The 58,931-nt window shown below is 42.7% G+C and overlaps 1 protein-coding gene across 2 annotated transcripts; it reads right to left on the reverse strand.

Annotated features, from left to right (window-relative positions):
* Positions 1 to 711: 711 nt before the first annotated feature.
* LOC115165867 (anoctamin-7-like) lies at positions 712 to 37,695 on the reverse strand. 2 transcript variants are annotated; one of them, XM_029719311.1, is made up of 24 exons: positions 37,633 to 37,695; positions 37,263 to 37,477; positions 36,635 to 36,764; positions 36,138 to 36,337; positions 35,814 to 35,921; positions 35,564 to 35,700; positions 35,362 to 35,419; positions 35,083 to 35,193; positions 32,522 to 32,687; positions 32,131 to 32,221; positions 25,239 to 25,335; positions 24,910 to 25,053; positions 22,681 to 22,818; positions 22,252 to 22,350; positions 21,946 to 22,048; positions 21,485 to 21,596; positions 21,351 to 21,405; positions 21,110 to 21,207; positions 12,573 to 12,709; positions 12,001 to 12,206; positions 11,647 to 11,783; positions 5,388 to 5,478; positions 4,831 to 4,962; positions 712 to 1,541 (listed from the first exon to the last, which is right to left on the reverse strand). In XM_029719311.1, the coding sequence occupies exons 2-24, from the start codon at positions 37,413 to 37,415 to the stop codon at positions 1,515 to 1,517; spliced, it is 2,730 nt and encodes a 909-aa protein (XP_029575171.1). In that variant the 5' UTR covers positions 37,416 to 37,477; positions 37,633 to 37,695; the 3' UTR covers positions 712 to 1,514. The 2 variants fall into 2 exon arrangements, with proteins under 2 accessions (XP_029575171.1, XP_029575170.1); XM_029719310.1 differs by having other exon boundaries at positions 4,800 to 4,962.
* Between the last annotated feature and the right edge of the window lie 21,236 nt (positions 37,696 to 58,931).

A 58,931-nucleotide genomic window follows, 5' to 3' on the forward strand; every position in this document is an offset into this window, starting at 1 on the left:
TTCGAAATTTGAGAACATATTTGAGATTTTATTTGACAACGGCAGAATCTAGCACTTTGAAAATGTATTTGGAGGATCAAAAATGTCAAATTCATCCAACCAAATCAAAGTTTATTGGTCGAAAACAAAGTATAGCAGATGTTGTAGCGGGTGCAGTGAAATGCTTATGTTAGGTGCTACTAACAATGCAGTGAAATATCAAACAGGTACACAAATAATTAATTTCAGAAACCAAAAAAAATGGAAAGAGCAAGAAGAAATCAAGAAATGTCGGAACGAATCCAATTAACAACGAAAATAGCACTGTAACAGTAATCCAAATGCAATCTATACGTACAGTATATACATTGGATGAATTTACACAAGATATACTAGAAATTATATATACAGCAGTAGAAATATTAGAGTGACCTATGTCAAGAATCCAACATATAAATAAATATGCGGTGTGTATAAACAGAGTAACTAAAATTTAATGTACAATAGTATAAATACTACAGTGAGCTATGTCAAGAATACAGTACACAGTACAAAACCACATAAGAAAATGGATAGAATTGCAGGAAATTCGCTTCCAGAAATGAGTCCGGAATATAAATAATACTGTATGTGTGTCTGTGAATGATGTGTATAGACAGTATGGACAGTATGTGAATATAAATGTGTGTACAGCAGTAGTTATATAGGATGAGCCATTACTAAAATACAGTGTATATATATATATGTATAAAGTAGTTAAAACAGTATGTAAACATTATTAAATTTGAAATGCAAAACAGCTCGCACAAAACGGGTAACACATGCAGAAGGACTTCAATCCTATGGTAGTACAGCAGTAACTCTTATACCAACAAGATAAACAACAAGATATGTTTCGGGTTTTATCGCCATACAAATATAGTGTAGTGATAGTGTAGAAAGGCAGGACCAGTTTCACATATATAAATATTTATGTATACCTACACACAACAGAGCAGGCTGTCTGAAGAAAAGTGTAGACAACATTACTGTTTGAGTAAATCAAGCTTGTCCATTTAACACAGTGAGAACATTACAAATCATCAGAGTTGAAGGATGTCAAGTCATCTGCTAATAGTCAAGCAAAATAATTTGAACAATACAAACCCACTCTCACATACTGAAAACCAGGTGGTGGCCATTCTGGCCAATATTACCAGCAATAAGCCAGTGTAGGTGCCAGTTTTTGTCCCAGCCCAGCAGTAACAAATGTTATTCAACTAATCAAAGTTTTAATGAAAGACTATAAGTTGGTCATTGAATCAGATGTGTTACAGCTTGGCTGGAACAAATACCTGCAACCACACCGGCCCTTTGCGGATAAGTCATCCCTTCCGTAAACAAACCTAGAGACTGACCATAGAGAACAGACGGAGAGCAACAGGGAAACAAATCCATTAATGGGACCCGAAATGCAAATGAATGTCTTTTATCTCCCCCTCCTCTCCATCTGTTCTGCTTTTCTTGGTGCAGAAGTTCCGCACTACCGTTCTAACTCATGTTGCCAAAGGACGCGTTGCTTGCTTCGAGGCATACAGTACAGTTGAGTTTGTTCAGGGAGAAAATGAGGAAGGAGAGACAACATGAGTACAGCTTTGGTTAGAACAATCATAGAGAACACTGAAGCACACAAGAGCAAACATACAGACAGTAGACACAAAAGGTGCTACACCATGTTATGTTACTGAGTTATAGCATAAAACTCATTTTACAAGACATCATCTTTTATGGATTGATAAGAATGGCCTTTCTTGTTGTCCCCCTTAAACTTCATATCAGAATATTACATACACTGAGTGTACAAAACATTAAGAACACCTTCCTAATATTGAGTTGCACAGCCCCTTTTTGCCCTCAGAACAGCCTCAATTCGTCAGGGCCTGGACTCTACAAGGTGATGAAAGCTTTCCACAGGGATGCTGGTCCATGTTGACTCCAATGCTTCCCACAATTGTGTCAGGTTTACTGGATGTCCTTTGGGTGGTGGAACATTTTTGACAAGCATGGCAAACTGTTGAGCGTGAAAAACCCAGCAGCGTTGCAGTTCTTGACACAAACCAGTGCGCCTGGCACCTACTACCATACCCCGTTCAAAGGCACTTAAATATTTTTGTCTTGCCCATTCACCCTCTGGATGGCACACATACACTATCCATGTCTCAATTTTCTCAAGGTTTAAAAATCCTCCTTTAACCTCTTCTCCCATTAATCTACACTGATTGAAGTGGATTTAACATGTGGATCATAGCTTTCACCTGTATTCACCTGGTCAGTCTATGTCATGGAAAAAGCAGGTGTTCATAATGTTTCGTACACTCAGTGTATATACTTAATAGAAACACAACAGACTGCAGGAGTGAGATTGTCTACTCACCCCGTCCAAGACCTTCACGACAAGAAACACAACGACCAAAACGGCATGGTCAGAACACAGGGAAGCACACACACCACCACACAACCACAAAGAGAAACAATGGGTGAGAAAGCACCAGTCTCGTGCTGATGGGATGCGGCGAGAGAGAGCGAGACTACACATTCCAGGGGAAGAGCGTTATGGATGCATTAACTTAGGTTAATGTTTTATGGGTTAGGCTTTGAGCACTTGAGCATTTCTGGGGCCATATTATGGCCATTGTAGTCCAGTCTTTAAATATTGTGTGTGGTTAGCTATTGCTTATGTGTGCGTATGTGTGTGTGTGTGTGTGTGTGTGTGTGTGTGTGTGTGTGTGTGTGTGTGTGTGTGTGTGTGTGTGTACGCACGTGTTCGTGCACAACTAGGTTGTCAACTTGGCAGACAACAGAATCAGATTTTTTTTTTTATTGAGTATGAATGACAGAGCAACCAGGATAGCTGCTAACTTGAGCAGTGTAATGTTATTGAGTCAAGCCTTTGGTGGGGGGGGGGCATTTAAAAGGCTATAAAGTCTGCAATTCATTTATTAAGACCAAATTGGTTTCAGTGATAGTGTAATATGTAACTTATTAACAATGCAGCTTGCTCTACTTATACAGCAGCTTTAGATCATTTCAGTCAAGCAGTTACTTCAACATGTCTCCTGTTTTACCACCCATAATACCCAAGGAAATGTACAGTGGATTCAATGAGCGTGTCTAAGTCCCAAATGGCACCCTATTCCCAATATAGTGCACTACTTTTGACCAGAGCCCTATGGATGCCCTGGTCAAAAGTAGTGCACTATGTAGGAAATAGGGAGCCATTTGGGACTCGCTTCGAGTCATCAATTCATCAATTCATATCCTTAATGACTTACTGTACGTATGTATAATTTCATATGAACAGGAGCCCTAGCTAATGAGTAGCCACCGGTATAATATTTAACATGGATAACACACTCCCTAATGAGGTAATGGGTGTTTTACTATTGGCACTGTATCAAACAATGGAGTGAGGTGAGTGAACACATAAGAGCCTGTGTCCCCCAATAGTTTTAATATGCTTTCTCTCCTTGTCTCCTTCCCTTCAAGAGGCTTTCTCTCAAATCAAACTTTATTTGTCACATGCCCCGAATACAACATGTGTAGACCTTACCGTGAAATTCTTACTTACAAGCCCTTAACCAACAGTGCAGTTCAAGAAAGAGCTAAGAAAATATTTACAAAATAAACTGAAGTAAACAATAATAAAAAGCAACACCATTTTTAAAAAACAATAACGAGGTTATATACAGGGGGTACCGGTACCGAGTCAATGTGAGGGGGTACAGGTTAGTCGAGGTAATTTGTACATGTAGGTAGGGGTGAAGTGGCTCTGCATAGATTGTAAACAGTGTGTGGGGGGTGTCCGGTGACCATTTGATTAATTGTTCAGCAGTCTTATGGCTTGGGGGCAGAAGCGTTTAAGGAGCCTTTTGGTCCTAGACTTGGCGCTCCGGTACTGCTTGACTTGGGTGACTGGGGTCTTTTACATTTTTGGGGGCCTTTCCTCTGACAGTATATTCGGTCCTGGATGGCAGGAAGCTTGGCCCCAGTGAAGTACTGGGCCATACGCACTACCCTCTGTAGCGCCTTACGGTCAGATGCCGAGCAGTTGCCATACCAGGCGGTGATGCAACCGGTCAGGATGCTCTCGATGGTGCAGCTGTAGAGCTTTTGAGGATCTTGGGACCCATGCCAAATCTCTTCAACTCTCCTGAGGGGGAAAAGGTGTTGTCATGCCCTCTTCACGACTGACCTGGTGTGTTTGGACCATGATAGCTCGTTGGTGATGTGGACACGAAGGAACTTGAAACTCTCGACCCGCTCCACTACAACCCCGTCGATGTTAATGGGGGCCTGTTCGGCCCGCCTTTTCCTGTAGTCCACGATCAGCTCTCCTGATGACCATTGATTTGAAAGGCCTTGGACAGGTTAAAATGGCAAGGTGGTGGAAACCCATTAAGTGTACGTTTATCACCAGTCATGATGGAAAGGAGACAAGCCAAGGAAGCCTTTTAAGAGATCCAGGACATATCAAAGAGTCATCACAAGCAGATGACTTTGCATTGCTTCTTTGGTAGGTCGATGATACAGCATGAAAGTGGAGGAGGTGGGGCCGATGGTAGCTTGCAGTGGGTGTGTGTGAGTGTGCCTGTCTGTGTCTGCCTGTGTGAGTGTGCCTGTCTGTGTCTGTCTGTGTTTTGTGCATTTATTTACCCAGGTAAGTAATGACAAAATACAACACATTCTCTTTTGCAATAACAACCTGACCAGCACAATGATTCCGTGCAGCAAAGCAGTGTGTGTGTGGTGAGGGCGTGTGAGCATCGCTGTGTTCCACTAACCTTGGCTGGAGGCCGAACCTCGATGACTCACCAACAGGGCCTCCTGGTTGTCTGCCAGGGCCTGCTTGGCCAGGTAGCGCTCCCTCTTCACCTTCAGCCCCAGAGACTCAGGGACGTCCGGCACCATCCAGTCTATCGCTCGCAGGACAAAGAACACCACATGCTGAAGAGAGGGCGGTGAGGGATGGAGGGAAGGAAAAATAGCACACATTAGGGGTGACAGGAAGGTAGAGAATAGAGAGAGAGACAGAGAGAGACAGATGGAAAAGAGGACCGAGGGTGAAATTACAGAGAAACCTCAGTGGAAGTAGAGGGATTCTGAGAAGAGCAGTATCAACAGAGTTAAGGTGATAAAATATTAAAGAGTAAAATACCATGTGAGGATTGAGAGGCAAAGATTAGTAGGGCGCAAGCAAGCTTCAAATTATCAAAGGTACACAATAACATACACAGGTAAGAAGGGGGTAAGAACAGGACAAGACAAGTAATGAATAGAAAGGTGGACATGGCACAGTATAAGAGAAAGAATACAAAAGGCACAGAGAGAGAGAGAGAGAGAGACAGACAGACAGACAGATCCTTGCTTACCTCAAAAGCGATGATGAAGCCTAACCTCACAGCCAGGAGTTCCCAGTAAATCAGAGTGTAATTTCCATTGTTGTCCCTAAAGGCTTTATATCTACAGACAACAGAGCACACAGTCAGGGTAAGAACAACAGATCAGGGTTGTCAACATGTACATAGCCCATCTATAATTTAGCCCAAACAACTACCCCTTACCCTACTGTATTTATTTATTTATTTTGCTCCTTTGCACCCCACTATTTATATTTCTACTTTGCACTTTCTTCCACTACAAATCTACCATTCCAGTGTTTTACTTGCTATATTGTATTTACTTTGCCACCATGGCCTTTTTTGCCCTTACCTCCCTTATCTCACCTCATTTGCTCACATATATAGACTTATCTTTGTACTGTATTATTGACTGTATGTTTGTTTTACTCCATGTGTAACTCTGTGTTGTTGTATGTGTCGAACTGCTTTGCTTTATCTTGGCCAGGTCGCAATTGTAAATGAGAACTTGTTCTCAACTTGCCTACCTGGTTAAATAAAGGTGAAATAAATAAATAAATAAATAAAACATCAATTGTGCCCTCTACTGGACAGACTTGGGCATGACATTTAAAACATGCTAAAACAGGAGAGTTTGACTTTCATGGAGTTTTGGTATAAAAATGCTAATAGCATTTGTTGGCAGTTGGCTAGTTTAAAGGTGTCATGACATTGCCCTGTTGGGGGAGGTTAGCGACCCCCATAAATACCTTTCCCCTTTTGTCTCTCTCTACTTTATAGAGTTGACTCTTGGAAAGCCTTTGTTAACATACAGTCTGGTAACATCAAAAGGTGGGAAACGGAACCATATTTCGGTAATCCAACCAGTTGAAAATTACCGTTGGTACTTAATGAATATGATGTCAGATCAGTTGTTGTCTGAGACATTACTACTAATGATAGTATGACAAACTGTATCTTGGAAAGTCTACACATTCTAGTTATCAGATTCACATGGAATTGTTGTGCAATTTAAAGGTTTAAATATGAAACTATTTGTGAAAAGATTAAATGTAATTTTAGCTTCTTAATGAGAGAACGGTTTGTCATAGAGTAAACTCTGCTCACGCAGAGGCCCCACCCAAGTGAACAGACATTGGTTGTAAACTATGAAACACACCCTTCTCTTCACCACGATATAAGCCCGTTGACGAAAATCCAACTTTCTGTTCCAAGGACGTGAGGACTTGCGGTCCCTGCGTTAAAAGAACGAGATCACCTACAGAACTAAGCCAACCTCAGCGTGAGCTCTGGTTGAACGACAAGAACCTAACGAAATTAGCATCGAATCTCAACGTGAAGGTGACGATCTACACGCCGGAAGGATGAATTTCGACTATACCAGCCAGAATATAGCATGGCAACTTGGTATGAACTTTGAACTCTTATTCACTAAAGAAGTGATACCTCCTAGCCGTTGCATTAGCAACAGCAGCTGTAAACATGGGCTAGGAAAGGACGGACAAAGTAGCCGTTCTACCACACGACGACGTTACTATCAAGTGTCCATTCTACCACCAGACATTCTTCAAAGGACAACCCGGCCGTCCATCTATGATCAACTGATCGAAGCGCAGCTCAGAGTAAATATTTATTGCATTTTCCTTTTCCAAATGGGCGGTTATTTAGAATGCAAAAGATTCTGTATTTACGATAGCATAGCTTCCTAAGGTCCGATAGAGACACAGAACCTTTTGTTCCTCAGTCTCCCCGCGCTTTCATTTAAACCCAACCCCCTTTACTTTGTGTAACCAGCCGTGATGTTGGCTCCGTCCACCAGGGACATTTTTCATGTATGATATAATTAGTAATCAATGTATGATCCATCCTGTGTTTATGTAATTCTGTGTGACTTTTTAGGTATTTAGTAAATAAATAATTAAAACAAATTTTGTATTGCTGATTCAACTTGTTAGCCAGGGTTCGTGAAGATAACCAAGAATTCTACGAAGTTCAGATGAGACTGAATAAGGTGACGATTAATAATTGACTGCTACTGATGTAAAAGATTACTAGGTCTTTAAGAGTTTATTCGGAAGATAACATCTCTATAAACATTATTTCGTGGTGCCCCGACTTTCTAGTTAATTACATGATTAGTTCAATCAGGTAATATTAATTACAGATAAATGATTTTATAGAGTAGCATGTCATATCACTTAATCCGGCATAGCAAAGACACGGCAAAGGGATACAGCAAGATTTTGGCAATTAAGACAAAGATCAGGGATGGGCAACTGGAGGCCCCGAGGGACACCATTGTTGTAGGCCTGCAGATCAATTTTACAAATAAAGTAATATATTTTATATACAATGAGTATACAAAACACGAAGAACACCTGACACAGACTGACCAGGTGAATCCAGGTGAAAGCTTTTGATGTCACTTGTTAAATACACTTCAATCAGTGTAGATGAAGAGGAGAAGACAGGTTAAAGAAGGATTTTTAAGCCTTGAGACAATTGAGATATGGATTGTGTATGTCTGCCATTCAGAGGCTGAATGGGCAAGACAAAATATTTAAGTGCCTTTGAATGGGGTATGGTAGTAGGTGCCAGGTGCACCAGTTTGTGTCAAGAACTGCAACGCTGGTGGAGTTTTTACGTTCAAAGGTTTCCCGCGTGTGTCAAGAATGGTCCACCACCCAATAGACATCCAGCTAACTTGACACAACTGTGGGAAGCATTGGAGTCAACATAGGCCAGAATCCCTGTGGAACGCTTTCGACACCTTGTAGAGTCCATGTCCCGGCAAAATGTGGCTGTTCTGAGGGCAAAATGGGGGGTGCAACTCAAAATTAGGAAGGTGTTCCTAATTCTTGGTATACTCACTGAACAAAAATATAAACGCATCACGCAACAATTTCAAACATTTTACTGAGTTACAGCTCATATAGGGAAATCAGTCAATTGAAATAAATTCATTAGGCCCTAATCTATGGACTTCACATGACTGGGATAACAGATATGCATCTGTTGATTACAGATACCTTTAAAAAAAAGGTAGGAGCGTGGATCAGAAAACCAGTCAATATCTGGAGTGTCCACCATTTGCCTCATGTAGTGCAACACATCTCCTCCGTATAGAGTTGATCAGGCTGTTGATTGTGGCCTGTGGAATGTTGTCCCACTCCTCTTCAATGGCTGTTGTACACATTGATCCAGAGCATCCCAAACATGCTCAATGGGTGACATGTCTGGTGAGTATGCAGGCCATGGAAGAAGTGGGACATTATCAGCTTCCAGGAATTGTGTACAGATCCTCGCGATATGGGGCCGTGCATTATCATGCTGAAACATGAAGTGATAACAGTGGATGAATGGCACGGCAATGGGCCTTAGGATCTCGTCACGGTATCTCCGTGCATTCCAATTGCCATTGATAAAATGCAATTGTGTTTGTTGTCCATAGCTTATGCCTGCCGAAACTATAACCGCACTCTGTTCACAACGTCGACATCAGCAAACTGCTCGCCCACACGACGCCATACACGCTGTCTGCCATCTAACCGGTATAGTTGAAAACGGGATTCATTTGTGAAGAGCACACTTCTCCAGCGTGTCAGTGGCAGTCAAATGTGAGCATTTGCCCACAGAAGTCGGTTACGACGCCAAATAGCAGTCAGGTGAAGTGGTGGTGAGGACAACGAGCATGCAGATGAACTTCCCTGAAACGGTTTTTGACAGTTTGTGCAGAAATTCTTCAGTTGTGCAAACCCAAAGTTTTATCAGCTGTCTGTGTGGCTGGTCTCAGACGATCCCACAGATGAAAAAACGGGATGTGGAGGTTCTGGACTGGCATGGTTATATGTGGTCTGCGGTTGAGAGGCTGGTGGGTGCACCTGTGTTGAATCAACATCTTGATCAGGCCACACCTGTCAGGTGGATGGATTATATATATGTGTGTGTTAGCTAATCGAAGCGTATAATGTTAAAAGACTAATTGATCATTAGAAACCCCTTTTGCAATTATGTTAGCACAGCTGAAAACTGTGGTTCTGATTAAAGAAGCAATAATACTGGCCTTCTTTAGACTAGTTGAGTATCTGGAGCATCAGCATTTGTGGGTTCGATTACAGGCTTAAAATGGCCAGAAACAAATGCCTTTCTTCTGAAACTTGTCAGTCTATTCTTGTTCTGAGAAATGAAGGCTATTCCATGCAAGAAATTGCCAAGAACCTGAAGACCTTGTACAACGCTGTGTACTACTCCCTTCACAGAACAGCGCAAACTGGCTCTAACCAGAATAGAAAGAGGAGTGAGAGGTCCCGGTGCACAACTGAGCAAGAGGACAAGTACATTAGAGTGTCTAGTTTGAGAAGCAGACGCCTCACAAGTCCTCAACTGGCAGCTTCATTAAATGGTACCCGCAAAACACCAGTCTCAACGTCAATAGTGAAGAGGCAACTCTGGGATGCTGGCCTTCTAGGTAGTCACCTGGAATGCATTTAAATTAACAGGTGTGCCTTGTTAAAAGTTCATTTGTGGAATTTCTTTCCTTCTTAATGCGTTTGAGCCAATCAGTTGTGTTGTGACAAGGTAGGGTTGGTCAATATTATGGCAAGAACAGCTCAAATAAGCAATGCGAAATGACAGTCCATCATTACTTTAAGACATGAAGGTCAGTCATTTCAGAACATTTCAAGAACTTTGAAAGTTTCTTCAAGTGCAGTCGCAAAAACATGTGCTATGATGAAACAAGCTCTCATGAGGCCCGCCACAGGATAGAAAGACCCAGAGTCACCTCTGCTGCAGAGGATAAGTTTATTAGATTTACCAGCCTCAGAAATCGGCAATTAACTGCACCTCAGATTGCAGCCCAAATAAATGCTTCAGCCAGTTCAAGTAACAGACATATCTCAACATCAACTGTTCAGAGGAGACTGCATGAATCAGGACTTCATGGTCAAATTGCTGCAAAGAAACCACTACTAAAGGACACCAATAATAAGAAGAGACTTGCTTGGGCCAAGAAACATGAGCAATGTAATTTAGACCGGTGGAAATCTGTCCTTTGGTCTGATTAGTCAAAACGGGAGATTTTTGGTTCCATCTGCCGTGTCTTTGTGAGACGCAGAGTAGGTGAACGGATGATCTCCGCATGTGTGGTTCTCATCGTGAAGCATGGAGGAGGAGGTGTGATGGTGTAGAGGTGCTTTGCCGTTGACACTCTCTTGTGATTTATTTAGATATTGTGGCAAAGAAGGGGGTCGAGTGATAAATGGCAGATATGTGAGGGCAGAACTAATAAACGGGCTCTGCCCGATCACTAAAATGGCCACCCCGATCAGAACTACAGATCACAAAATGGCCGACTGCCAAAACTACAATTCCCAGAAGCAAGGGGAACCCTCAGAAGGTGGAGCCGACCCACAGATAAAAGGTCAAGAAAAACCAGGAAGAGAGAGAGAGGGCGGGAAGGATCTATGAACCATAGAGAGAGAGAGAGACATTCTACATTGGCTGGATTTACCGTGTACGAGCTGGACTGTTTTGGACTTACCTGTTGGCGTTTAGACCTGGACCTACCGAGAACCAGATTTGTGTACCGAACCCTGCTATCCTTGACCTTACCTGTGGCCTGGGTGGACCAGGACAGAGAAACAAACATACAGGTACTGTCATGTTCGAAAGAACTTTAATTCTGGGCTGACTTTGGTGACAGTTTCTCACTTAATTTGTGACAAACGCTCCTAGCTTTGAAGAGGTTTGCCACAATATCAAGGCACACTTAACCAGAATGGCAACCACAGCATTCTGCAGCGATACGCCATCCCATCTGGTTTGCACTTAGTGGGACTATAATTTGTTTTTCAATAGGACAATGACCCAAAACACACCTCCAGGCTGGGATATTTGACCAAGAAGGAGCGTGCTGCAACAGATGACCTGGCCTCCACAATCACACTCGCAAGGTGGGGATGTATTTGGGTACGCAGACCCGCGAGCCACTGTGGCCCCTCATGATGAGTTCAGATTTTTTGTGGCCCCCACCCCATCAAAGTTGCCCATCCCTGATGTAGATAAAGGGCTTAATTGCAAAAATCTCGCACTATCCTTTTAACACCACCAAAATGTGGATTGCAGTCATTCTTTTTCCATAGACTGCTGCCAAGCTATGGAATCACATATCTAAACATGTCATCTCACTGAACTATGCCTTTAAGTGTGTACAACAGCTATACTAAATCTACTATATTATGTTCCAGTGTGTATTTAGGATCACAATTACCTGCACATGGGATGGCTGGTGTAGCTGGGAGGAGCATAGGCCAGAGTGAAATTAACATATCCGTTCAGATCGTTGTCAAACTTGTACTGGTAGAGCAGTCGTGGTAAGAAATCCGACGTGAAGGCGATCAAGAAAGCCTGAAAGGGGTAGATTGACATACAAAATTATTTTATGGTACAGTAAATTAAAATGAACACAAATGATAAAAACTCGACATAATAATATTAGAATCCTTTTAATATACTGCTTAAAGTGAAATTACAAAATCAACGTTTATCAGATGTTTTCAGACCAGGTGGGTTTAGAAAAAATACAGCACATGGGTAATGATGAGGGCATCACTGTGCGACTCACGTTGACAATGACGGACAGGTGTGACAGGGCCTCCAGGATGTTAAACCACACGCCGATGTTCTGTGCGCGCTCGGCCACAGGCCGCCGGTACTCACACACAAACTTGTGGGCGTCCAGGCGCACCTCGGCCCAGTTGTTGAGCAGGGCGAAGAGCGGTGCCAGGGGGAACGCAGCCACAAATATTGTGATGAAGCCAAACTGGAGCACTGTGGATGGATGGAGAAGGTCACAAGTTAGAAACTCGAGGGATACGGGTGGGGGGAGTTGACGGGAGGGATTTTTCTTTATTCTTATGATAATATAAGAAAGTAATGCATTGACAATACACCAACAATATCCACTTGAAAGAACAAAAAAGTAATGCACTATTGATACAGCAAGATTCACAATGTTTATGAAATCCCTGAGTTTTGAGTTCTACTAACTTGATGGATTTACACTTTGTGATTCTTTTCACTTTTAGCCTTCAAATATTGTATTTGCTTGTATGCAATAAAAATCCACTGAATTCATAAGGAATATATTCTGGTCAGGAAATGACTCCCACTGCTAGAGTGTGGTTGTTGTCTTACCGATCTCGAGGTACTCCTCAAACAGGCCCTCGCACTCCACCAGCTGATAGTCCTCCTCCCACCGCCGAGGCTCCTGGGATTTCTGCGTTCCCCGCACCTTATTCAGCGCCCTCTTCTGTTGCCATGCCTTCACCTTACTAAGGAGAGGAGGAAAGGAGGAGAGGGAGGAGAAGAGAGGAGAGAATGAGCAAGGTGTAAAAACAATTCAAATAGAGAGAGCATTTCTCAGCACCACCACCATGGCTCCTTTGCTGGCTGTGCCAATACTGCAGTACAGTATACTAAAGCCACACTGTACCACCCACACAGAGTTCATATCATTATACAGAAACCATGCAAATCAAATAAAAAAAATCTAATCAAATTTTATTTGTCACATGCTCCGATTACAACATGTGGCGAATATAACATTTCACCGTACAGTGAAATGCTTACCTACAAGCCCTTAACCAACAATGCCATTTTAAGAAAAATACATAAAAAAAGAAAGAAATAAAAGTAACAAATAATTAAAGAGCAGCAGTAAAATAACAATAGCGAGGCTAAATACAGGGGGTACCGGTACAGAGTCAAGGCACCGGTTAGTCGAGGTAATTGAGTTAATATGTACATGTAGGTAGAGTTATTAAAGTGTAGATAGTAGATAATAACAGAGAGTAGCAGCAGCGTAAAGGGGGGGGGGCAATGCAAATAGTCTGGGTAGCCATTTGATTAGATGTTCAAGAGTCTTATGGCTTGAGTCTTATGGCTGTAGAAGCTGTTTAGAAGCCTAGACTTGGTGCTCCGGTACCGCTTGCCGTGCGGTAGCAGAGAGAACAGTCTATGACTACGGTGGCTGGAGTCTTTGACAATTTTTAGGACCTTCCTCTGACACCGCCTGGTATAGAGGTCCTGGATGGCAGGAAGCTTGGCCGCAGTGATATACTGGGCTGTACGCACTACCCTCTGCCTTGCGGTCGGAGACCGAGCAGTTGCCATACCAGGCAGTGATGCAGCCCGTCAGGATGCTATCGATGGTACAGCTGTAGAACCTTTTGAGGATCTGAGGACCCATGCCAAATCTTTTCAGTCTCTTGAGGGGGAATAGGTTTTATCGTGCCCTCTTCATGACTGTCTTGGTGTGCTTGGACCATGTTAGATTGTTGTGATGTGGACGCCAAGGAACTTGAAGCTCTCAGCCTGCTCCACTACAGCCCCGTTGATGAGAAAGAGGGCATGCTCGGTCCTCCTTTTCCTGTAGTCCACAATCATCTCCTTTGTCTTGATCATGTTGAGGGAGAGGTTGTTGTCCTTTCACCCCACAGTCCGGTCTCTGACCTCCTCCCTATAGGCTGTCTCGTTGTTGTCGGTGATCAAACAGATCACTGTTGTCATCGGCAAACTTAATGATGGTGTTGGAGTCGTGCCTGGCCATGCAGTCATGAGTGAACAGGGATTACAGGAGTGGACTGAGCACGCACCCCTGAGGGGCCCCCGTGTTGAGGATCAGCATGGCGGATGTGTTGTTGCCTACTCTTACCACCTGGGGGCGGCCCGTCAGGAATTCCAGGATCCAGTTGCAGAGGGAGGTGTTTAGTCCCAGGGTCCTTAGCACAGTGATGAGCTTTGAGGGCACTATGGTGTTGAACGCTGAGCTGTAGTCAATGAATAGCATTCTCACATAAGTGTTCCTTTTGTCCAGGTGTGAAAGGGCAGTGTGGAGTGCAATAGAGATTGCATCATCTGTGGTTCTGTTGGGGCGGTATGCAGATTGGAGTGGGTCTAGGGTTTCTGGGATAATGGTGTTGATGTGAGCCATGACCAGCCTTTCAAAGCACTTCATGGCTACAGACGTGAGTGCTACAGGTCAGGAGTCATTTAGGCAGGTTACCTTAGTGTTTTTGGGCACAGGGACTATGGTGGTCTGCTTGAAACATGTTGCTATTACATGCTCAGACAGGGAGAGGTTGAAAATGTCAGTGAAGACGCTTGCCAGTTGGTCAGCGCATGCCCGGAGTACACGTCCTGGTAATCCATCTGGCCCTGCGGCCTTGTGAATGTTGACCCGTTTAAAGGTCTTACTCACATCGGCTGTGGAGAGCGTGATCACACAGTCGTCCAGAAAAATTTGAGGCAAACACTACTAGACAAATCTCTTTGTGCTCAAGCCAACTCTTCATTGTCATGCTACAGTGCCTTCAGAAAGTATTCACACCCCTTGAGATTTTCCACATTTTGTTATGTTACAAAGTGGGATTCAAATGTATTTAATTGTCATTTATTTGTCAAAGATCTACACAAAATACTCTTATGTCAAAGTGGAAGATTTTTTGTACCACATTTGTATAAAAAAGATATACAAAAATACACTAATACACTGTATCTTGATTAGATACAATAAGTTTTCAACCCCCTGAGTCAATAAATGTTAGAATCCCCTTTGGCAGCGATTACAGCTGAGTCTTTCTGGGTAAGTCTCTAAGAGCTTTCCACACCTGGATTGTGAAACATTTGCCCATTTTTCTTTAAAGAAATTCTTCAAGCTCTGTCAAAGTTGACCATTGCTAGGGCCTTCCGAGTGGCCCAGTCCTTAATGATTACAAGCATACCTATAGACATAATGCAGCCAACATTATGCTTAAAAATACCAGGTTAGGGTTAGGGCATCGCAGTGCTAGAGGTGTCACTACAGATCCGGGTTTGAACCCGGGCTGTATCACAACCGGCCGTGATCGCACAATTGGCCCAGCGTCATCCGGGTTAGGGGAGGGTTTGGCCGGGGCGGCTTTACTTGGCTCATCACGCTCCTTGTGGTGTGCCGGGTGCCTACAGGCTGACCTCAGTCATCAGGTGAACTGTGTTTCCTCCGACACATTGGTGCGGCTGGCTTCCGGGTTAAGAAGGCGGGTGTTAAGAAGCGCGGTTTGCCGTGTCATGTTTTGAAGGACGCATGACTCGACCTTCGCCTCCCGAGCCCGTTGGGGAACTGTAGCGATGAGAGAAGATTGAAATTGGAGAGAAAAAGGGGTTCAAATAAATTATATATATACTGCTCAAAAAAATAAAGGGAACACTTAAACAACACATCCTAGATCTGAATTAAAGAAATAATCTTATTAAATACTTTTTTCTTTACATAGTTGAATGTGCTGACAACAAAATCAGACAAAAATAATCAATGGAAATCCAATTTATCAACCCATGGAGGTCTGGATTTGGAGTCACACTCAAAAGTAAAGTGGAAAACCACACTACAGGCTGATCCAACTTTGATGTAATGTCCTTAAAACAAGTCAAAATGAGGCTCAGTAGTGTGTGTGGCCTCCACGTGCCTGTATGACCTCCCTACAACGCCTGGGCATGCTCCTGATGAGGTGGCGGATGGTCTCCTGAGGGCTCTCCTCCCAGACCTGGACTAAAGCATCCGCCAACTCCTGGACAGTCTGTGGTGCAACGTGGCGTTGGTGGATGGAGCGAGACATGATGTCCCAGATGTGCTCAATTGGATTCAGGTCTGGGGAACGGGCCGGCCAGTCCATAGCATCAATGCCTTCCTCTTGCAGGAACTGCTGACACACTCCAGCCACATGAGGTCTAGCATTGTCTTGCATTAGGAGGAACCCAGGGCCAACCGCACCAGCATATGGTCTCACAAGGGGTCTGAGGATCTCATCTTGGTACCTAATGGCAGTCAGGCTACCTCTGGCGAGCACATGGAGGGCTGTGCGGCATCCCCAAAGAAGTGCCACCCCGACACCATGACTGACCCACCGCCAAACCGGTCATGCTGGAGGATGTTGCAGGCAGCAGAACGTTCTCCACGGCGTCTCCAGACTCTGTCACGTCTGTCACGTGCTCAGTGTGAACCTGCTTTCATCTGTGAAGAGCGCAGGGCGCCAGTGGCGAATTTGCCAATCTTGGTGTTCTCTGGCAAATGCCAAACGTCCTGCACGGTGTTGGGCTGTAAGCACAACCTCCACCTGTGGACGTCGGGCCCTCATACCACCCTCATGGAGTCTGTTTCTGACCGTTTGAGCAGACACATGCACATTTGTGGCCTGCTGGAGGTCATTTTGCAGGGCTCTGGCAGTGCTTCTCCTGCCCCTCCTTGCACAAAGGCGGAGGTAGCGGTCCTGCTGCTGGGTTGTTGCCCTCCTACGGCCTCCTCCACGTCTCCTGATGTACTGGCCTGTCTCCTGGTAGCGCCTCCATGCTCTGGACACTACGCTGACAGACACAGCAAACCTTCTTGCCACAGCTCGCATTAATGTGCCATCCTGGATGAGCTGCACTACCTGAGCCACTTGTGTGGGTTGTAGACTCCGTCTCATGCTATCACTAGAGTGAAAGCACCGCCAGCATTCAAAAGTGACCAAAACATCAGCCAGGAAGCATAGGAACTGAGAAGTGGTCTGTGGTCCCCACCTGCAGAACCACTCCTTTATTAGGGGTGTCTTGCTAATTGCCTATAATTTCCACCTGTTGTCTATTCCATTTGCACAACAGCATGTGAAATGTATTGTCAATCATTGTTGCTTCCTAAGTGGACAGTTTGATTTCACAGAAGTGTGATTGACTTTGAGTTACATTGTGATGTTTAAGTGTTCCCTTTATTTTTTTGAGCAGTGTATATATATTCATCATTGCCACAAGACCATTTGCAGGTCTTGCTAGAGATTTTCAAGCTGTAACTCGGCCACTCAGGAACATTTACTGTCTTCTTGGTAAGCAACACCAGCGTAGATTTGGCCTTGTGTTTTAGGTTACTGTCTTGCTAAATGGTGAATTCATCTCCCAGTGTCTGGTGGAAAGCAAACTGAACCAGGTTTTCCTCTAGGATTTTGCCTGTGCTTAGCTCCATTCCGTTTCTTTTTCATCCTGAAAAACTCCCCAGTCCTTAATGATTACAAGCATACCTATAACATGATGCAGCCAACATTATGCTTAAAAATATGGAGAGTGGTACTCAGTAATGTCTTGTATTGGGTTTGCCCCAAATATAACACTTTGTATGTAGGACAAAAAGTTAAATATCTTTGCCACATTTTTTGCAGAACTTACTTTAGTGCCTTGTTGCAAACAGGATGCATGTTTTGGAATATTTTTTAATCTGTACAGGCTTCCTTCTTTTCACTCTGTCAATTAGGTTATTGTGGAGTAACTGCAATGTTGTTGATCCATTCTCAGTTTTATCCTATCACAGCCATTAAACTCTGTAATTGTTTTAAAGTCAACATTGGCCTCATGGTGAAATCCCTGAGTAGTTTGCTTCCTCTCCGGCAACTGAGTTAGGAAGGACGCCTGCATATTTGTAGTGACTGGGTGTATTGATACACCATCCAAAGGGAAATGAATAACTTCACCATGCTCAAAGGGATATAAAAAAAAAATACCTATCTGCCAATAGGTGCCCTTCTTTGCGAGGCATTGGAAAATCTCCCTGGTCTTTGTGGCTGAATCTGTGCTTGAAAATCACTGCTTAACTGATGGACCTTACAGATAATTGTATGTCTGGGGTACAGAGATTATGTAGTGTTGGATTCTAACTTGAAATATACTTATTCCTGTCACCATATTATAACTTATTGATTACCTTACAAGGGTGAATAGGAACTTTGTGTATGGAAAGTTACTGAATGAGACAAGAGGCAATATTCCAAAACATCTTAATGTTGAATATTAAATTCCTAAGGAAGGAGGTAAAGAGCAACAATCTAGTCAGTTCCTGATAAGGCAGGCCGGTTTCGGGAAAATTAGTACCAGGAGGGATGTGGAATTCAACTCGAGATAAGGTCAACAGTTGAAGAGAGAAGAAACCTCTGGGAGGGGGGCCAGAGAGGCCCGCTATAACAACCCTTTATCTAAAGTCCACACACACACACTTACAACCCTATGACAATACCAATGAGAGGAACAGACTGAGTGTTCTTGCCTAGCAACATAGACAGATTTTTATCCTAGTCATATAAGGTGACTCCGCCTAGTCAGAAAGTATAAATATACAGTATGCTTGTGTGACTTGTGTGTGGGTCTGCAACTAAAGCACCTAGTGGGTTGAATAAACTTGGTTTGAGCTTTTTCTTGTTATCCGTTTGAGTTTTTATTCTATTTGTTCAGAACCTAACAGAAGGAATTCAAAAATCAATTTAAAACACACAGAGTAAGCACACAGAGTAAGCACACAGAGTAAGTCCATGCAACTTATTATGTGAATTGTTAAGCAAATATTTACTCCTGAACTTATTTAGGCTTGCCATAACAAAGGCGTTGAACACTTATTGACTCAAGACAGTTCAGATTTCCATTTTGAATTAATATGTAAAAATGTCTAACAACATAATTCCATTTTGACATTATAGGATATTGTGCTTAGGTCAGTGACAAACAAATCTAAATGTAATCCATTTTAAATTCAGGCTGTAACACAACCTAATATGGAAAAAGTAAAGGTGTGTGAATGGACAACAGAAGGGTTGGCTAAAGCAAAGCAAATAAATAGTACTTTCGTGCTACCAAATAAATAGTACTTTCATGGCCAAAAAGTGATACAAAGGATGACATAATCATAACTTCCAAATGTTCACCGAGTCATGGATCGATGTCAATAGTAGACTAAGGGAAAATTTGATATAAAGCTGCAGTACGTAACTTTTAGGGCGGCGTGATCAAATGAACATAGAAATGTGTGTTATAGATCTGTCATTCGCATTGAACACAAGTCTAAGAAGCGCTTGATCTGTTCTATGTACAGATCAATGATGAAACTCTGAGTGTAGCCCTATCCAGAAATCTGGCAGTGGCTTCTGATTAAATTACATTTTCACAGAACCGCTTGTTGCAATTTCGATAAGACTATCTTATTCAGATATCGGTAAGTGGACTGGACGCAGGGCATGAAAGGGATAACGAATCCAGTTGTCTGTGTCGCCTGTTTCGGGAAAGTACCTGCGTAATTGCGAACCCAGCTCACTCAGGTGCTTCGCTATATCACATTTTACATTGTCTGTGAGCTTGAGCTCATTTGCTCACAAAAAAATCATACAATGATGGAAAGACCTGTGTGTTTTCCTTGTTAATACAGACAGAAAAGGGCTCCAACTTCCTAATCATAGCCTCATTGAATATAGTTGTGGAGAGTCCCTGTAATCCTAGATTCAGATCATTCAAGCGAGAAAAAAAAATAAAAATATCGCCCATATAGGCAGGTCGTGTGAGAAACTCGTCATCATGCAAGCGGTCAGACAAGTGAAAATTATGGTCAGTAAAGAAAATTTTAAGCTTGTCTCTCAATTAAAAAAAACATTGCCCCTTGATAACCAGCGCACTTCTGTATGATGTAAAAGCGTTATGTGGTCGCTGCCCATATCATTGCATAACGCAGAAAATACACGAGAGTTCAGGAGCCTTGCTTTAACAAAGTTAACCATTTTCACTGAAGTGTCCAAAACATCTTTCAAGCGGTCAGGAATTCCCTTGGCAGCAAGAGCCTCTCGGTAGATGCTGCAGTGTACCCAAGTGGCGTCGGGAGCAACTGCTGGCACGCACGTTACCACTCCACTATGTCTCCCTGTCATGGCTTTTGCGCCATGAGTACAGATACCAACACATCTTGACCACCAAAGTCCATTTCACAAAGCTGTCCAGTACTTAAAAAATATCCTCTCATGTTGTCGTGGTTTCCAGTGGTTTGCAGAAAAGGATGTCTTCCTTAGTTGACCCCCCATAATCGTAACGGGCATATACCAGGAGCTGTGCCAGGCCCGCCACATCTGTTGACTCATCCAGCTGTAACGCATAGAATTCACTGGCTTGTATGCAAAGCAGTAATTGTTTCTAAACATCTCCTGCCATGTCACTGATGCGTCGTGAAACAGTGTTGTTTGATGAAGTCATTGTCTGTATAGTGAGCCTTTTCCCCCAGCATTGTCCCAGCCATATCTGCGGCAGCAGGAAGAATTAAGTTCTCCACAATAGTATGGGGCTTGCCTGTCCTAGCCACTCAGTAGCTCACCATATAATACGCTTCTAGACCCTTCTTATTAATGGTATCTGTTGCTTTTATAAATGTCTTACTACTCGAGAGTCGTCTTTATTCTCGCTCAAAACACTCCCATGGCTTATTTTTCAAATTGTCATGTTTCGTTTCCTGCGAGAGAGTAACAGTTAATGTTATTGGATGTTAATTATTTGACTAGGCTACCTGTATTTGACATTGTGTTGTTATTTCGTGAACACTAGATGATTTAATTTTATTTTTGGCAGTGAAACAAGGCTACTCAGGCGAGAAAAAAACCTCACCCAAATGTATAGCCCCGTTGGAAAATATGAATGTACTGTTTGAAAATGTGAAGAAAAAAATAAAAAAATATATTTTTTAAAAATGACATTTTTTTGGCATACCTTTGACAGCATTGCACTGCTCTACACTATACTTGCTTGTTTTGTCACATAAACTGAAATTAATAGAATTACTAAGTGATTTCTGCATAGTTCATCTTTAAGTGGAAGTTAGGATTCACCCCAGAGTAAGAAGTAGGATAATCAGGAAGGAAACATACGGGATGACAAACTCCTGAACATTGCTGATGAGCTGTTTCCCCACCATGATGATGAAGAGCTGCTCAGCCAGTTCAATGAGACAACCCCCTGGACCACACTGAAACACACACACACACACACACACACAGAAATGCATAACATCAATATACTGGTACACACTTACATCTGGTAAAATGAAAATGTCTGTATGAGAACATGGCTCTTTGTATGCAAAATGGGTTGTAATTTCTGAAAACTTACATCTTCATTTCTCATGCCAAGCAAGGTACCATAGTGTCCAGGATAACCCACAAACCTGCCAATAGAATAGGGTTTTCAAACCAGCCAGATACCTGTTGCATCATCTAACAATAAACACTACCTTCCATTCTCACCTTCCCTTGAAGAATGCCACATAGAAAGGAGAGGAGTAGAAGTTGACAAACTGGAATACAAACACCTTGAAGGTAAATGCATCTTCGTACTGGGTCTGTGTTCTGTGCATCTCTGTCCAAACATCCCAAAACAATCAAATCAAACAATAAAAAAATCTTTAAACAAATATGAATCCATGAAAGTAAGAGAAAAATCTTTGAGGGTAATATTATGCATTAAATGTACTTTACAGGTATCCAAATGCATATGCTGTACTGTAATGACACCCCCACTTTCAATATACTACTTGGTGCTTAAATGGTCTTCACACTTATCTGATAGACAATGTTTTTTCTTTTAGGCCACTGTGATTGATGTAGACGCTTAATCTAAGTCCAAGGAAGTGGATTTCCCTGTGGGTAGATGTATTAGGTGGAAGTGTATTGGCTGAGGCAGAGGTGTCTGAGGGTCGTGTTCTTACCCCATTTAGTGAGCTGCAGTGCCAACGCAGTATAGACCTGCCCCATCAGCAGAATCAGGGCCAGATTCACCATACTGCTGGAGATATTAGCAATGTTCCCTGCCTGAGGGAACAAACACACACACACACAGAGAGAAAACCTAAGCTAATGTATCCAAGATAATGTATCAATCCAAGCTAATGTACAGCACCTGCTAGCATTAGCTACATGCAGGATGTCAGCCAGCCATTATCAGGTGTTTTGAAGGGTATTCTGATCCAGTGTCAGCAGCTTTATTTATCAGAGCAGAGTGTATTGTACTGTACCTGAGTGCGCAGCACAAAACTGCCTGTGCGGTACATCATCACACTCACTATCCCACGGTACATAATCACTGACACCAGGAAAATCATAACCACACACAGCTGGGGACAGGGGTAGAAAGAACAAAGAGGAGTGAGAAGAATACAACAATTATTAGTCCAACTACACCTTATTTACACACGTGTGTCTCAAATGCAGTACACTAAAATGGCATCCTTTCCTGGCCTTTTCCTCATCAGTAGGGTATGACGTTTTGCCAACTCGTTTAGTCATTGAAGCGCTTTGAGATTCTTTGAAAAGCTCTAAGTTGAAATAATAATTATTGTCATGTCAGTGACAGATCTGGGACCCGGCTACCCCTGACGTATTCCGCCACGAAAAAAAAAGCATAGAACAAAGGACACCAAAGAGAGTAAAACTCAGTGTCTTACCATGATGATGATGACCATAGAGCCAGTGAGCATGCGGGACAGCCGTGCCTTCTCTGGGAAGTAGGGCTCTTTCACTCCCGTTACTGGGTTGTACTCTATAGAAGGAGCCATGGCTGCAAACTCAGGCCGCGGACGCTCCTAGATACACACACACACACCAATGGGGGACATATGTTCAGTGGTGTAAAGTACTTAAGTAAAAATACTTTAAAGTGCTACTTAAGTAGTTTTTTGAGGTGTCTATACTTTACTATTTATATTTTTGCCAACTTTGACTTTTACTCCACTACATTCCCAAAGAAAATAATGTACTTTTTACTCCATACATTTTCCCTGACACACAAAAGTACTCATTACATTTAGAATGCTTAGCAGGACTGGTAAATGGTCCAATTCATGCACTTGTCAAGACAACATCCCTGGTCATCCCTACTATCTCTGATCTGGTGGACTCACTAAACTCAAATGTTTCATTTGTAAATCATGTCGGAGTGTGCCCCTGGCTATCCGTAAAAAAAGAAAAAAAAGAAAATCATGCCGTTTGTTTAATATAAGGAATGTGAAATGATTTATACTTTTGGTTCCTAAGTATATTTTAGCAATTACATTTACTTTTGATACTTAAGTATATTTAAAAACAAATACTTTTAGACTTTGACTGATGTCATCGCCGTGTGTTTAGGTGGCAGGGAAGTCAGGCACAGGAGAAACCAACTTGGTATCACTGGAGTTGTTTTAATAAAATAATAAACACACAACGAACTCCAAAACCAAAATGTACTACACTACTACAAAATACATGACACAAAATAACATACAAACAATCTCGGACATGGACATGAGGGGAAACAGAGGGTTAAATACACAACAGGTAATGAATGGGATTGGAACCAGGTGTGTGTGAAAACAAGACAAAACCAATGGATAATGAAAAATGGATCAGTGATGGCTAGAAGACCGATGACGTCGACCGCCGAGCACCACGCGAACAAGGAGGGGCATCGACTTCGGCAGAAGTTGTGACAACTGAAGTACATACAGTACACTGAACAAAAATATAAACGCAACATGCAACAATTTCAAAGATTTAACTGAGTTGCAGTTCATATAAGGAAATCCGTCAATTGAAATAAATTAATTAGGCTCTAATCTATGGATTTCACATGACTTGGAATACAGATATGCATCTGCTCGTCACAGATACCTTTAAAAAAAAAAGTAGGGGCGTGGATCAGAAAACCAGTCAGTATCTGGCGTGACCACCATTTCTCTCATGCAGCGCGACATCTCCTTTGCATACAGTTGCTCAGGCTGTTGATTGTGGCCTGTGGAATGTTGTCCCAGTCCTCTTCAATGGCTGTGTGAAGTTTCTGGATATTGGTGGGAACTAGAACACGCTGTCGTACTTTGTCGATCCAAGGTATCCCAAACATGCTCAATAGGTGACATGTCTGGTGAGTATGTAGGCCACGGAAGAACTGGGACATTTTCAGCTTTCAGGAATTGTGTACAGATCCTTGTGACATGGGGTCGTGCATTATCTTGCTGAAACATGAGGAGACGGCGGCAGATGAATGGCACAACAATGGGCTTCAGGATCTCGTCACGGCATCTATGTGCATTCAAATTGCCATTGACAAAATGCAATTGTGTCTGTTGTCCGTAGCTTATGCCTGCCCATACCATAACCCCACCACCACCATGGGGCACTCTGTCCAAAACATCGACATCAGCAAATCGGTTACGAAGTCGGCTACAATGCTGAACTGCAGTCAGATCAAGACCCTGGTAAGGATGACAAGCACGCATGTGAAATAAGAAATAAGCTTTTTGAGTGTATGGAACATTTCTGGGATCTTTTAATTCAGCTCATGAAAACATGGGACCAACACTTTCCATGTTGCGTTTATATATTTGTTCAGTATAGTATTTTACTGGGCGACTTTCACTTTTACTTGAGTCATTTTCTATGACAATTGGATACTTTTTCCACCACTGCATATGTTAACAAAGCAGTCTCCATATCTGTGAACTATACTACAGTAAAACTGGATAAAGATGTGCCCTTGCTCAAGAACTGGGTTATTTTACAAATATGTGACAAATCATGTGAAATGAGGCTCAACTTAGTTTTGTTGATTCTCTGTTTTTATAGTATGTACGGTAACACATATCACAGAATTATGAAAGAATAGAAATTTAAATGAATGAATTGGCTATTATCCAGACCTCTTCCTCCTGGAAGTCCATGCAGTCCCAGTGGTGAGCCAGGGTGGCCATCTTGCGTTTCCAGTACTCCAGGAAGGTGACAGCCCAAAAGGACATGAACACACTGAAGAAGACTGTCCCGGGGTGGTCAAAGAGGTAGCCCACCTACCAACACATACACACAACATGGGCCTGTCATCTATGGATTCATTATAGTGGGACGGCTAAGCTATCCATAATGATTGTTCATTATTGTGATAAAAGCAACACATTAGGCATAGCGGTTTGAATAGGCACATCAAACAGTCACTCACACCCCCTTGTTACTGTAAATGTCCAGCATACAATACCTTAGCCATGGGGCAGATATCAGACATGTTCCAGGGCTTGCAGGTCTTACAGAGAGGACACATCAGGTAGCTGCCCCCACTATTACAGATCTCCTTGCTGTGGACAGTCAGACACACAATCACAGACACAGACTTCACTACTTTTAGTCCAGGCTGTGTCTGAAATGGCACCCTATTTCCTATATACAGATGTTGAATCTTAATTTGACCCATTTAGTTGCAGTAGGAAAATAATCCTGAAGCAGGAGGATTTTAATACCTGAAAACATATTTAGAATCGATGCCAGGGGGCAGCTGGAAGCAGTGTTTGTGTCCAATGCAGTACCGTACCTACATTGAACCTTATGTAAGGTAGGTGCAGGCTGCAGTGCGTCTCTTGTGAATTCTTATGTGGATTATAATAAATTGACATATTTGGAGGGGGTATATGTCGTTTTCCTTACGGAAAATCCGTTTTTTTTAAATCAATCATTTTATTCAATCAATCATATGTTCAAGGCAAGCAATTGTGCCTGTGTGGTCTAGCAGTTTACCCGACACACATATGCCAGAGTTGGCATGGGTTCGAATCCGGCCCACTGCCCTTTGACTCATGGATGAATGTCTATTTTTGAAACATTAATTCTGCGTGGTTACAGGGTTAATTCCGCGTGGTTAAAAAAGGGTTAAAAAAAAAACAACACAAAAGGTTAACAGTTTAGGCATTAATTCCGAGCGGTTAAGGTTAGGGGCGGGCTATGGTTTGGGGAAGGCTTAAAACAGTGCATTTGGAAAGTATTCACAACCCCTCCCTTTTTCCACATTTTGTTACATTACAGCCTTATTCTAAAATGGATTAAATAAAAACATATCCTCAGTAATTTACACACAATAACCCATAATGACAAAGCAAAAACAGGTTTTTATAAATGTTTGCACATTTATAAAAAATATAAAAAATAAATCACTTTGTATTTATCCTTTATTTAACTAGGCAAGTCAGTTAAGAACAAATTATTATTTACAATGATGGCCTACCGGGGAACAGTGGGTTAACTGCCTTGTTCAGGAGCAGAACGACGGATTTTTACCTTGTCAGCTCGGCGATTCGATCCAGTAACCTTTCGGTTACTGGCCCAACGCTCTAATCACTAGGTTACCTGCCGCCCCAATCAATACTTATTTACATAAGTATTCAGACACTTTGCTATGAGACTCGAAATTGAGCTCAAGTGTATCCTGTTTCCATTGATCATCCTTGAGATGTTTCAACAACTTCAATGGAGTCCACCTTTGGTAAATTCAATTGATTGGACATGATTTGGAAAGGCACACACCTGCTCTGACAGTGCATGTCAGAGCAAAAACCAAGCCATGAGGTCAAAGGAATTGTCCGTAGAGCTCCTAGATTGTGTGGAGGCACAGATCTGGGGAAAGGTACCCAAAAAATGTCTACAGCATTGAAGGTCTCCAAGAACACAGTGGCCTCCATCATTCTAGTCAGGATCGAGGGAAAGGGGGGCCTCCCGAGTGGCGCAGCAGTCTAAGGCACTGCAGTGCATAGGCATCACTACAGATCTGGGTTCGATCCTAGGCTGTGTCGCAGCCAGCCACGACCGGGAGACCAATGATGCAATGTACAATTGGCCCAGCGTCGTCCGGGTTAGGAGAGGGTTTGGCCGGCCAGGATGTCACTGTCCCATCACGCTCTAGCGACTCCTGTGGCGGGCCGGGCGCATGCACGTTGACACGGTTGCCAGTTGTACGGTGTTTCCTCCGACACATTGGTGCGGCTGGCATTCCAGGTAAAGCAGGCAGTGTTTCAAGAAGCAGTGCGGCTTGGCAGGGTCGTGTTTCGGAGGACGCATGGCTCTTGACCGTCACCTCTCCCGAGCCCGTAAACTCACTTACTTGACAACTTCCTTCACTTGATTTGGTCCACCGCAAGCCTCCGGACCCTCTGCAATTGCGTGACACCCTCTGTACGGAGCCTCCTGACCACATTTCCCGATCAAGCATAAATCGGCTTTAGTGCTTGCATTGTGACCTGCCTTAGTGATGTGGTCTAAGCAGCACCACGTATTATGGATACACTGACAAGATACTTGTCTCTCCGCCCTAACAATGGTAGTCGCTGTCCACAAAGCGGCACGGCGGGCTGTCTAGTTCCCGCCTGTCCTTTGTTTGGATTGATGGATATATGTCCTTATTTTAATACTTTTTTGAATTTTCGATGAGGGTTGTTGATATCAACCGCCTGTATTCAACTGAGAGAGATGCTATTAGCCTTCCATGAATATGCACAGGCATCTCAAGACAACTCCAATATAAAGTGTTTTTTCTAAAAGTTGCTGGGATGTCACATATACTACTTATATCAGTACACTCGTAACAACCTCAGCACTACGAAACTTCTATTAGATCAAATAAACCTTACATAGCAAGCAAATACATCATTACATTTTTTTGTTGACCAAATTTGACACTCTCCTTGACCTCCATACAAAAATGTCTCTCTTGTTGAGCGAAAGAAACAAAACAATGTCACCTACTGGAGAACACAGATTTTTGGCCGAGATGGGTCTCTCGCTTTGCCTCTTCCTCTCTGGCAGTGCTCTCTGGCTCCGAGCTTCGTGAGTTCGTGTCCAGTGCTGGGCGATCTAGTGACAAACCTGAGCCTGCATTAGGCCCACACGTTAATTGCATTTATTTCAATGTTTTCAAGAAGTAAATCGAATAGTCTGACAATTTACACATCAGAGAAGAGTGTCTCAGCTCAACAAAATCGTCTTTGAATGAGCTCAAATAGGCTCAAAGGTTCCAGATGACTGTGTGATCACGCTCTCCGTAGCCGATGTGAGCAAGACCTTTAAACAGGTCAACAATCACAAGGCCGTGGGGCCAGACGCATTACCAGGACGTGTACCCAGAGCATGCGCAAACCAACTGGCAAGTGTCTTCACTGACATTTTCAACCTCTCCCTGGCCGAGTCTGTAATACCTACATGTTTCAAGCAGACCACCATAGTCCCTGTGCCCAATAAAGTGAAGGTAACCTGCCTAAATGACTACCGACCCATAGCACTCACGTCTGTAGCCATGAAGTGCTTTGAAAGGCTGGTCATGGCTCACATCAACACCATCACACTGCCTTGTCCCCCTCAGGAGACTGAAAAGATTTGGCTTGGGTCCCCAGATCCTCAAAACTTTCTACAGCTGCACCATCGAGAGAATCCTGACCGTTTGCATCACCGCCTGGTACGGCAACTGCTCGACATCCGACCGTAAGGCGCTACAGAGGGTAATGCGTACAGCTCAGTACATCACTGGGGCCAAGCTTCCTGCCATCCAGGACCTATATACTAGGCAGTGTCGGAGAAAGGCCCAAAAATTGTCAAAGACCCCAGTAACCCAAGTCATAGAATGTTCTCTCTGCTACCACACGGCAAGCGGTACCGGAGCGCCAAGTCTAGGTCCAAAAGACTCCTTAACATTTTCTACCCCCAAGCCATAAGACTGCTGAACAACTAATCAAATGGGCACCTGGACTATTTGCATTAACCCCCTCCCCCCCACTCGGTAGCGGTACCCCATGTATATAGCTTCATTATTGTTATTTTATTGTTTTACTTTTTTTATTTTTTACTTTAGTTTATTTAGTAAATATTTTTCATTGTTGGTTGAGGGCTTGTAAGTAAGCATTTCACGTTAAGGTCTACACCTGTTGTATTCAGCGCATGTGACAAATAAAATTTGATTTGATTAACATCACAGCTTTATGAAATAAAATATTAAATCCACACAATACAGGCTTTTAATCCACACCAAAGACCATAACTAAATGAACAAATGATACATAGCCTAATTATAAAACGTGGGCAAGCATCCACACCGGAGGAAATTTTATCGTTCTGTGTCTGTCAATCAACTGATGTCCAAAATCAGCTCATCAACTCAGCCAGGGAAACACAAACAGTAGCCTATTATTGGTTTTCCCATCTTTTAGTATGTGACAATGATAGGCTAACGGGTAGCTTATTGGAATATAATCAAATAACAAGGTGGCACTAGATTATCGCCAGCTGATGTCTCATTAAGCCATCAATAAGCGCTAAATTCACCAGCACAGTTGACCTCAATTGCAACCATTATTGGCCACCTCATTACCACTCCCTAAAAGATGATGTTGGTGTTACCTAGTCCTGCTTGTGTAGCGGATATGAGTCGGTCATGGTCATGTGATGAGGTAGCCCCGCCTGCAAACTTCAAAACCAGTGGCTGCAGTCCAAACACTTAAAAGACACACCCTCGTCCACTTATGCCTTTGGGGGAATCCCCGTCGCCATCTTGGAGGGTGATCCAAATGAATAGCCAAGCAAGAGAAGTTTGCAACGTAAGCCCCTCAGCCCTCGTTTTTAGTCGGCTTTGCGAGTGTACAATTATGTTCACTCCGGGGCCTGAAACTCCCCATAATTCAATTCGCCATGACTGTACGTCCGCTAAGAAAAGTCAGCGAAAACTTAAAAGCAACATAAGTTCGAAATGTTGCTACTACGTGAAAAGAAAATATGTTTTTGTGTTTTGGAAATTGTAGAAATAAAACATTTTTCTTCTTCAGAAGTTCCAGCTAGGCAGGCTAGCGTTAGTTAGCTCATGTATGATAGCTATCATACAGTAGGTGTATATTGATAATTAAATATTTAATATAAGTAGACATGCAATCATAATTGACTGTAGCGCATATAAAGCACCCACAAGTTACTGGCTGAAAAAACAATAATTGCGGGATGAACGAGTGACGAATTTCCGGCCAAGGGTGGTTTATTTAAAAATCATTCCTGCCTCCCTCGCCCCTTGCCCTGCAAGTGTATACTCATCACAAGTCATGATACGTCATCAGAAGTGTCCACTTCATTTGAGGGCTGAGGGGATAGGGTGTGTCTTTTAAGTTTTTGGACCGCAACCCCAGTTTGCTTTTGGCTGAAGAGTCTAAAACCATCTAAGATGTTGATTGCTCCTGTGGGAAACCCGGGTTCATATCCCGCGTGTTACACTTGCAATAAAAGTCTTTCAAGATATGTTTTCCCTCTGGTTGGTGTTGATATCTGAACAACTTAGCCCTTTCTGAACACACTAAAGGCGATTGACATTCATTCCGTACAATAGAAAAAACTGCCCGACACTGTATGAATGGAAACTAATGTTGGTGTAGCCTACTGTTATTATTTTATTTGTTTCCTATTTATGTTATTCAAAAGTTTCTGGTATGGTCATTTCTTATTAACATCGGGTGTAAAATATCCCTGGACTGTCCATATTTGAAATGTGTAACTTAATCAAGTCAATGGGAGGAATTTAGTTAGTTGTGCCAGAAGGGCATTGGCCGGAATTGAACCCAAGCTGACATGGTAGGCCTATGTGTATGCACTGAAGACAGCAACCCTAACCGCTAGACCCCAGGCCACAACTGAACTCAATTTTGAAAGTTAATTCATGACATTAGGATACACTTGACACTTCTATGTTGTACCCTAGTGGAGATCGATATCTATCTTGTGTTATTAAGCTATATAAAACAACATTTGTTGATGTGTATGGCTGCATTTCAGGTAAAAAAGTAATAGGACCTAAGCATATTTGAGCGAGAGCGAATACTATTTTGATAGCAAGCCCTGATCCCAATGACTCGACCTCCCCCGCTTTGAGAGAAGGAGAAATGCAAATGTACATAAAAACAAGGCTCATTTGAATTTTCTGATGCAGCAGGAAAATTCTCTGCATCAAAATAGTGATCAAGTTAAGATCCGACATCTGTAGGGCACTACTTTATTATTAAGTAGTGCACTATAGTGGATAGAGTGCAATTTCAGACACAACCCCAGTCTGCATTTGCATGTAATGCAAAGATTATTATCCCTTGATTTCCTGCTACACAATACATTATCCGAGACTAAAGCTCTCTGGCTTTTATACAGTACAGTGATAGATAGCACTAATCCACAATGAACAGAAGAATGTACACTAATGCCCTTGGGCCTGTAAGAGGCTCAATGCTATTCTTCCTTCTCTCTATTATTTCATCTTTAGTCTCACTTTCTCCATGTTCACTCTTTATGTAAATCTTCTGTGATTCATCACCAAGCCATCAAACACTGATACCTGAGGAAGCAATTATCAGCATCTTGCCATGGAAACAGATTTGAGACGGAAAACACTGACCATAATTTTTTTCTCCCCCTAACACACACACATAGACACAAACACGGACACACATGCGAGTGTACGCAAGCACACACACGTCTTACTATACTTGTGAGGACTTTTTGGGGACCAACAATTGATTCCCATTCCAAATTCTATTTTCCTTAACCCAGAATTTAACCCTAACCTTAACCCCTAATCCTGACCCTAACTCCTAAACCTAACTCCTAATCCTAACCTTAACCCTAACAGCTAAGCCTAAAATAGCCTTTTTATTTTGAATTGAGGACAGGAAAAATGTCCTCACTTCTCAGAATTTTAGTTGGTTTGCTATTCTTGTGAGGACTTCTGGTACTCACAAGTATAGTAAAATGCACACACACACACTCACACTCACACAGCACAGTGAAGCAATGCAACAGACTAAGTGCTGCATGAGTACACTGAAGAGAACTCTTGTGGGTAATGCATTATGTCTGAGCAGCCTGCGTGACATTTGCAGAGCCACAGACTGTGCCTTACACTAGGCCACTCTGTTGCATAAATTATACTGGTACAACATCACTTTGATCCAGCTTTTCGTCTCTATTCATAGTAAAGATGTATAATCTGACCTCTATACTGTACAGTTTTCAAACCATGAACCTTGATTACAGCCAAAGAAATGAATCTGTTAGAAAAGCATTGTAAGTGAAGGAGTTTCAGGACTCACGCAGGAGTGTTGGTCCCCATGGACATGACTCCTGACACAAAGACAAAGACCCCCACCACCGCCGCTGGGAGCAGCCAGGCTGTGTAGAAGCCTACAGAGGAGGACCAGAGAGACAAAAACCTCCTCAAAAACTCTCTATGTCAAACAATACAATGGGGGTAACTCACAAAACTGTACTGTTGTGGTAAATTGACCACATATCATAAGTGAAAAGATATTGATATCTCTTTCATCTAAGTCTTCTTAAGTATGATGCTTGCCACTAAATCTAAAAATGTTCTGATGTGTGTTCAGTTTCATAACCCCCCCACCCCAAAGTATGACCATAAAAGCAGTACAGAACAAAATATTGGTACTGTATCAGATGTACTATATGAGGAATCCTGCTTACCCAGCCAGGCAAAGTAAAGGGCTATTTTCTCTCCAAAGTATTCTCTGATGTGGTCAAGTGGCTGGTACTTGTACCATTTAGACCAGCGGGCCCAATACTGGAACAAGACCTGCCTCTGGTTCAGCTCATCTGGACGCACCTCAAACTCTGGCAGCTCAAAGGGGCCCTAACAAACATACACGTACATACACACATTTAACAACGACTGGTGTACTAGGCAGATGTCTTTGTGTGTGGCGGTTAGGGCTGTCCCCGACAAAAAAAAATTGTGGTTGACTGAGAAGCGTCCTGATCTGTTTTTAATGTATTTTTCCATATATACAGTGCATTCGGAAAGTGTTCAGACCCCTTGACTTTTTCCACATTTTGTTACGTTACAGCCTTATTCTAAAATGGATTAAACATATACATCTACACACAATACCCCATAATAACAAAGCGAAAAAAATATATACATTTATTTTGGCAAATGTATTTAAAATAAAAAACAGAAATACCTTATTTACATAGGTATTCAGACCCTTTGCTATGAGACACGCAATTGAGCTCAGGTGCATCCTGTTTTCATTGATCATCATTGAGATGTTTCAACAACTTGATTGGAGTTCACCTGTGGTAAATTCAATTGATTGGACATGATTTGGAAAGGCACACACCTGTCTGTATAAGGTCCCACAGTTGACAATACATGTCAGAGCAAAAAACAAGCCATGAGGTCAAAGGAATTGTCCATAGCTCTCTGAGAGAGGATTGTGTTCTCTGGTTTAAAGAAACCAAGATGTAACTTTTTTTTATTATAAAAATGTTTTGGGCCTGAACAAGCGTCACATCTGGAGGAGACCTGGCACCATCCCTACGGTGAAGCATGGGGGTGGTATCATCATTCTGTGGGGAAGTTTTTCAGCGGCAGGGACTGGGAGACTAGTCATGATCGAGGGAAAGATGAACGGAGCAAAGTGCAGAGAGATCCCTGATGAAATCCTGCTCCAGAGCGCTCAGGCCCAGGCTGGGGAGAAGGTTCACCTTCCAACAGGACAGCGTTCCTAAGCACACAGCTAAGACTACGCAGGAGTGGCTTTGGGACTTGAAGGCCGGACTTGAATCCGATCAAACATCTCTGGAGAGACCTGAAAATAGCTGTGCAGCGACGCTCCTCATCCAACCTGACAGAGCTTGAGAGGATCTGCAGAGAAGAATGGGAGAAACTCTCCAAATACAGGTGTGCCAAGCTTGTAGCGTTATATCCAAGAAGACTCGAGGCTGTAATCGCTGCCAAAGGTGCTTCAACAAAGTACTGTGTAAAGGGTCTGAATACTTATGTAAATGCCATATTTCAGTTCTTTATTTTTAATACACTTGCAAAAATGTCTAAACTTGTTTTTGCTTTGTCATTATGGGATATTGTGTTTAGATTGATGGGGGGAAACAATTTAATCAATTTTAGAATAAGACTAACGTAACAACGTGTGGAAAAAGTCAAGGGGTCTGAATACTGTCCGAATGCACTGTATACAGACACACCCTATGTGTTAGTATAAAATCAACTATATATGCACCGAACTTGTCTGATGCTTTAAGTACACTGTTTCATTAAATAATTAAGACACACAAATGACTCAAGAAAGAGCCCGATGGTCACACTGTGTTAAAAAAAAAATCCAGCGAGTGCCTGTGTGACTGGCCCACGTTGTCTTGATCTCCTCCCTACTGCAGCGAAAAGGCACCACAGCACAGCAAGTGTTTATTGCGCTGTCCGTGCTGGAGCTGCAACATAATTTCAGCCATTTAGTTACTTACTTGTTTCTGACTGAAAAGTTCTGTTACCGAAATCCCTAATTTATTTAGGAAAAACATTCCCTATTCCCTCAACCCTTGCACTCTGAGTGAAATTGCTCGATCCAACATTTTGCCATTGCATGAGGCTTGGTGCTCACAGAATCAGTAGGCTATTTAACAAACACAGAAGGCAACAGAAGCAAGATCTGCCTTATTTCTGTACATATATATGGATGATTTATAAAGTCAGACACAATTTAACAGTTAGGCTATTGATTATAGACCTACTTAAGTTGGAGATTCCTCTTGTCTCAATTTTCTAAGACAATTAGGCTAAGGTTGTTTCCTCATCTCTGTTGCTGCTGCCTCCGTCATATTGTTCTCAATCCTAATACGCTGGTTAATTTTGCTACTATGCACATAGCAACATAGGGAAAGACACCAAATCTACAGTGCACTGAAGATTGTTTCAGAACTGCGGACAACGACCGTACCCAAACGGGAGAAAGCGCATTAAAATAATATTAGATTTATTAGTGTTGTACCATTATTTGTACATAATATAATCATATACAATTTCATTATCACATGTCTTAGAGTGATGGACTGTGCCATCCCCGTGGCCTCCGCAATGGATTAGTCCACTGAGACAGGCGTTAATCAGACAGGTGTCTTGTGCCCCATGCAAAAAAAAAATATATATAAATCTCGGTCGACCAACAGTCTATCGACCAGTCAACTAATGGTGTCAGCCCTAGCGGCGGTACATTAAGAATGTCTCTGACCTCATGCAAGGGAAACGCTGCAGTGTATGCCCCCTCGTTGAGCAGTCGAGCCACGCCCACCTCCGCTCTCTTCCTCTTGCCGTACACCGTCCTCGCCAGAAGCTCATACACCTGCCATGGACAGCCAATTGGCCATATGAGAATGACAGTCTGAAGTAAAGCATTTCTGACCACATATAGGTAGGCCTATGTACAGTACAGTATGTCCATCTATTCCTGGTGTACATCCATCATTATCCAACAAATGGGTAAAGACACAACGTCAATGGATGCACTCACTATACGGTGTCTCTGTGTGTTAGTAAAGTAGGTGTCATGGTTCTCACAGCCGAGGAACCTGAGAAGTGACAAACAGAGCGAGGTTAAACCTGTAGTCATTTACACACGTACGGTAACAGGGTCTTTTAATAAGGTCAGCACGCAATGTGAGGATTCACAATCAAAACCGATATCAGGAAGTTTCCGGGATGTATTGACTCACTTCTCCATCTTTGACTTGCGAAAGGCACAAGTGTAGTAGTCCAGTGGCCTGTTTGGCAAGGACTCCGCCATGACGTTGGGAATGTATAGTTTCCGAAGGATCCGGTCAGAGGTGTTGAAGTTTGGGTTTGGTTGGGCCTGCGACACAAAAACAACATTCTCCGTAACACTCCACACACCATAGTATCGGGTTTACCATATTTTGCACTACTGTATTTTGCACTGTCATAAAGTGTAGTGTTAGCACTGACCTGTAGGGGTGCTCTTAGAATGAGCTCCTCTGCGTAATACACCAACACATCCCAAGGGGCGCTCAGTTTCAGATAATGGATGGTTTTTTTCTCACTCGCCGTCTCCTCCTAGTGCCAAACATCAATCATTACAGAACATTCACAAAATTATTAATTATATGGTACAGTGTGCTGCCGCATACAAGCATTATTAGATTGACCAGTAAGACTGTCAACAGAGCATTAGCATTAAGAAGGAACGATTGTTATTGGGAAAGTAGAAACACTAGATTTAACCACTAAGTCTTGTGGAGCTAGGTGAGTTAGTAGTGTATATTATATTACCTTTTCCAGCAGTATGCCGGCATTCTGCAGGTTTTGGGTGAATTTGTCCCTCCATCGAGCCAGCTGAGCCTTTCTCCGCTCAGACCTGCTGCTCCCCTCCTCTGCCCTGGCTCCGACCTCCTCCGGACCACTGGTCTCAGATTGGCCCCTCCATCTGGAGCGATGCTTTCTCGGTTTCACCTCCCATACTAGAACAAAGTCTGATTCAGAATCAGTCAGACAAAGCCACAGGTTAAAGTTTGATTGGTGGCTTGTTCTTTATACTGTCTGTTACCAGGGATCTGCCACTCTGTTCCTGGAAAGCTACTGGGTGTGCAGGCTTTTATTCCAGACCTGCACTAACACACCTGATTCAAAAGATTAAGGCCCAAAGTGAAGACCATAATTATTTCATTATTTGAAAAAAGGTGATTTTAGTGCTGCGGTGGAAACATTCAAGTCAAGCAACTTCAAGTAAAATGTAATACTGTATAGATATACAGAAAGCCTAAAAGCACCTATTTTGGTTCTTCCATCTCTAAAGTAGTTCCCCCCTAGTGGTTGTTCCGGTCGGCTACTCGGTTTATCACAGTGTATATAGATGGGGTCATCCTCATCATCTTCAGAAGAAGCCGCTGCAGCTGAAAGCTGAAAATATTTCCGTTATATAATGTATATCAATATAATGTCCATTTACATAGCAGATAAATAAATAGGACAGAAAAATGGCTGTAATGACATAGTGAAACCTAATTATTGTGTCCTCGTGTTACTATTTTATTTGTATTCTTATTTTTAAACTCTGCATTGCTGGGAAGGGCTCTTAAGCAAGCATTTCACGGTAAAGTCTACACCAGTTGTATTCGACAAATAAAATGTGACTTTGATTTGGAACGAGCTGTAGCTATTGCAATAGGCTACAGCACAAAAGCTTTATTCGCAATATTGATAAAATAACATTCTAGTCAAAATGAAAACACTGCTTTTAGGGAAAATAATTTTTCCCAACTATGAAGAGAAAGCTTGAAGTCAAATCAGCGCTAACCCCCATTCGAGATGCACTGCAACATTCAACATTCTAGGTAAGTCATCATCAGAGTAGCAACAGGATGAGACCAAATCAGGGAGGGAGTGGGGGACACTTACATTTCTTGGTGGGATGAAACCCCCGTTCTGCAGACTCCCATAGCTGTCTGTGGTTTGGGGTTCGCCCCGATTGCCCGTCACGTAATCCAGATCGAGCAGCACCTCCCTGTCACCTCCTGTGGCCAGGAGCAACTCTGAACCCTTCCTCAGCATGTTGAAGAAGATGAGGAGGGTCTGCGAGTGTCAGTCTGTAGTCAGTCAGTCTGCTTAGAGAACTACGGAACACAACATTCATGCATAAACATACAAACTGTATGTCACATGTACCGTATATATACACGCAAACTCTGATGAAGGTATTCATGCAGTGTTGTCATGCAGGTTCATTAATTAATTGCTATCACTCAAAATTAAGAGGAAAAATGTATACATTATTCCAGCAAGAGATGGAGGAGTGGAGGGGTGAAATGACAGGATACTTCTACCTCAGTGGAGAGGGGGCTGGGAATAGGAGAGAATAACGGGTGGATCTGCAGTAATCTCTGTCTCTCTCTATCTCCTCCTCTCCACAGGGAGAGAGCCGAACAGAGTAGGATACCGTAATCCTCCCAGAAAAGAGGCATCTGAGTTTTGCTCCATCCCTCTCAGCAGAGGGCCCCGTGCCAATAAATAATCTAACACCCACAAAGGGAGAGGACCAGCATTATTTTAGGGGTGGTGATGGATGTAGGGCATATGAAAGGGGAAGGAACTTATCCGATCTTCCTGTCGGAGTGTACTGCCCCAATCTTAATTAATACACACATTGTGTGTGTTGGTTCTCGCACTGGTACACACTCATGAATAATAGGGGGTGATGGGGGGGTACATTTAGAATTGTATTACGTTCCCCGTTAGCTGACACGATAACGTCAACTAATCTACGTGGGCTTCAACACAGAAGGGGAGAAGCGGTCGAGGGGGAGACAGTGTCAGTGTACGTTCCACTCAAACTGGGACTCCTGCTTTTACTACAGATGAGGAAAGACAGATCCTTTGTGCTCATTAAAAAACAATGAGTAAGTAGTTACCATGACACCAACCACCAGCCAAGATTGAGGAAACTTGCCAAAGCTTACACGGCGCAACTGCATTCTCATGCATTCTTCTGCATTCTCATGCATTCTTCTGCATTCTCATGCATTCTTCTGCATTCTTCTGCATTCTCATGCATTCTTCTGCATTCTCATGCATTCTTCTGCATTCTTCTGCATTCTTCTGCATTCTCATGCATTCTTCTGCATTCTCATGCATTCTTCTGCATTCTCATGCATTCTTCTGCATTCTCATGCATTCTCATGCATTCTGCATTCTCATGCATTCTTCTGCATTCTCATGCATTCTTCTGCATTCTTCTGCATTCTCATGCATTCTTCTGCATTCTCATGTGTCAGAAGGAGCTCCTTGTTTCCAGTAAGTCACAAACTGGTTCATGATTCCTGAATGTTACAAGTTGCTGCATTTCCTGAAAGGTAACATTACAGTTGCTAAACTTCTTGCTGAACTGTTGTTATAAACCACAGTATTTATAATTTCTTTATTCACTCTGACAAAATTGCCACTAAGCCGTGGAAAAGGGAACAGATCAGCTGTCCAGTCTGTTTGAACACCCTGACAGACCTTACAATTCTTTGAAGTGGACACAACTTCTGCATCAGAAAATGCTGGGATGAGAGTGGAAGCAGCAGCACTGAGGTTTCCTGCTGCCCCTACTGCCGGGAGACGTTCAGCAGGCGCCCCACACTGACCAAGAAGTCAATGCTGGAAAAGATGGTGGAGAAGCTGAGGAAGATGACTCTACTTGATCGCCCTCTTGGTTATCCGTACGCCAGTCCTGACATGTTTACTCTTGTAGGGTCCAGGAGGAAGGCAAAGGCTGTCAGGAGTGTAAGTGGTCCTACTGCCTGTCTCAATTTAGAGCCCATCTGAATGTCCCTCTGTTACAGAGCACATTCTGGTGGGTGTGGTGGTCGAGGAGCTGCAGCTGGAGAAGCTGTGTCCCCAGCATGACAAACTGCTGGCCATGTACTGCAGACTTGAAAGGTGTATCTGTTCTCTGTGTGCAGCCGAGGAACACAAATGTCACCAAACTGCTGAGATGGAACAGGTGGGTTTCCATAACCAAAGGACATGTGTATGTGGAATGTCAGAAAATGATTGTCAGCGAATAGCTCCATGAACAAGCCCTCTAAATGCCCAACTGGAAAAGTGAAAGTAAATTATAGGTGGTTGGAACGAGAGTGGTAGGTATAACAGTTCTGTCTAATACACCCAACATGAGACTCAAAATGTGGGTCAGTATGGTCATGTAACATATAACATGTAACATATTGGGGTGTTAATCCCTACAAACTGAAATGTATGGATTTGGTTGTGGTTTGTTCCCAAAGGATCTCCTGGCAGTGGAACAGAGAAGAAAAAAAGTAGACAACATTACTGAGCCACCATTCAGCTTGCCAGTGGAGGCTCATCCAGGGAGGAGGATGGTCCTCCTCATTAACATACTACACTGCTCCAAAAAATAAAGGGAACACTTAAACAACACATCCGAGATCTGAATGAAATAAATAATCTTATTAAATACTTTTTTCTTTACATAGTTGAATGTGCTGACAACAAAATCAGACAAAAATAATCAATGGAAATCCAATTTATCAACCCATGGAGGTCTGGATTTGGAGTCACACTCAAAATTAAAGTGGAAAACCACACTACAGGCTGATCCAACTTTGATGTAATGTCCTTAAAACAAGTCAAAATGAGGCTCAGTAGTGTGTGTGGCCTCCACGTGCCTGTATGACCTCCCCACAACGCCTGGGCATGCTCCTGATGAGGTGGCGGATGGTCTCCTGAGGGATCTCCTCCCAGACCTGGACTAAAGCATCCGCCAACTCCTGGACAGTCTGTGGTGCAACGTGGCGTTGGTGGATGGAGCGAGACATGATGTCCCAGATGTGCTCAATTGGATTCAGGTCTGGGGAACGGGCGGGCCAGTCCATAGCATCAATGCCTTCCTCTTGCAGGAACTGCTGACACACTCCAGCCACATGAGGTCTAGCATTGTCTTGCATTAGGAGGAACCCAAGGCCAACCGCACCAGCATATGGTCTCACAAGGGGTCTGAGGATCTCATCTCGGTACCTAACGGCAGTCAGGCTACCTCTGGCGAGCACATGGAGGGCTGTGCGGCCCCCCAAAGAAATGCCACCCCACACCATGACTGACCCACCACCAAACCGGTCATGCTGGAGGATGTTGCAGGCAGCAGAACGTTCTCCACGGCGTCTCCAGACTCTGTCACATGTGCTCAGTGTGAACCTGCTTTCATCTGTGTAGAGCACAGGGCGCCAGTGGCGAATTTGCCAATCTTGGTGTTCTCTGGCAAATGCCAAACGTCCTGCACGGTGTTGGGCTGTAAGCACAACCCCCACCTGTGGACATCGGGCCCTCATACCACCCTCATGGAGTCTGTTTCTGACCGTTTGAGCAGACACATGCACATTTGTGGCCTGCTGGAGGTCATTTTGCGGGGCTCTTGCAGTGCTCCTCCTGCTCCTCCTTGCACAAAGGCGGAGGTAGCGGTCCTGCTGCTGGGTTGTTGCCCTCCTACGGCCTCCTCCACGTCTCCTGATGTACTGGCCTGTCTCCTGGTAGCGCCTCCATGCTCTGGACACTACGCTGACAGACACAGCAAACCTTCTTGCCACAGCTCGCATTGATGTGCCATCCTGGATGAGCTGCACTACCTGAGCCACTTGTGTGGGTTGTAGACTCCGTCTCATGCTACCACTAGAGTGAAAGCACCGCCAGCATTCAAAAGTGACCAAAACATCAGCCAGGAAGCATAGGAACTGAGAAGTGGTCTGTGGTCACCACCTGCTGAACCACTCCTTTATTGGGGGTGTCTTGCTTATTGCCTATAATTTCCACCTGTTGTCTATTCCATTTGCACAATAGCATGTGAAATTTATTGTCAATCAGTGTTGCTTCCTAAGTGGACAGTTTGATTTTGGAGTTACATTGTGTTGTTTAAGTGTTCCCTTTATTTTTTTGAGCAGTGTATATGTTACACATTAGACACCTGGGGATGACAAAATAATAGACTGAAAAAAAGGATAGTATAGTATAATCTAAATGAGAAACTCTAGTTAACCAACTGCAATCAACTACACATTTTTAAGACATCATTGAGGATAATTGGCAGAATCTACCGCACACCCAAAACCGATTAATGAAGGTGCTGGAGGCTAAATGCAAAACTGGAGAAAATGGGGAAAGTCTCCAAATTGTCGTTTTAGAGAATTTGTCAGTACGTCCTAGCGGCTTCACAACCGCAGACCATGTGTAACCACGCCAGCCCAGAACCTCCACATCCGGCCTCTTCACCTCCAGGATCATCTGAGACCCACCACCCGGACAGCTGATGAAACTTAGTTGTATTTCTGTCTGTAATAAAGCCTTTTTGTGGGGAAAAACTCATTCCCAGGCCCACACATGACTCCTGCATGCTTTGTTGACTATGAACTTTCTTGTTTACCCAACCGTGGGACAGACTGTTTGTTCCCACACTCTGGACTCTGACTCTGTATTGGTTACACGGACTCATGGCCTCCCATCCTATTTTAACCACCTCTCGCCGGCTTTGTATTCATGTTACCTGATGAAATAGATGTATAATATGATCTTGTTGCCATCTAATGCACATTCAAATGTCATAAATCAACATTGCAGAGCTCTCCCTGTCCTCTGCCGTGCCTTGATTCTACTGTTGCTATCCCCAATTCTGAGATGTGCTCTGATATTGGATTCACTGATTTCTGTTCTCGTAAAAGCCTGGGTTTTCTTCACTTTAACACCAGAAGCTTATTACCTAAAATGGATCAATTGAAAGTGTGGGTTCACAGTTCCAATCCAGATGTGTTGGTCATTACTGAGACGTGGTTAAGAAAGAGTGTTTTGAATACTGATGTTAACCTTTCTAGTTATGGTCTTTTTCGGCAATCTTTACCAAGATGCTCAGTGCTCAGTTGTCTCCACCAAGTCTGTCCCCTAACAATTTGATTTGCTGGTTTTAAGCATTCAACTTTCAAATAGCTTTTTGTTGACTGTTGCTGGGTGTTATCATCCTCCATCAGCACCGGCCTGTACCCTACCTTCCCCCTTACACGAAGTCTGAATTTGTCCTGCTAGGTGATCTAAACTGGGACATGCTTAAACCACCTGACCAAGTCCTAAAACAATGGGACTCCCTAAATCTTTCTCAGATTATTACTAATCCCACTAGGTATGACTCCAAACACCTAGAAAAGGCTACTCTCCTCGATGTTATCCTCACAAATAATCCAGATAGCTGTCTGTCTGGTGTTTTCTGTAATGATCTTAGTGATCACTGTTTTACAACCTATGTTCGTAATAGCTACTGAGTGAAACGACCTGTTCTGATTTGTCATAGACACCTGCTAAAAAACTTTAATGAGCAAGCCTTCCTTCATGACCTGGCCTCTGTAAATTTGTACAGAATCATCTCGAAGATGCTTGGACCTTCTTTTTTTATATTTTCAGTGATATTGTTAACAAACTCGCCCCCATAAAGAAAATTTGAATTAAAAACAGGTTCAGTCCCTGGTTTGACAGTGATCTTGCAGAGTTACGCCACCTCAAGAATTGTATTTGGCAAAAGGCTCGGCACACACATACTCAGGCTGACTGGCTCTTGTTCAGGCAAATGAGAAATAAGTACTCTCAGGCTATCTGGAAGGCCAAAGTTAGTTACTTTAAGGAGCAGTTCTCTCTCTCTGTGGGTCTAACCCCAAGAAGTTCTGGAAAACGGTTAAAGACCTGGAGAATAAACCCTCCTCCTCACAGCTGCCCATGTCCCTTAAAGTTGATGATGTGGTTGTTACTGACAAGAAGCACATGGCTGAGCTTTTTAATCACCACTTCATTAAGGCGGGATCGCTATTTGACTCAGCCATATCTCCCACCCCTTCTAATGCAACTAGCCTGGATGCTTCTCCCTCTTTTCCCCCTGCCCCGTTACAAAGTTTCTCCCTGCAGCCGGTCACTGAGTCCGAGGTGCTAAAGGAGATCCTTAAACTTGACCCCCAAAAAAACATCTGGGTCAGATGGTTTAGACCCTTTCTTCTTTAAGGTTGCTGCCCCTATAATCTCCAAGTCTATCTCTGACCTTTTGAACCTGTCTCTCCTCTCTGGGGAGGTTCCCATTGCTTGGAAGGCAGCCACGGTTCATCCTTCATTTAAAGGGGGAGATCAAGCTGATCCTCACTGTCATAGGCCTATTTCTATTTTGCCCTGTCTATCAAGTGTTGGAAAAACTTGTCAATAATCAACTGACTGGGTTTCTTGATGTCCATAGTATTCTCTCTGGAATGCAATCTGGTTTCCGCTCACGTTATGGATGTGTCACTGCAACCTTCAAGGTCTTCAATGATGTCACCATTTCCCTTGATTCTAAGCAATGTTGTGCTGCTATTTTTATTGACTTGGCCAAAGCTTTTGTTATGGTAGACCATTCCATTATTGTGGGCCAGCTAAGGAGTATTGGTGTCTCTGAGGAGTCTTTGGCCTGGTTTGCTAACTACCTCTCTCAAAGAGTGCACTGTATAAAGTCAGAACATCTGCTGTCTCAGCCACTGCCTGTCACCAAGGGTGTACACCAAGGCTCAATGCCAGAATCCACGCTCTTCTCAATTTACATCAACAACATAGCTCAGGCAGTAGGAAGCTCTCTCATCCATTTATATGCAGATGATACAGCCTTATACTCAGCTAGCCCTTCCCCGGATTTTGTGTTAAACGCTGTACAACAAAGCTTTCTTAGTGTCCAACAAGCTTTCTCTGCCCTTAACCTTGTTCTGAACACCTCCAAAACAAAGGTCATGGGGTTTAGTAAGAAGAATTGCCCCTCTCCCCACAGGTGTGATTGCTACCTCTGAGGGTTTAGCTTGAGGTAGTCACCTCATACAAGTACTTGGGAGTATGGCTAGACGGTACACTGTCCTTCTCTCAGCACATATCAAAGCTGCAGGTTAAAATTAAATCTAGACCTGGTTTCCTCTATCGTAATCACTTCTCTTTAGCGAACAAACTAACCCTGATTCAGATGACTATCCTACCCATGCTAGACTACGGAGACGGAATTTATAGATTGGCAGGTAAGGGTGTTCTCGAGCGGCTAGATGTTCTTTACCATTCGGCCATCAGATTTGCCACCAATGCTCCTTATAGGACACATCACTGCACTCTATACTCCTCTGTAAACTGGTCATCTCTGTATACCCGTCGCAAGACCCACTGGTTGATGCTTATTTATAAAACCCTCTAAAGCCTCACACCCCCTACCTGAGATATCTACTGCAGCCCTCATCCTCCACATACAACACCTGTTCTGCCAGTCACATTCTGTTAAAAGTCCCCAAAGCACACACATCCCTGGGTCACTCGTCTTTTCAGTTCGCTGCAGCTAGCGACTGGAACGAGCTGCAACAAACACTCAAACTAGACAGTTTTATCTCAATCTCTTCATTCAAAGACTCAATCATGGACACTCTTACAGACAGTTGTGGCTGCTTTTGCGTGATGTATTGTTGTCTCTACCTTCTTGCCCTTTGTCTCTGCCCAGTGATGTTTGTACCCTGTGCTGCTGCCATGTGGTGTTGCTACCATGTTGTTGTCATGTTGTGTTGATACCATACTGTGTTGTCATGTGTTGCTGCCATGCTGTGTTGTCGTGTTTGGTCTCTTTTTGTGTTGTCTTGTCGTGATGTGTGTTTTGACCTATATTTTTATTTAATACATTTTTTCTTTTTAATCCCAGCCCCTATCCCCGCAGGAGGCCTTTTGCCTTTTGGTAGGCTGGCATTGTAAATTGGAATTTGTTCTTAACTGACTTGCCTAGTTAAATAAAGTTTCAAATTTAAAAAAATATATAATAATAATTAAAAAAATGGCTGCGCCCCAGCCCAGTGAAATACATACAGTTTAAGTTGGAAGTTTACATACACCTTAGCCAAATACATTTGAACTCAGTTTTTCACAATTGCTGACATTTAATCCTAGTAAAAATTCCCTGTCTTAGGTCAGTTAGGATAACTACTTTATTTTAAGAATGTGAAATATCAGAATAATCGTAGAGAGAATGATTTATTTCAGCTTTCATTTCCTTCATCACATTGCCAGTGGGTCAGAAGTTTACATACACTCAATTAGTATTTGTTAGCATTGCCTTTAAATTGTTTAACTTGGGTCAAACGTTTCGGGTAGCCTTCCACAAGCTTCCCACAATCAGTTGGGTGAATTTTGTCCCATTCCTCAAGGCAAAGCTGGTGTAACTGAGTCAGGTTTGTAGGCCTCCTTGCACACACTTTTTCAGTTCTGCCCACAAATGTTCTATGGGATTGAGGTTAGGGCTTTGTGATGGCCACTCCAAAACCTTGACTTTGTTGTCCTTAAGCCTTTTTGCCACAACTTTGGAAGTATGCTTGGGGTCATTGTCCATTTGGAAGACCCATTTGCGACCAAGCTTTAACTTCCTGACTGATGTCTTGAGATATTGCTTCAATGTATCCACATAATTTTCCCTCTCTCATGATGCCATCTATTTTGTGAAGCGCACCAGTCTCTCCTGCAACAAAGCACCCCCACAACATGATGCTGCCACCCCCGTGCTTCACGGTTGGGATGGTGTTCTTCGGCTTGCAAGCCTCCCCCTTTTTCCTCCAAACATAACGATGGTCATTATGGCCAAACAGTTCTATTTTTGTTTCATCAGACCAGAGGACATTTCTCCAAAAGTACGATCTTTGTCCCCATGTGCAGTTGCAAAACGTAGTCTGGCTCTTTTATGGCGGTTTTGGAGCAGTGGCTTCTTCCTTGCTGAGCGGCCTTTCAGGTTATGTCAATATAGGACTGGTTTTTCTGTGGATTTACATACTTTTGTACCTGTTTCCTTCAGCATCTTCACAAGGTCCTTTGCTGTTGTTTTGGGATTGATTTGCACTTTTCGCACCAAAGTACATTCAACTCTAGGAGACAGGACGCGTCTCCTTCCTGAGCGGTATGACGACTGCGTGGTCCAATGGTGTTTATACTTGCATACTATTGTTTGTACAGAGGAACGTGGTACCTTCAGGTGTTTGGAAATTGCTCCCAAGGACAAACCAGACTTGTGGAGGTCTACAATTTTTTTTCCTGAGGTCTTGGCTGATTTCTTTTGATTTTCCCATGATGTCAAGCAAAGAGGCACTGAGTTTGAAGGTAGGCCTTGAAATACATCCACAGTTACACCTCCAATTGACTGAAATGTCAATTAGCCTATCAGATGCATCTAAAGCCATGACATCATTTTCTAGAATTTTCCAAGCTGTTTTAAAGGCACAGTCAACTTAGTGTATGTAAACTTCTGACCAACTGGAATTGTGATACAGTAAATAATCTTTCTGTAAACAATTGCTGGAAAAATTACTTTTGTCATGCAAAAAGTAGATGTCCTAACCGACTTGCCAAACCTATAGTTAGTTAACAAGAAATTTGTGTTTTAATGACTCCAACCTAAGTATATGTAAACTTCCGACTTCAACTGTAGATTGGGGCATAATGAATGTATTTCAATTTACTTATTTCCTTATATGAACTGTAACTCTGTACATTTTTTGAAATGATTGCATGTTGTGTTTATATTGTTGTTCAGTATACAATTATCCCAATCTGTAATGTACCTAAATAGTTCTGTGCCATATACCTTGCTATCTAATCCTTCCTTATCTAAACGTTCCAAGGGGTGGGGCTTCTGGACACAATATCCTTCATGATGTTGGTCACGAGGGTGCTTAAGGGATTAAAATAAATGTGTCTAATGTAAAAGTGAAATATTTTTTTTTTACATTTGTAAAAAAAACAAAAAAACAACAACAAAAAACACTAATATATCTTGATCAGATAAGTACTCAACCCCCTGATTCAAAACATGTTAGAATAATCTTTGGCAATGATTACAGCTGTGAGTCTTTCTGTGTAAGTCTCTAAAAGCTTTCCACACCTGGAATGTGCAACATTTGCACATTATTATTTTCAACATTCTTCAAGCTCGGTGAAATTTGTTGTTGATTATTGCTAGACAACCATTTTCAAGTCTTGCCATAGATTTAAACAGATTTAACTCAAAACTGTGACTTGGCCACTCAGGAACATTCACCGTCTTCTTGGTAAGCAACTTCAGTGTATATTTGCCTTTTTATTTAGGTTATTGTCCTGTTGAACAGTGAACTCATCTCCCAGTGTCTGGTAGAAATCAAACTGAACCAGGTTTCCCTCTAGGATTTTGCCTGTGCTTACCTTCATTCTATTTATTTTTCTATCCTGAAAAACACCCCAGTCCTTAATGATTACAAGCATACCCATAACATGATGCACCCACCACTATGCTTGAAAATATGGAGAGTGGTACTGAGTGCTTAATTTGAGCTGGATGCTGCTGGAACCCTTCTCCTGATCTGCTCCACGACACAATCCTGTCTAGGAGGTCTACAGGCAATTCCTTTGACCTCATGGCTTGTTTTTTGTTCTGACATGCACTGTCAACTGTGCGACATTATATATAGACAGGTGTGTCTTTCCAAATCATGTCAGAATACTTTAAATTAGCAAACATGTCTTAAAACCTGTTTTTGCTCTGTCATTGTGGGGTATTGTGTGTAGATTGAATTCTTTTTTCCCCCTCATCAATTTCAGAATAAGGCTGTAACGTAACAAACTGTGTAAAAAGGGGTCTGAATACTTTCCAAATGCACTGTAGCCCAGGAAAGCGCTGCAAATCTGTCAGTGAACAGCATGCAGCTAGAACAAGCCTTACGCAATATTAAAAATAAAATGTAAGGAAAACACAGGTTGGAAAGCAAATGGCTCCTGCTTTAAAATGATTAGACTAATTTGAATAAAACAAGACAGATAGGCTTTTGGCATGAGAGTATCGGCCATCGCCGGCGAGTGAGCTGCACATCATTGGGGGAGTCAGTGAAAGCAGAAATCTTTTCCTTTCCACCCTCATATTGTACAATATGTATCTCAACACACCTAGGCTATTGATGGATTCAAGTAGGGGTGCAACTTTCCCCCCACTTTCCGAAATTGCATTTTTGTCCGCCACACTTTTATCATTGGAATGTGATACAAAACGAGGCAACGATGTGCTTGAGGACCATGCGGACGCCTCCGAGTGGTCGGGTAAGCTGTTTAAGTCTTTATCCGACCGCATACATTCTTTTTTTAAGTGATGTCCCCCCCACAGAATAACAACAAACAAAATCCAGAAAAAAAACGTCAAAAATGTTAAAAATGGATTTACATTTTAATGAGGGAAATAAGTATTTGACCCCTTCTCAATCAGAAAGATTTCTGGCTCCCAGGTGTCTTTTATACAGGTATCGAGCTGAGATTAGGAGCACACTCTTAAAGGGAGTGCTCCTAATCTCAGTTTGTTACCTGTATAAAAGACACCTGTCCACAGAAGCAATCACTCAATCAGATTCCAAACTCTCCACCATGGCCAAGACCAAAGTGCTCTCCAAGGATGTCAGGGACAAGATTGTAGACCTACAAGGCTGGAATGGGCTACAAGACCATCGCCAAGCAGCTTGGTGACAACAGTTGGTGCGATTATTCGCAAATGGAAGAAACACAAAAGAACTGTCAATCTCCCTCGGCCTGGGGCTCCATGCAAGATCTCACCTCGTGGAGTTGCAATGATCATGAGAATGGTAAGGAATCAGCCCAGAACTACACGGGAGGATCTTGTCAATGATCTCAAGGCAGCTGGGACCATAGTCAATTGGTAACACACTATGCCGTGAAGGACTGAGATCTTGCAGCGCCCGCAAGGTCCGTCCGCTCAAGAAATCACATATACATGCCCATCTGAAGTTTGCCAATGAACATCTGAATGATTCAGAGGACAACTGGGTGAAAGTGTTGTGGTCAGATGAGACCAAAATGGAGCTCTTTGGCATCAAGTCAACTCGCCGTGTTTGGAGGAGGAGGAATGCTGCCTATGACCCCAAGAACACCATCCCCACCGTCAAACATGGAGGTGGAAACATTATGCTTTGGGGGGGTTTTTCTGCTAAGGGGACAGGACAACTTCACCGCATCAAAGGGACGATGGACGGGGCCATGTACCGTCAAATCTTGGGTGAGCACCTCCTTCCCTCAGCCAGGGCTTTGAAAATGGGTCGTGGATGGGTATTCCAGCATGACAATGACCCAAAACACACGGCCAAGGCAACAAAGGAGTGGCTCAAGAAGAAGCACATTAAGGTCCTGGAGTGGCCTAGCCAGTCTCCAGACCTTAATCCCATAGAAAATCTGTGGAGGGAGCTGAAGGTTGGAGTTGCCAAACGTCAGCCTCGAAACCTTAATGACTCGGAGAAGATCTGCAAAGAGGAGTGGGACAAAATCCCTCCTGAGATGTGTGCAAACCTGGTGACCAACTACAAGAAACGTCTGACCTCTGTGATTGCCAACAAGGGTTTTGCCACCAAGTACTAAGTTATGTTTTGCAGAGGGGTCAAATACTTATTTCCCTCAATAAAATGCAAATAAATTTATAACATTTTTTACATGCGTTTTCTGGATTTTTTTGTTGTTATTCTGTCTCTCATTGTTCAAATAAACCTACCATTAAAATGATAGACTGATCATTTCTTTGTCAGTGGGCAAACGTACAAAATCAGCAGGGGATCAAATACTTTTTTCCCCTCGCTGTAAAACCAAAGTTGCGCCCCTGGAATCAAGACAAGGTCATTTTTTATTGGTCTCAGTTTGTCAGTGTCAAAGTAGCCTGTCATTTTGATAATTTGTGCAGTATTAAAAAAGACTCTGCTAAAGTCTCAAGTCACATAAAATGATGTATAATTGCATGAAATTTGTTTATAAAAAGGCCATATTCTTCACAGATCCAAGTACAAAACATTTCTCCCATGTGTGAAACTTCTGTAAGCACCTCTACGCTCATGCGCTATGCCAACTATGCAAATGCGATGATATGCATGCACTGCTTTATTTCAAAAGGTGATTTTTAGTTTTTATCCCTTCCGGTACCTCAGAGCCCCCCAGGTCACCCCCACCTGGGGGGCTCTTTGTTCTGGCACCTCTCAACTTACAATTTAAGCACTGCTGGTACTCAGTAATATGTTGTATTGGATTTGCCCCAAACATAACACTTTGCATTGAGGACAAAAAAGTGAATTGCTTTGCCACATTTTTTTAAGTAATACTTTAGTGCCTTGTTGCAAACAGGATGCATGTTTTGGAAAATGTTTATTCTGTACAAGCTTCCTTCTTTTCACTCTGTCATTTAGGTTAGTATAGTGGAGTAACTACAATGTTGTTGATCCATCCTCAGTTTTCTCTTATCACAGCCATTAAACTATGTAACTGTTTTAAAGTCACCATTGGCCTCATGGTGAAATCCCTGAGAGGTTTGCTTCCTGTCCGGCTACTGAGTTAGGAAGGACGCCTGAATCTTTGTAGTGACGGGGTGTATTGATACTAGGGCTGTCCCCAACAACAACAAAACAATTGTGGGAAGCTTGTGGAAGGCTACCTGAAATGTTTGACCCAAGTTAAACAATTTAAAGGCAATGTTACCAAATACTAATTAGGTGCACGTATATAGCTAATATATATACTGCTCAAAAAAATAAAGTGAACACTTAAACAACACAATGTAACTCCAAGTCAATCACACTTCTGTGAATTCAAACTGTCCACTTAGGAAGCAACACTGATTGACAATACATTTCACATGCTGTTGTGCAAATGGAATAGACAACAGGTGGAAATTATAGGCAATAAGCAAGACACCCCCAATAAAGGAGTGGTTCTGCAGGTGGAGACCACAGACCACTTCTCAGTTCCTATGCTTCCTGGCTGATGTTTTGGTCACTTTTGAATGCTGGCGGTGCTTTTACTCTAGTGGTAGCATGAGACGGAGTCTACAACCCACACAAGTGGCTCAGGTAGTGCAGCTCATCCAGGATGGCACATCAATGCGAGCTGTGGCAAGAAGGTTTGCTGTGTCTGTCAGCATAGTGTCCAGAGCATGGAGGCGCTACCAGGAGACAGGCCAGTACATCAGGAGACGTGGAGGAGGCCGTAGGAGGGCAACAACCAAGCAGCAGGACCGCTACCCCGCCTTTGTGCAAGGAGGAGCACTGTCAGAGCCATGCAAAATGACCTCCAGCAGGCCACAAATGTGCATGTGTCTGCTCAAACGGTCAGAAACAGACTCCATGAGGGTGGTATGAGGGCCCGACGTCCACAGGTGGGGGTTGTGCTTACAGCCCAACACCGTGCAGGACGTTTGGCATTTGCCAGAGAACACCAAGATTGGCAAATTTGCCACTGGCGCCCTGTGCTCTTCACAGATGAAAGCAAGTTCACACTGAGCACGTGACAGACGTGACAGAGTCTGGAGACGCCGTAGAGAACGTTCTGCTGCCTGAAACATCCTCCAGCATGACCGGTTTGGCGTTGGGTCAGTCATGGTGTGGGGTGGCATTTCTTTGGGGGGGCCGCACAGCCCTCCATGTGCTCGCCAGAGGTAGCCTGACTGCCATTAGGTACCGAGATGAGATTCTCAGCCCCCTTGTGAGACCATATGCTGGTGCGGTTGGCCCTGGGTTCCTCCTAATGCAAGACAATGCTTGACCTCATGTGGCTGGAGTGTGTCAGCAGTTCCTGCAAGAGGAAGGCATTGATGCTATGGACTGGCCCGCCCGTTCCCCAGACCTGAATCCAATTGAGCACATCTGGGACATCATGTCTCGCTCCATCCACCAACACCACAGACTGTCCAGGAGTTGGCGGATGCTTTAGTCCAGGTCTGGGAGGAGATCCCTCAGGAGACCATCCGCCACCTCATCAGGAACATGCCCAGGCGTTGTAGGGAGGTCATACAGGCACGTGGAGACCACACACACTACTGAGCCTCATTTTGCCTTGTTTTAAGGACATTACATCAAAGTTGGATCAGCCTGTAGTGTGGTTTTCCACTTTAATTTTGAGTGATTCTAAATCCAGACCTCCATGGGTTGATACATTAGATTTCCATTGATTATTTTTGTGTGATTTTGTTGTCAGCACATTCAACTATGTAAAGAAAAAAGTATTTAATAAGATTTATTTCATTCAGATCTAGGATGTGTTGTTTAAGTGTTCCCTTTATTTTTTTTGAGCAGTGTATACAGCTAATTTATAAATAAAATAAAAAAATCACATATACACACGTTTAATGACTCCCGAGTTGCGCAGCGGTCTAAGACACTGCATCTCAGTGCAAGAGGTGTCACTACAGTCCCTGATTCAAATTCAGAACTCCAAGCGGGCTGTCATGTGCCTTATACTGAGGAGTGGCTTCCGTCTGGCCACTCTACCATAAAGGCCTGATTGGTGGAGTGCTTCCAAGATGGTTGTCCTTCTGGAAGGTTCTTCCATCTCCATAGAGAAACTCTAGGGCTCTGTCAGAGTGACCATCAGGTACTTGGTCACCTCCATGCAGTGGTGGAAAAAGTACTCAATTGTCATACTTGAGTAAAAGTAAAGATACTTTAATAGAAAATGACTAAAGTAACAGTGAAAGTCACTCAGTAAAATACTTCTTGAATAAAACTATTTGGTTTAAAAATATACTTTACTTTTGGTACTTAACAGAATTGCTAAAATGTACTTAAGTATCAAAAGTAAAAGTATAAACCACTTCAAATTCCTTATATTAAGCAAACCAGATGGCACAATAAAAAATAAATGTTTATGGACAGCCAGGGGCACACTCCAACACTCAGACATAATTTACAAATTACGCATGTGTGTTTAGTGACTCCGCCAGATCAAAGGCAGATGGGATGACCAGGGATTTGATTTGGATGTTGTCTTGATAGTAGTGTGAATTGGACCATTTTCCTGTGAAAATGTAACGAGTACTTTTGGGTGTCTGGGAAAACGTATGGAGTAAAAAGCACATTATTTTCTTTAGGAATGTAGTGAAGTAAAAGTAAAAGTTGGCAAAAATATAAATAGTAGAGTACAGATACCCCAAATCACTACTTAAGTAGTACTTTAAAGTATTTTTACTTAAGTACTTTACACCACTGCCTCCCTGACCAAGGCCCTTCTCCCCATTGCTCAGTTTAGCCCGGGCGACCAGCTCTAGGAAGAGTTTTGGTGGTTCTAAACTTCTAGAATTTAAGAATGATGGAGGCCACTGTGTTCTTGGGGACCTTCAATGCTGCAGACATTTTTTGGTACCCTTCCCCAGATCTGTACCTCGACACAATACTATCTCGGAGCTCTATGGACAATTCCTTTGACCTCATGGCTTGGTTTTTGCTCTGACATGCACTGTCAACTGTGGGACCTTATGTAGACAGGTGTGTGCCTTTCCAAATCATGTCCAATCAATTGAATTTACCATTACAATCAAGTTGTAGAAACTTCAAGGTTGATCAATGGAAACAGGATTCACCTGGGCAAAATTGAGTCTCATAGAAAAGGGTCTGAATACTTATGTAAATAAGGTATCTGTTTTTTATTTTTAATACATTTGTTAACATTTCTAAATATCTGTTTTCGCTTTGTCATCACGGGGTATTGTGTGTAGATTGCTGAGGACGTTTTTTGTGTCCATTTTAGAATAAGGCTGTAACAAAATGTGAAAAAAGTCAAGGGGTCTGAATACTTTCCGAAGGCACTGTATGTACTGGAGAAATGATATAAACTAACAATCAAACGCAAAGAATTCACACAATGAAGTTATGAAACAATTAATGCTCACAAACTGGCGGGAGTACACATTCTGGAGAGAGAAGTGCATTGTGCATCTGGGCGCATGGTCAATCCGACGTCAGCATTGGCCATGCAGCATTTACCGTGATTTGAACTTAGCAGAAGTCAGGGCAAGAATGGCCATAGCAAAAGTCAGGGCATTCATCCGTCTTGTGCTTCGCGGAGCAGTGCAGACCTTTTGTCAAGGAAGCGAGTGTGTTTATACAGGATGTACCACCCCTACCTACCGTTAAACAATAATGTCAACGCGGAGCTATAGAGCGCCCTCCGAATCAAAAAAAAAACACAATTATCTGTAAGGTCCCTCAGTTTAGCAGTGAATTTCAAACAGATTCAACGACAAAGACCTATTTAACAGAAAGAAGCTGTTTTTCAGGCTCTCGGTCCCAGCTTTGATCTTTTTGGCCTTCCTGTGACATCGGGTGCTGAAGGTGTCCTGGAGGGCAGGCAGTGTGCCCCCCGGTGATGCATTGGGCAGACCGCACCACCCTGCGTTTGCAGGCGGTGCAGTTGCCGTACCAGGCGATGATACAGCCCGACAGGATGCTCTCAATTGTGCATCTGTAAAAGTTTGTGAGGGTCTAATTTCTTCAGCCTCCTGAGGTTGAAGAGGCAATGTTGTGCCTGGGTGGACCCTTTCAGAGTTTCAGTGATGTGTGTGCCGAGGAACTTGAAGCTTTTCACCTTCACCTAAATGCGGTCACGTCGATGTGGCTAGGGGTGTGCTCCCTCTGCTGTTTCCTGAAGTTGACGATCAGCTCCTTCATTTTGTTGCCGTTGAGGGAAGAGGTTATTTTTATGTCGTCTGAAAAGTTGATGATTGAGTTGGAGGCGTGCATGGCCACGCAGTCATGGGTGAACAGGGAGTATAGGAGGGAGCTGAGCCCACACCCTTATGGGGCCCCTGTGTTGAAGATAAGCGAAGTGGAGGTGTCGTTTTCTACCTTCACCTGGGGGCAGCCAGTCAGGAAGTCCAGGACCCAGTTGCACAGAGAGGAGTACAGAGCCAGGGCCCCAAACTTGATGCTTGGTGGGTACCATGGTGTTGAATGACCAGCATTCTTACATAGGTATTCCTTTTGTCCAGATGGGATAGGGCAGTAAGATTGCTATTTGAACTCAGTCAGCATGACAGAGTGATCTCCAGCCTTGTCCTCGTCAACACTCACACCTGTGTTAATGAGAGAATCACTGACATGTCAGCTGGTCCTTTCGTGGCAGGGCTGAAAAGCAGTGGAAATGTTTTTTAGGGATTCAGTTAATTTGCATGGCAAAGAAGGACTTTGCAATTAATTGCAATTCATCTGATCACTCTTCATAACATTCTGGGGTATATGCAAATTGCCATCATATATATTATATATACAAACTGAGGTAGCTGACTTTGTGAAAATTTATATTTGTGTCATTCTCAAAACTTTTGGCCACGACTGTATTTCGACAAATTGTTTTGTTGTTGCTTTTCTTTCAAAAACAAGGACATTTCTAAGTGAGCCCAAACTTTTGAATGGTGGTGTAATTACATACATTTATTTATTTTATATTTATTTCACCTTTATTTAACCAGGTAGGCTAGTTGAGAACAAGTTCTCATTTGCAACTGCGACCTGGCCAAGATAAAGCATAGCAATTCGACACATGCAACAACAGAGTTACACATGGAATAAACAAAACATACAGTCAATAATACAGTAGAACAGAAGAAAACAAAAAGTCTATAAACAATGAGTGCAAATGAGGTAAGTTAAGGCAATAAATAGGCCATGGTGGCGAAGTAATTACAATATAGCAATTAAACACTGGAATGGTAGATGTGCAGAAGATGAATGTGCAAGTAGAGATACTGGGGCGCAAAGGAGCAAGAAAAATAAATTCAGTATGGGGATGAGGTAGGTAGATAGATGGGCTGTTTACAGATGGGCTACATGCATACACACATACATACAGCTTTTCAAACACCCAAAGACACCTCTTAGATTAATTTTAAAGAAACAAACAAAACAGTAGTAAAACAGGAAATAAAATAAAAGGCTGTTGAGGGAAAAGCCTAGTCCTTACTCTCCATAGTCTCTGTTGCAATAAGCCATTCATCAAAGTTGTTCAATAACTTTGCTTAGAACACCTGTATATCAGGTCATTAAAACAAAGTAACGAAGACCTGCTGTTGAAAAGTTATGGTTTGAATTATTTTATTAATGTAGTCCTATTCACAAGCCTTTTTTCATACATTCATTATCATATGTACAATATAAAAACATTCAATATATGCAGGATTTAGTGTGATAATGGGTTAGCATACAAATTCATCCCATTATCATTTATATAATTCAAATGTAAAAAAAAAATTAAAAAAATGCTAAAACAATATATATACAGTACTAGTCAAAAGTTGACACACCTACTCATTCCAGGGTTTTTCTTTATTTTCACTATTTTCTACATTGTAGAATAATATCGAAGACATCAAAACTATGAAACAACATACGGAATCATGTAGTAACCAAAAAAAAGTGGTAAATCAAAATATATATTTTTTCTAGATTCTTCAAAGTAGCCACCCTTTGCCTTCACAGCTTTGCACACTTCTTGGCATTCTCTCAACCAGCTTCATGAGGCAGTCACCTGGAATGCATTTCAATTAACAGGTGTGCCTTGTTAAAAAGTTAGTGTAAGTCTTTCCTTCTTAATGCATTTGAGCCAATCAGTTGTGTTGTGACAAGGTATGGGTGGTATACAGAAGATGGTCTTTTACCAAATAGGGCTAAGTCCATATTATGGCAAGAACAGCTCAAATAAGCAAAGAGAAATGAGTCCATCATTACTTTAAGACATGAAGGTCAGTCAATGCAGAACATTTCAAAAACTGAACGTTTCTTCTAGTGCAGTCGCAAAAACCATCAAGCGCTATGATGAAACTGGTTCTAATGAGGAACAGCCACAGCAAAGGAAGACCCAGAGTTACCTCTGCTGCAGACGATAAGTTCATTGGAGTTAACTGCACCTCAGATTGCAGCCCAAATAAATGTTTCAGAGTTCAAGTAACAGACACATCAACTGTTCAGAGGAGACTGGGTGAATCAGACCTTCATGGTCGAATTGCTGAAAAGAAACAACTACCAAAGGACACCAATAATAAGAAGAGACTTGCTTGGGCCAAGAAACACAAGCAATGGACATTAGACCGGTGGAAATCTGTCCTTTAGTCTGATGAGTCCAAATTTGAGATTTTTGGTTCTAACTGCCGTGTTTGTGAGACGCAGAGTAGGTGAACGGATGATCTCCGCATGTGTGGTTCTCATCGTGAAGCATGGAGGTGGTGGTGTGATGTTGTGGGGGTGCTTTACTGGGGACACTGATTTATTTAGAATTCAAGGCACACCCAGAATGGCTACGACAGCATTCTGTAGCGATACGCCATCCCTTCAGGTTTGCGCTTAGTGGGATTATAATTGGTTTTTTAACAGGACAATGGCCCAAAACACACCTCCAGGCTGGGTAAGGGATATTTGACCAACTCATCCCAAACCATCCCAAACCAATTGAGATGGTTTGGGATGAGTTGGACCACAGTGAAGGAAAAACAGTGAACAAGTGCTCAGCATATGTGGGAACTCCTTCAAGACTGTTGGAAAAGCATTCCTCATGAAGCTGGTTGAGAGAATGCCAAGAGCATGCAAAGCTGTTATCAAGGCAAAGGGTGGCTACTTTGAAGAATCTGAAATATATGTTGATTTGTTTAACACTGTTTTGGTTACTATATGATTCCCTATGTGTCAAGTCATAGTTTTGATGTCTTCACTATTATTCTACAATGTAGAAAATAGTCAAAATAAAGAAATACCCTTGAATGAGTAGGTGTGTCTGATTTTTTGACTGGTACTGTAGATATTAAAACTAAATGTAAGAACTAGTCAATAAAAATATGTAATCCACTATTGGCCAGCAATGTCCAACATTCAAATTACTGTTCATAACAACAAACTTCACTTAACTCTGCATACAATTCCAAGATGCTTCATATTTCCTTTTCTCAGTCAAATATTGACAAACTTTTCAGATACATACACTACCGTTCCAAAGTTTGGGGTCACTTAGAAATGTCCTGTTTTTGAAAGAAAAGCACATTTTTTGTCCATTAACATCAAATTAATCAGAAATGAAGGCTATTCCATGCGAGAAATTGCCAAGAAACTGAAGCTCTCGTACAACACTGTGTACTACTCCTTTCACAGAGCAGCGCAAACTGGCTCTAATCAGAATAGAAAGAGTGGGAGGCCCCGGTGCACAACTGAGCAAGAGGACAAGTACATTAGAGTGTCTAGTTTGAGAAATAGACGCCTCACAAGTCCTTAACTGGCAGCTTCATTAAATAGTACCCGCAAAACACCAGTCTCAACGTCAACAGTGAAGAGGCGACTCCGGGATGCTGGCCTTCTAGGCAGAGTTCCTCTGTCCAGTGTCTGTGCTCTTTTGCCCATCTTAATCTTTTCTTTTTATTGGCCAGTCTGAGATATGGCTTTTTCTTTGCAACTCTACCTAGAAGGCCAGCATCCCGGAGTCGCCTCTTCACTGTTGACGTTGATGTAGTCTTTTAAAATGATAAACTTGGATTCGCTAACACAACGTGCCATTGGAACACAGGAGTGATGGTTGCTGATAATGGGCCTCCATACGCCCATGTAGATATTCCATGCAAAAATCTGACGTTTCCAGTTACAATAGTAATTTACAACATTAACAATGTCTACACTGTATTTCTGATCAATTTGATGTTATTTTAAAATGGACAAAAAAAAAAATGCTTTTCTTTCAAAAACAATGAATTTTCTAAGT

This window comes from Salmo trutta, chromosome 28 (genome assembly GCF_901001165.1).
Source record: "Salmo trutta chromosome 28, fSalTru1.1, whole genome shotgun sequence".
Taxonomy (NCBI): domain Eukaryota; kingdom Metazoa; phylum Chordata; class Actinopteri; order Salmoniformes; family Salmonidae; genus Salmo; species Salmo trutta.

Coding starts and splice junctions, on each gene's coding strand:
- LOC115165867 (XM_029719310.1), bottom strand. CDS start 37,415: ATGCTGAGGAAGGGTTCAGAGTTGCTCCTGGCCACAGGAGGTGACAGG. Junction 25,336..32,130: donor ATGGGGACCAACACTCCTGC/GTGAGTCCTGAA, acceptor GACTGTCCACAG/CAAGGAGATCTGTAATAGTG. Junction 5,479..11,646: donor ACCAGCCATCCCATGTGCAG/GTAATTGTGATC, acceptor TGTTGTCTGTAG/ATATAAAGCCTTTAGGGACA.